The sequence below is a fragment of the Anopheles arabiensis genome, chromosome 2 (assembly GCF_016920715.1).
Source record: "Anopheles arabiensis isolate DONGOLA chromosome 2, AaraD3, whole genome shotgun sequence".
NCBI classification, from domain to species: domain Eukaryota; kingdom Metazoa; phylum Arthropoda; class Insecta; order Diptera; family Culicidae; genus Anopheles; species Anopheles arabiensis.
Window position 1 is genome coordinate 57548114 of NC_053517.1, and position 72089 is coordinate 57620202.

The window sequence follows — 72089 nt, forward strand, 5'->3', positions numbered from 1 at the left end:
CGTAGGGTGCTTTTGTACAAAATAGTGATACAAAACTGATACAATAAAAAAAAATTCAAAGCATAAAAAACTGTACAAATAAATATTTCAATTTAGAATGATGGAGAGACATGATAAAATGAAACTCAGAAGAATATTCTTAGTAAGAAAAAAAACTATGCTCTGATGAATTGGTGTATTTCTAGCATATTTCTTCAAACTACAATTCACAAGCCAAAATGTGGCTATTGAAATCCATCACTATAGCACCCAAGGGCGGATACACTATTTTCCGGCTCAGTTTTCAATGTGAGCAGCATTATTCATAACTTTTAAGATGTTTTTAAACAGCTGCTATTATTTGTGACAGCTGGGCTGTTGAAAACACATCGCACGATTGTTTAATAATGCCGTTCACATTAGAAACTGAGCCGGAAAAGAGTGTAAAGCAGTACGCAAACTAAGTAGCCGCGTGGTTCCCGAAACATTGGTGATAGGCTGTCGAGAAAATGAACTAACCCTCAGCTCACAAGTAAATTTGCTTCTCAATTTTCATATGGCTTAACATTACTCATAAGACTTCAGAATGGTCTGCATTTTTGTGACTGCTTAAGGCCCCCGGTTGTGTTAATCCGTCACTGCGGTCGCAAAGATTACTGACTTAACTGATTGCGAACACAAAGACTTCTTTAAGTATTCAACATTTCATGATGAAACTTGGCCTCAATTAAAATTCTTTAGCAATTAATCATTTGCCGTTTGTGTTTTCGTATTTGTTTATTTAACTATCATATCAAATCATACATTTTTTAGCAATACGGCCGTTCCTCCAGAGTAAAAAAATAGATTCTAAAGTTAATCCATTCGTCTATTAACTAAAAGTAACGTTTAAATACTTTTTTCAATCGATTTATTGTTTGGTATGAGTTATAATGCAACGAGTGAGTTCAGTCAGGTTATTTACTTACCAGGCAATACATCCGTTTTTTTGCCATGACTAGTTAATTTGGCCCAGTTACAGGGTTATGCAAGATAATTTCTGGGGTGTATAATAACCTAAGAATGCGTGCAACGGATTTCTTAAAATACGACGCAAATTCCATGTGATTTTAATTCCAAGTGATTAAAAGAAATTGATTTATAATTCAAACCGCTCCTGCGACAAATCCCGAACCCATGTTGAACCTAAAATTTTAAAGAACTTATTCTGGCGCTGATACTGATACCATACCGATCGTGAAGTTAATCCCATTCCCATACCGGATCTGGAATATATCTAGACCCTATAGAGTAAACGTTCATGTAGTGGTGATATGGCTCTAAAATGCGCTTGTAAAATGTTGTCTGGTCTTTCAAAATGGCTATAAATGTTTTAAAATTGGGCCATTCCATTATAGTGTCAGAAAACCTCATATTTTGTGAAATGTGTGAACATTTTCCAAATAATTTAGGATTTCATAACGAACTTATATATTTGTTAGCGCTTTACATGACAACATTTAACATCATATTTACGCATTTTTATGTCTTTTTTACCATGGTGCCATTATAGGTACGCAAAACAGGGGTGTACTTATGGTGGTCATAGCTATATAATTAGTAAAAACAGGACATTTAAGTTTTCTCCGGGATATTGTTAACATTTCGTATTGTTTTTACAAAAATAAGCTACAGAAATGTGTTTCCTGTAAGTAATTTATCAAAAAAGGCCAAAATACGCATATCTAACTGAGCGAAAAATTGACTTCAAATCAAGCACACACTTCCTGGCTTGGCTAGACGGCAGTCTTAATACAGTTTTTTAGTCAATATTTTTATCACTCAAATTTACACATTTTTTACAGTCTAATTGTGTAAGAAATCAATATTATGAATGTGATACTTGCTATTTATACGAAAACAGCTTCGAAACTAAGTCCCATATATATTATAATCAGTTTTTGAGCAATCTTTGTTTACCAACACTATAGTAACACAATACGACGACTATATGAACCATACCACCATTATAGGTACAACGAAGTCGTCATAAAAATATGTATTATTTTCGTAAATGTGTTGTGTTGGATGGTAAAAATGGTTGTAATGGCAAAAATAAAACTTATTCCAATTGCTATGTATTAAAATATTCCTAATTTTACCTCCCTGATAATTTAAATCTATTAAAGCACATCTGTACTCCTACAAATTGCACCGCTATTGCTACATTTACCCTACCGGTACTGAAATTGTATATATACACCGGTATATCGGCTCCATAAACCTACCGGCCTTGGAATTGATTCCAAACACACACGTTATGAGTTGCCTTAAGCAAGAATTGACTATCCGGCTAAGTGGTACTAACTATCGGAAGCCTGTGTAGGCCGGCATGACCCGTTACTTTTAAAAGAAGGTTATTTGTTTCAGTTACTTTTTCGTATGAATGTTTTCGCTACGTTTTCATACATCCGGATTCACAGTGGCGGACACCTAAAGTAAGCCACCTACCTACCTCTTCTGACTTTGAGGCTTGCTAGACAGTTCTTTGGACCACTCATTACAACATTTTTCTGACACGTCGTATAAGACCACAGAAAAACGTTAAATTATTAAATTTAGACTGTAATTTGTATCATTCGTCTCCATACCTTTCAAAACACTAAAAACTGAGTCGGCGTTGTGTTTGCTATAGTCGATGTGGTTGCCATTGTATGGATATAATCCAAGCAAAAACATCAAAGCTACCGCTGGAAAGCAACGCTGATCAGCCTTTACTAGAATTTTATAATAGAAGATGCAGAAGAGATCGAAGTTAGTCATGACTTATCTATGTTGAACGCACTGTGTAACGCTTTTCTTTCTCTTCTACCGTTTTACATTCTTGATCCGTTTTTCATCCCATCTTCGATTGGCGCTCCACACCCGGCGTAGGCGCAATGGTGTTATAAATCCTTTCGTTATCTCCCTTCTTTTCGTGCCAATTGTACTTCTTCTCGTAACGTTTTACTATATTTTAAAGTGTTTCTCTTATTTTCCTCTTTTTCTGTGAATAATCATTTCCATCCTGAGATTTTTTTTTGTTTGAATGGGTAGTAATCAGCATCGGTAGTGTTTTGTTTTTTTTGGCACATCAGCCGTTGCCGATAAAGGCCTGCCTGTACCCACTAGTAATGTGGGCTTCGTTTTCAGTGACTTTGTGTTACCATATCTGAATAGTCAGTCCTACGTATGGGGTCACGGGCTGTTCGGAGCTTGATATATATATATATATATATATATATATATATATATATATATATATATATATATATATATATATATATATGATAAAAGTAATAATCGAATAATTTCACAATACATCATCCAAACTGAAAGTAACAACATATTTAAGAACATTTTCGGCATAATATATGCAAAAATGATTAAACTCACGAACAAAACAAAATATCTATCATACGGTTGCTTGTGTATCTAATTTCACTATTTTTCACTAAAATTTTTCATATTTACGGAAGTTTTATTACATGAATGAGTAGTCATGATTATGAAGCAAAACTTTGACAAAAGAATAGGTTTAAAGCAATAACAATATTTTTGAGTGTATACGCATCCTGACACCAAAGCGGAAAAAACGGACATTCTGTAGTAGGGAAAATAGGACACCGGATGTGTTGTTTTATTTTACTTCTTATATCAATTAGTGATAAATAGATTTCATCAAATACCTCATATAAAGGTATTCGGAAGATATAAACCATCCATTAATGAGAGATAACATTTAAATAAGCGAGAAATGAAACACCTGTCAAAATAGCCATCAAGCTTTATGCTATTACACGCTCGATGCTGATTAGGCAGTGCAAGAAACCCAATATCTTACCTCGACTGGGACCACTTTAATCAACAAAATGAAGAGGCATTGATATGAGCTCGTTCAGGAATAGTTGAGAGATGCTATGGGATTGTAAATATCAATATGTTGAATTTTGACATGCTGGAAAAAATGGCTTGATCTAATAACCCCTCCTGCTTGAAGTTCCTCTAACATACTGGGGTCATGGACTTTCCTCGGAGTAATTTCCTAAAGGGAAGTTCTAGACTTTTGTTCTGTAAGCTGAAGCAACGTCGGCTTTTAGTGCCCGATATTTCAATAATACTTTAGTTTTTGCATTCTACAAGTTGTTCACGGTGACAGGACGTGGAAAGCAATAGTATATGTTAAAATACTATGAACCTCTTCATTTTCCAACGTTTTCTACCCTTCATCTCTCTCAGATTAAATGTCAGCCTAACTCGAAAATTTAAAACTTCACGAACAAAAACATATTTTTCATTCGTGAAAAACAAAAATCGATAGAAACTTAAAAGTTTCATCACATTTTCTGATCAAAAATGATAGTAAGAATGTTATACACATTTTCATGGTCGTTGTATTTATACATCCCTAGATTTCCTTCCTCTTTGTTATGCTCTTAAACTACTATGGACTTGACAAGAGGATCAGCTACCTGAGAACCTAATTTATGAACTATTTTGAGGATTCCCAGCATATTTTAGCTCTGCAGAGGACGTACATGAATACTGTTACCCATTGCTAGAGGATATACTGGATGATATAAAAATAGCCTCTATTTACCCGTCGAAAGCATGTCAGGAAAGTACAATAAGCTATATTCTTATCAATATCGTGCCAACACTCGATTATAAGATAATCTAAGAAGGATTTCAGAGACATAAGAGCTTCTTGTATGACGTACAATCTCACGAGGGAGTTGACGTCCTCGCACCTGCCAACCTATCGGCCTCGAAAAATTAACTATGTCTATAAAATATATCAACAAATAAAAGAAAACAATGTATAATTAAATGGTCTATCATATTTAATTGTATTATCCTATCGTTTGTGTAAGTTAACCGTACATTTTTAGAGTAGAGAAAAAAAAAATTTCTTCAGGTCAATTCAAAATCAACACTAGCTTTGAACCGACCATTTTACATTTTTCATCAAAGAATTGTTATAACGATGAAAGCTACAATTCTATTGTAATGTATTCCAGCAAAAGTGTTTGCTATAAAGGTAACACAATATGTTTAAATCAGCGTTCGGCAAACTTTTAAGGCAAAGATCCAACTTTAGTAAATGATCGAGTGCTGTGGGCCAGGAGAATGCGGTTTTTTTATTATTTCGCTTAAATTATTACATTTTAATCTTTTAAAAACATTTTAGGTATTATTGTTGTTTTTCTGTAATTATACCATCCAAGTATAGTTCAAAATTAAAGATACCTTCTTTAATAACCAATTGTAATTTTTAATCACTTTACAATCAGCAATAGATGGCCAAAAATTTGATCAGTCAAAAAACTACAAAAAGAGATCAATATAGCTTCTTGATGACCCCTTCTTCCCACGCCGTAAGAAAATATTGAAGATATTCCGGGGATGATACAAAAGTCTGAAAGGCTGAAAAATTATCGAAGCAAACATAGATTCAGTAATTATAAAAATGCTTAATGGACAAGTCATGCCATGTCAGATAAATTGATTACTGATTCATTATGAAAAAGCTCTTGGGCAATCGTTGTACTCGTAAACAGCAACAGTGTGGAATCGTCGTCCTCGTTAAAATAGCAAAAGTTTTTTTTATTATTTGTTTCTGTTTTCAAACACGATAAAAAAAATCGCAAAACAAATTTAAAGGGAAACCTACTGATTTGTGTGAAATTAAGAGGAACGATTAAAACATAATAAAAAAATATCTCATGAAAGTGTAGAGAGCTGTTTCACTATATTTAAAACATTGTTTTGCATGTTTTGCGTTGACGAAAGTCAAATGCTCTCCCATCGCAAAGTCGCATGCAAAACTTTAAATAAATTTATTGCAACCAGTCTTTAGTGCATCACATGAATATAAAATTTCGTGTGCGATTTCCTTCAAACCGAAAGTCTTATTGCCGTGTTGAAACAATGTTAACCGTTATGTAATTAAACGTTGCATTTACAAAATTGACCAATTCATGGGATTATCATAGGATTATCTTCACCCGTTCTAACAAATCGTTAATTGCACTTTGAATAGTAGTATCCCATGAGACAACAGGCAACCTCTATCAGTCACTTCACCTTGACACCTCTATCAGTCAAACTCTAACCATGATGACCAAAAAAGTAAACCAACCAACTTAGAAGCGTGCGTGATCAACGAATGACACCCCGTAGCGTCTTAAATGGACTGCATACAGAAGTTTTTCGTCGCATGATAACGTTTCTGCCTTTTGGTCACCAACATCTTGACACTATTAGGCAACCATCAAAGCATCGCAAGAGAGCCCAGGTTAATTTTTGAGGTTCCAAAAAAGCTAAAAATGAAGACAGAGGTACAAGTGGCTCCATTACTGGGTTATCTGGGCCGGGAGATCGATACAACCCACCAAACAGTGAAATAGTACTTGGGAAACATAAACACATATATCATAAACACATATAAGCAGAAATCACGTCCACTGATTTCGCAATGGCAAACAGTGACGCCAAAACTTAATGCGTTCGTATTAAATGAGTTTCGGCAAAATTTCGACATGACACCCTAGCTCTACTCTAACAATTCTGTCGCGAAAACTTAGGATGCCTATAGGCATGTCCTCCTTCGTCGTGGCAAAAATTCCAAATAACTGATGAAAGGCAACTCCCAAGGTCTTAAATTTATTTGTCCAAGGAAGCTTAAAAAACTACCTTTCAAATGATGTACATGTAAATAAATTATCTCCGTCTGTCATTTCGAATTACCTTGGCATCTCAATACAATGTGGTAGGTATTTGAGCACATTGTCCATTCTTATGTGTTTAAATTCAACTCTTCTACTATTATCCCTCAACACCCTGGCTAATCGTACTATAACAACTAGCTTTATGTCCTTGTCATCTTTCCTCTCATTTCAGTTAGAGTCAGTTAAACATTTTCATACTATTTATACTGACTTTAAATCTGCATTTGATTGTATTCTTCATTCCCTTCTCTTACATGCATTTTCACAGCTTGATGTCAAAAATCTGTTTGCACCTTTGTTACGTTCTTTTCTATGTGATCGTTCGTAGTGTTAAATTTAATGATCTGTTTAAGAATTCCTTTTCATGTAGTGCAGGCGTACCGCAAGGTAGTGTACTAAGTCTATTGCTGTTTATAATTTTTATTAACGATGTCCATACTGTCCTCCATCCTGTTTGTTTCCTCTGCTACGCAGACGACCTCAAAATCTTTCTCCGTGTATCTTCTAGTGATTGTGCTTCCCTACAAATCAGTCTTGACAGTTTTTTCCTGTTGGTGTGCTCGTAATTCCCTCATTTTATACCCTGATAAGTGTAACGTATTTCCTTTAGTCGTTCGCAGTGTCCAATCGTTCACTCGTACATTCTAAATTATGTGCATGTCAATCGTATTTGTGTCGTCAAAATCCTCGTTGTCTGGCTGAAGACTCTGTTCTGCTAACCGGTCAGATCGATTTTGAAGTACTGCTCAGTAGTCTAGTCCCCATACAGCTCAGTTCCACGTCGAACGTATCGAGCGGGTGCAGCGATCGTTCATCAAGTTTGCGATGTGCAAAGTCCTGGGTGGATTGTCCTCCCCCTGCCACCTTACGAGAACAGATGTCAGTTTCTTGGCCTGGAGCTACTATAAAACCACCGTTCCCATGCCCAATCGTCCTTTATTACCGCCTTACACCTTGGTAATATTGATTCTCCATCCATCCTTTCTTCTATCCCTTTCTACGTCCCTAACCGTGTTGTACGTAACTGTCCTCCCCTACTGATCCCGTCCAGCCGAACTGCTGTGGGCCGCAATGACCCCCGCCTTTGTGAAATTCGTCAATTCAATTGTGTATCCGCAATGTTTGATTTCAACCTTCCCTTATCATCTTTTCGATCCTGCCTCAGAACCCTCGATAATCCAGTGCTGCCTTAATTTTTGTTAGGTGAGGAACATTGGTAATAAGTATTAATTAAGTATTTTTGTAACCAGTAGGTAGACAAATATGAATATGAATATGTCATATAACTTCTGCTTCATTATGGCAGTTCAAACAACTGCCAAAACTTTTCGATGACATGTCTACCAGGGATCCTCCCGTTTTTTCATGCCAAAGTCAAAATAACTACCACAAGATCCTAACGGATCTGATGGATTCAAATGAAAAAAATAACATACAAATATCATCATTTAGAAAATGCTGTTAGGCAAACCCATGCAGGGAATTTCACTGTTTCACTTCATTATGTTTATTAAATCTTTTACTAATTCTAATCATAATCACTATAGTTAAAACAAGTGTAGAAAGATCATATAGATCAGTCTAGACCTCGCCTTACTGTAATCAACAGTTCACACTCATCTGCAGAAACTGCAGATAGAAATGCAGAAACTGCTATCAGAAATATTATTGACATATTTTATTTTTTGACATTTCCCTCAGCTTCTTTCCGCAATTTATGATTCACTCCCTTTTTTTTCTTTTTTACGATCCTGTTTGAGAATGAGACATTCAGAGATTTAGTCATCTGTGATTAAATTCCATGGTTATTCCAGTTGGATGATATCTTATTAACCATGGAACGAATAGAGTTGTAGAGTAAAACTCAAACAAAACCCAAAAAATTCATAAAACATGCAATACATGTAATTCAACATCAACCTGCAAGCATTATATGAATGTGTTAAATAAATTCGTTTGAGAGGTTTTATTATTATTACTACTATTATTATTAATATTATTATTATTATTATTATTTGTAATATCATTATTATTATTATTATTATTATTATTATCATTAATGATTTTATTACTATTATTATTATTATTATTATTATTATTATTATTATGTGTAACATTCAATTTTGAAACTAAATCGTACCTTGAGTATGTCAAAAGTATCAAACTGTTTTTTCTTGTTTCATTGTTTCAATTCTTGTTTCATTGTATTTATTATGTTCCTATCATTAATTTTAGAACAAGAATAGTTCACATACTAGCATAAACAAGCGTTAACGCTCTATAACTCTCTAGCCAATCAGTAAATATATAATAGTTCCTGGTTACTATGTGAATAATTAGTTTGTTTTAGAGCTGCTTGCTAAAACACCATTAATTATTTTATTTGTTCCTTGTATTGTTGGGTATATTTGGCTTCTGTTTTTGTCGGTCAGTACTGTACATTATCATTAGTAATTTCATAACTGTAACGATGAGTACATGCATAAGCAAAATTCTAGACTAATAGCTAAAAAATTGTTCATGTATAGTTTCTCCGCTGTTAAATAATTATTTATGTAAATAAATAATTATTATCAAATTACACAAAAACACATGTTCTTTTATTTCCAAGAACCAAAATGCTAAAATAAATATTTAGTTTGGTCGATTTTCGTAGTTTGTCCACAATAACTCAAATATTTCATCATTTTAAATAAATTTAATCTAAAATGTAGTCAAGTTTTCCAAGAGTTATTGATTAACATATATGAAATGCAATTGCCATGTTAGCATTATTGCGTTTATGAGATATGCAAAGAATAAAGCAAAACTTAAACTTTTATATACAAAAAAAAACTATTTTATTAACGATTGTACCATAACTAGCTACAAAACTCTTGACTTAAAAAATTCACTCGAATGAATTTATATACTTAAAACTAAAAGTAGTGGCCATCTATATTCTCGATTCGATACAATCATATGAGACCCAATTATCATATATATGTAAACAGAATAAATCCTTTAGTTGTTGAACAAATGCTAGCATTGAATATAAATCATTATATTTTTGTTTTAAATCAATTATGTTTAAGGGAAACAAATTATCTGAACTGAAATACATTCGGCTAAACTTCCAATCAAATGAAATATCTCTTAAGTAATCATATTTACGAATAATATAATAATAATCACATGCAATTCAGTCACGTTTCCCTCATTTCATCCTCTTGTCTCTTTTTGATTGCTGTATGTACATTTTTTTGTCTCATTAGTTTGGGTGCATCTTTCCTGTACAACGATCCTGCATATAACATAATCTAAATGTATCATGTACCCAAAACGCACAAAGAGATATTGATTGTTATAGATATTATTTTCGGTTCTTCTGTACAGCGAAAATAACAAGGTTTCATAATGTGTGAAATTTTTGTTTTATTTCGATAGAGTGAAAAGTTGAAATACTGTCAAACTATTCCTAATGTTTATTATTTTTTATTAAAGTTCTTCTGCATTTCTTCCATTGCACCTCTTACGTTTATATATATATATATATATATATATATATATATATATATATATATATATAAATATATATATATATATATATATATATATATATATATATATATATATATATATATATATATATATATATATATATATATATATATATATATATATATATATATATATGTGTGTGTGTGTGTGTGTGTGTGTGTGTGTGTGTGTGTGTGTGTGTGTGTGTGCTTGCGAGGAGGGGGGAGGGGCCAACATATAGATGAGATTTAAGTTAAGTTTTTTTACGCTGAACTTATTTCATGTACTATTTACTCCTCCTACTCCCTTACCTAATTTTCCATTTCTTTCATGCATCTAAAGTAACTTACAGAAAAAGTTTGATTTTAAATATTTATATTACTTTATACTACCTGTTTCAACTACTCTCTTCTTTTATTTAATACGCCGACACGAGCAACAGGGCTACATTATGATTGCTCGAAACAGCTTCCTAATTGGACTGTTGCTCCGCTTGTCCCTTCATATTGCCTCGTGCTGTTATTTATGATTCGTTGAAAGTTTCGTTTTCCCTTAACCCTTAGCTTAAATAACCCACTCTCGGTCTTAATTTTGGACATTTCTCACTGGCTGGATAGCTTACATACCTAAGATTTATTTACACCTGTCCCAACAACACTTCAGATTTTCCAGAATACTCCTCGCAAACGCAACTTACGCTGTCGCTCTATATTCGGTGGATTCCTTTACATAGTTCGCAGAGTTTCCTTGCTTTTTTATGCAATATCTGGATATTGTTGGCGATCGGCTTTTCAATATACCTGTGTTCTTCTATTCTCACTTCTTTCAAACTCGATTCATTTACGTATTAACTTTGCCATAGCGGCACATCATCTTCTACTACCGAATTATCATATGTGGCGAATTGGTTTAAAATTTTAAATCATTGTTGCTGTCGATAGTTTATGGGTGGTGCATGAGGAAAATTATTACACATCGACGCATTAATTGTGTCGCAAAGCTCCTGTTTCATCTGGTTATCTGGGGGGTTGGATTGATAAGATGGTTGATGAATTAAGTGAGAATGCAGAGAATGTAAATGTGTCTGTTGCTGTGCTTGGTCATGAATTGTTGTCGAATTTGATTGATGTTGGTGCTGCAACTGAAGTTGCTGAAAGGTTTGTTGAGAATCTTGCTGATTATGCTGTGTGTGTATTTTCGATTGGTGTGGTTGTTGCTCGAAAGGTCACTGATGCATTTTAGAGCCATGTAGTGTTGACATTCCCAGTCCTAGGCCTATATGATGAGGATTGTGATGAGGCTGCGCCTGGGAATGGCTATGACTGGAACTGTTGTTACTACTACCACTATTTGCTTGCGCAGATTGACGCTGACTGTTTTTTTTATTTTTCATTCGCCGATTTTGGAACCATATCTTTACCTGCTCGAAGAAAATAGAAATAAATAACCGTTAGTTATAGGTTAAAAAGAATTTTCTCAATGCGTACCTGGCGTTCAGTAAGGTTGAGATTGCGAGCAAGTTCCCATCGTTTCTGCTTTGAAACGTATGCATTGAAAAGGAATTCTTTTTCCAATTCCAACGTTTGGAATTTAGAGTATGGCTTCCGTTTCTTCCTCACAGTTACATTGCCTGTCCACTCAAGCGGATTGGAAGGTGTGCATGAACCAACACCACTGACACCAACAGATAAGCTGGAGCCTGTCCATATAAAAAAATGTATACAAAAAAGCATTAATAATAGAAACGATCACTTTGACTAGTTAACTAAATTAAGTATATACAATATTTTAAACGACAAAACTATTAACTATTAACTTTTTTTTATTGTTCATAAAATTATTGGCCAAACAAGCGATCTTATTATTGACTTTTAAATTAAACTGTAACCACCCGGTTGATTCTCAGTTCGGTTTCCTTTCCTTATAGTCCATCCCAAACTATACTTATAAACCAAACTAAAACAGGATCTTTTGTCTCCAATACAGGGTTTATCAAGTCACTATGCGATGTGAGTTGCACAATTCATCTCACTTGAGACGTTTATTCTGACGTGCTACTTCATTTGTCCCGAAATAATTTTCTATTCCACCGCATTCATTTTTATCCTTTATATGAAGTCTTTTCACAGGGGATGTTAGCTGGAGCCGTCCGAAATGTTTTTTTTTTTTCAAAATTAATTTTTTGGGCTAATTTGTGTTACAATTATGTTGTTTAATAAAGAATAGAAGTTTATCTTTGCTCCGCTGTAGCATTCTATACGAAAAATGGATTATTCATTGAGTTATTAGTAGTGGAACATGTTCAGTCAAACCTGCCAATAACTCAATGAATAATCCATGTTTCGAGTTGAATGTTGCTGCGGAGCAAAGATAAACTTATATTCTTTGTTAAACGACCTAATTGTATCACAAATCAGCACAAAAAGTCGTAAAATTTGATTTTGAAAAAAAAAAATGTAAACCTCACGGGCGGCTCCGGTTAACATCCAGTTACAGCTTCAGCTTAAATTATGTTGATATTTTGTTCCAATTTTTTTAGGCCCGTCTAAAAATGGAGTTGTGAATTTGAGGGTTCAATATTAATCAAATATAATATTGATTACGTTGTTTTGAAGTAGGCATCAGACAATACATGGATTACTCAATAAAGATTCGCCGAAAGCTGCTAGACTTCCTCTATCTCAGCGAAAAATTGATTGACAAATATTTGATAGCAGAATATGGCCTGCGAAAATGCAATAAATCTATTATTTTGCATGCATGCAGTACGTTGTATCACATCACTCGATACAGGCACAGGCAGGTGGTACAGGCATGTCTTGACCGACAACAGTGGTTGAGCCAAAAGAAGAAGAAGAAATGTTATGATTCAATTTTTTTGAATGATATACAAGTGTTATCACTAATTAGGAAATAGTTTTAGAAAATTTTAGGGTTTTAGTATTTTTTTAACGACTAAAAAGCATTTAAAATATTAACAATAGCTGTATGATTTGTTAAGGATGCTTTGTAATTGAAATAATCATGTCCAAAATAATAAATATCATTAGGTTTTTCCACTGTCTTAGTTATAGTTGTTCAAGATTCAACATTCATTTTTCATTGATTTTTTATGTTTACGCATTACTCGAATCATAACACAAATTGCAATTAAATGTAGAATTGTTAATATTTTGCATCACATGAAAAGTGAACGTGAAAAGTGAAGCAAGCGTGAGCAATCAAAGAAAGGCACCCCGCCATGAAGAAAATGGACATCGTGTGCAGGTCGAATAAGAAGTGGCAGCCAACCCTGAGCGGCAAAAAGATCAAAAGAAGATGAAGAGGAAGACCGAGAGAAAAGTGACTACATTGCTGCGTTTGCTTGGTCGGGAGGTCATGCAATCGGCCAATTAATGAAAAAGTATCTGGAAAACATAGACATACATTTCCGCAAGCGGAACTCACGTTCCGCCGGTCTGGTGGTACAGGCCGGTCAGGCCGGTCTGGTGGTACAGTCGTCAACTCGTACGACTTAACAACATGCCCGTCATGGGTTCAAGCCCCGGAATAGACCGTGTCCCCATACGTAGGACTGACTATCCTGCTATGGTAACAAGTAGTCAAAGAAAGCCAAGCTCACTTCACCAGTGGGTAAAGGCAGGCCTTGACCGGCAACGGTTGTTGTGCCAAAGAAGAATAAGAAGAAGAGGAACTCACGTTCACTGATTACGCAGGGAAATTCAATAACGTCACAACTCAAATCGATCATTTTAGGCGAATTTCATCGGAATTTCGATGTGACACCCTAGTCAGCGAATCGGTCCAACAACCCCACGCTGAATCCCATCCAGAATTTCTGAACCAATATGGTGTAAAAGTTCTTCTCAAACAATTTTGCGAAAACTGAGGAGGAATTGATAACCATCGAAGGTAGAACTTGATAACATGCCTATTCGCATGACTTCGTACGCCATGGTTAAAATTCTGGAAAAACTGACGGAAGGCAGCCCGCAAGGTCGTGGAATTATTTTTGCAAGTAATATCATTTCGAATAGTATTTATGAAAATCAATTATCTTTTTTAGTAATTTTCCTTTTGGGATAGTAAATATTTATACGAAATAGTAAATATTTATACAAACATTACAATGTTGTCAAATATAGTAAATCATAAATTTATAAAAGTTATTAAAATATTTGTCATTTAAGTTGATGACATAAAAAAATCAACTCGTGACCTCAAGAAAATATTAATTTTATAAGAAGCTCCGAAAAACATAATTCTATGATTTATATTCAATTGAGTACAAATGAACATTATTTTATTTCTTACTGTAAAGAAAACATGTATTTTCATTTAATAGAGCGATAATATAATAAATAAATCATTTATATTTGAATCATCTATTCTTGAGTATTTTATGGCGTATAAAGTGAATTGGTACACTTTCAAAAGTGCATTTCATTATTTTTCACACCGCGAGACGTTTTTCTCTGTTGTCAAAAAATATATTTGGATTCAAATATTTTTTCAGTTTTCCACATAATTTTGAACACGCCACAAGCTGGACTGTGTTTGGAATTTTTGTTTTGTAATATGTTGAAAATCATGTGGAAAAATTTTCACTCAAGTTACTCAAATAAAATTACTTTAAAGCCTGTTTGAGCAAAAGCTTCTCAAAAAGCCTGTCAAAATGTGACGTTCAAATTTGGTTATAAAAAACTGGCTATGAAACCACCTGTCTACATACACTTTGATCCTAGATTATACCACCTGATCTCATTAATGCACCTTCCGATGAATGAAAACCCGACCTTGTTTTGACTTTTTTGTTTTGAATCTAACTCGAAGGTACTCGAATTTAACTCTAGCTTTGAGGCTAAAAAAATCTAGGCTGAAAATCGCAGGCTAGTTTTGTGAGTGGTTTTGCATGGAGTGTTTACATGATTTTAGCCGCCTACTTTGAAACTCCATATACAGTCAGTCCAAAAAGTATTCGTCTAGTTGAATATTTTGCAGAAAAAGGCGAATTATGGCCAATTATCAATACACACGTACTGCTAAAAATAAGCATTAAAATAGTGCAATAACAACTAAATTATTTAAAATACTAAAAAAAGTCATTTGATTGATGCGCAAAAAGTATTCGTCTATTAGACTTTTGGCGTAATATGCGTATGAAAACAAAGGCTATGGAATCAAAAAATGTCCTGATCTTGCTTCTTATTACATTTATGACTATTGGTGACTACTTGCACAATTCAAGAACTCATTTGAACCTTTAAAAAGGCGTATTTTTGATCCACTCATCCTACAAGACTTGTTACAATTATCCTCTGATAGAAATATTGCATTTCCGGACTACGTGGCCAAGTTCCATTAAAAAATGGCAACTGATATCATATTGAGAGTCTACTAAATCATTTTCATCAGTTTGGTTTCAGCTGGTTTGACGTTTTGGGCAAATGACAATGCCCTGTTTGTTCGCCAGCTCGACTGTTCTGAAACATGTGATACATTTTAAGTAAAATTTCTCAGAACTGGCACCCAAAGTACTTAAAAACTCCATTAATATGTTTTCCCATCTCGTATCCTATCATTTTGAATCTTTTTTCTAGCTCTCCTTACCGCACTGAGCCCTAGTATCATGACTCCATGATGCAACCGTTACCCGAGATTTTGATGTTGGATCTTAGTAGACTTCTTTCGCTATGGTGTCTACCGGCCGTATGACCTTGGCGATTTAAACATGTTTTAATATGTTAGTAGAGCCTAATTTGAAACAAATTGATGCACCTGAATTATTTGATGCACCTTAACAGATTTGGCAACTTTCTGTGTATGGTACTATTCAAACAAAACATGTTTATAACATCTCACTCATTCAAGCTATTACTTGACCTGCTACGATGAAATGCAGCATGACCCATCAACCAAATGTGGCCCATCTTATCCTGATCTTATTGGCCAACACAAAATGCACTGATTATTTGGTAAAATTTGATTTTTTGGACATTAAACAGCTTCTTTCGTTAGATTAACCGTCAGGGATGGGTGCTTACAAGGCAGTTTGTCACACAATTAGTGTCAGAAAAAAGGCCAAACTCTGATCAAATGAAGGAACGAGGCATCCCATACATTTTGAAACCTTCAAAAATGGGTAGGATAGGTTATGCATAAATTAAAGATACGATTTTCGCCATCAGGATCCATTCATTTAACTCTCCCGCCATTCGTGCCTCTCTGACCGCTTGAAGTGCAATTGAAACAACAGAAATGCATTAATTTAGAAGGAAGTTATCAGTAGATTGATTATAATAAATTTAATTCACGTCTACGTAGTGTTAGTCCAGCGTAAATAATTCAAAAGCTAGATAGACGAATACTTTTTGCGCGTCCATCAAACGACTGTTTTTAATTTTTTATGTATTTTGGTTGCTATTGCAATATTAAAATGCTTATTTTTTAGCAAAACGTGTGTATTGAAGGTTTTATCAAACCTTTATCCCTCATCATTACTTTTATCGCCCCATACGTATTGCGGCCATAATTCACCTTTTTATGTAAAATATTCAGCTAAACGAATACATTTTGAACTGACTGTAAAAAGCTGACTAGTACCGTGAAAGACCCCAAAATTGGGAAGTGAATCGGTAAACACTGTGTGTATCATTGTGCATACCATGAAAATAATAAATACAACAATCAACACGTTTATGAATTCTGCTCAAAACATGTTTTTTTTTTGTTATTGAAATATATCTGTGATCACTGCAGATGTTTTATCGAGGTTATGGAGTTCTTTATTTCAATATCTTTTAAGTCATGAAGTGCATACCAAACCATTACCGCACAAAGTTTATAAACAAGATTAAGATTTCGACTAGAACATATATATAAATAAAAGCTATTATTATTTCACAACAAAACAAAATGCAGAACAATTCTTCAACCAGTTTTTTTTTTCTATTATATTCTTTCACCTGAATTGAATAATTAGCACGAGCACTATTCGAGCTTCATGACATTTATAAAAGAAACGCCCTAATAACCATCACCATTATCGCCATCATTATCGGGTAGTATATACAAATAAAAAACCCATTTAATTTTGATAGCAAACCGATAGCAAATAGATATGGCAAACCGTAACTGTCACATGGATACAACCCGGATGATTAATACTGTTCCAATGACAGCCTGAAATTTCAGCTCGTATTTTGGAAAAAGAAAATGCCTGAATATAGAGTAATTGGCATCACATAGACGCCAAAGCGATCGTAAACAGTGTACGTCTAACAGTTTTATTGGTTCTTAATTCCATCGTAACTCGGAATGTTACGTACAGACAACCTGTGCATAAGCATCCTAACATAGTTGGATAAATAGTGCATCGCATAAAACAAGCTATCAAAATTCTTCTTATTCTATTTGGCGTTACGTCCTACGCGGACATGCAGACCCTTACAGGCTTTCAAGACTTATTTCATTACCACGCAGCCGGATAGACAATTGGTACGGAGGGACGGTCCATTCTAGGCTTGAACCCATGACGGACATGTTGTTAAGTCTTACGAGTTGACGACTATAGCACGAGACCGGCCTTGTCCGGCCGAGAACTGACTATCCTGCGATGAGTACATAACAATCAATAAGTCACTGAAAACCAAGCCCACTAGTGGTACAGGCAGGTCTTGACCGACAACGGTTGTTGAGCCAAAGAAGAAGAAGAAGAAAAAGAAGACATATCATACAGAAGACATATTTATTTATATAGCAATTTCATCTACGTCACGTTATAGATTTTACCGTTTCTGTTCACAATTACATCGCGTAACTACTAATAAATTGTTCAATGCTGAACAATACCGATACTCGTAAAAATTATCTTATTTAACCCACTAGCAAATGTATCAAATTCCGAAAAAACTGATATGGTAACTGTACCTGTTTTCAGCAGGGTAACTAAAATGTGTAATTACGCAAAAACGCGTTGAAAACTGTCGCAACACATATTTTTGTAGAGATATGCTCTTTTGTTATTCAAATACAAAGTTTCACATCATTTCCTTGCATATTTTTTCAAAATATGAAACAGAATATGCAGAGTTTACAATTTTTCGGTAGATTTGTAGTCAGCCTATAGGTTGGCAGGTTTCATTATTAAGAGAACCAGAGCACTAACACAATCAAAGTGTGATATTTATGAAAGATGCTATGGTTGTAAAATTTATTCTCGCCCGTTTGAAATTTTAAAATCACGAAAAACAGGCATTTATTCACTCTAAAGGCTGCCGAAAATAGGTACAAGGTAAATTTTGATTTTTGACAGATCAATTCTGTGGGCTCTTTCCGAAACTGAAACAATAACACATGTTTGATTTTGAATGAATGAATAACCCGTATTTGCGTTGCCGAAAATAGGAGCACAGCCTGTCGGAAATAGGACCAAGCTGCCAAAAATAGGAACAAAAACAGTGTTTACATTTTCGCATTTTTTAAATCGGCAAATAAAAAATAGTGCAACATAATACGATGGTTTATCGTTCAAAATAACGTCACTTCCATGCAAAATAATAAAAATTGTAAGTGTACGGGCAGATTTTGTGAAACTGCTGCACTTACCTGCCCAATACTGGTACATTTACCCTACATAGAATAACCTGAATAGACAAACAACAAGTTTTACAGGTTTTCCCACGATTTATTGGATGGTTCACATAATCAAGTGGGCTCTTCTCACGATGAATTCATTATATCCCATAGATTTTTCATTTATTGCTCCCTCAACCAGACCCTCAATTTATTGGTATCGTCCGATTGAACATCAATACAATTGAACCATATTCAGGGAAACGCCTAAACAATCGTAGGAATATGGGAAGCTAAAAAAACTAATATTGTGTGTTCACATTTAATGCCTAGTTGCAAAATAATGTGTTCAAAAAAACACTAAAACTGTAATCATTAACACAATAGTAATAAATAGAACATTACAACCTAGTACTAATACAGTACCTAGTACAAAAGAGGATATACAGTCAATAGTTCCGAAACAACACGAAACAATGCGGAAGCATATGCAGCTCAAAAGATAAATAAATACGTTTTCAGACAGATTCAGACTGATCATCTCGTGATGTTATAGCAATGTAATGAAAAGGAAGTTTGTCTTAGCTATGATTTACAGTACACGTCAATGTACCTTTTCGCACAATATATACAAAAGGTACATGCATCTTCTCTTTGGTTTTTTTAAATGGTTTACAAGCCCAACTGTAAACAAAACCATCGCCCACACTCACCAAATCTATCTGTGTACATAAGACACTGTATGGAAGGTGATTGCGGAGTTTATTAAAACGTTATTATTTGAACTTCCTGTACCGCTTGGATACCATGCAGCTTTTGAACAGTATCGCATGTGAAGAAGCATGAATGTCTACAAAAACATTCTTACGCACTCATTAAAACTTCAGTCAGTCTTCGCCATCCTCTCTTTCTCTTTATTCTTGCTGTTGGAAATGGTTGACTCTCTTTCTCGTTAATTATTGAATAAAAATTATCTCTTTTTCTTTCCTTATGGTGCCTTTTTTTAAGCTGATTGTGTTACAAAATTACAAAAATATCCTTTATAAATTTGTACATGATATCGATTTTCAAACCCTATTTTCTTCTTTAAACGTATTCAGAGTGTAATTTCGTTTTCTATGAGGACACTTTAATGCAAGCGTACACGCATAGCGAGTGTTGGAACCTTACAACAGCAGCTTAGGATGGTTCCAACGACCTGTCAATATTATCGTTAGGAAGAGAGAAATGAGGAAAATAGAGGAGAAAAAGAGCGAGAATATGCAAAAAAATAGCATAAAAAGGGCTCGAAAGACAAACCGCGAGATGATTACCAAATAACCAGCGGAATAAAAAGACCAACGTTTTGGCAACATCTTACGAGTAAAACTAAAACTATCGAAGTGTTCGGCATTAAATTATTATTCCGATTCGTTTTCTAACAGCGAGTAGTAGTAATAGTGGAATTTATTGTGGATATAATATATTGTTGTAATAAAAGATTAAGATAGTTTCTTGATACTGGGTTTGTTAAAGTGTTTTCCTCAATAATTATAAATATGAAAATAGCATAGCTGTGTTAGAATGTGTCCTTACTTGATTATAACTATATATGTATGAGAAAAAGTGCAAAAAAAACTTGTAAACACGCCTAGCGAATGCACAAGTCTTTTGCCGAAGCATGATGATTTCCTTAACGCTAGATATCAAATCATGCCATCAGACGTTCTTGAAATTTGTTATACTGCATACATTCTATAAGCTGTGTGAAGAAATGTGTCACGAATACTAAAAAGTGGTACGTTGGTCATCAAAAAGAAAAGTATAACGAAATTTTTGATAGCGAAAGGTAATGTTGGATTAGCAGTGACATAATGCGAGGCAGTTAAAAAGGACGTAACTGATTGATAAAAAAGCATTTTTAAAACGAATCTTCATTCATGACCTTTTTCAAGCCTCCATTCTGAAAAAGAGAGTATTCAATGTATTTAAAGTAGTATTTTCACCCATCAATACTCTCAAGACAATAGAGAATAGAGCTCAATTGATTTAACAGAAAATCATAATTTCAATCAATACTACTTGTTGTTTTATTTTCCAATGGCATGCAAGTGAAATTGACCTTCATTTTTTCATTCTCTCTCTAGTCTTGGTTGCTATTTAGTAACAATCGTTGCCGCTAAATTTATTCTTTAACTGACATTTTTTTTTTCCAAGAAACCAATTTTGTACAGCATGTCAGAATTTTTTACATTTCGCAACAATTTTTGTCTCTAAGGCATCAATTTTAAACTGTAAGTCAAGTTTTTTTACCAGAGGTCTGTAATAGTTCGATTAAAATTAGTTAAAATATAAAACTTGTTTTGTCATTTTTTTATGTTTTAATGTAGTGACAAAATTTTGCATGTATTTTCAAGTGTAAACAATTATGCTTAGTTTTTCAAAAAAATTAAATCAAATTGCATGATTTTTGTAATGTTGTTATAATATTAAACTATAGTTATCATAAATCTGCTAAAATATCTTGTAAATTTATCGAGATTCCTACGAGATACAAATATGGTTAACTTACAGACACAAATACGTGCGTTTGAGTAAAAAAAATACGGTGCGCACTGTAAAAACTGGATAGGGCCAAATTTTTGCGGCGGCGACTGTAATGTGTTGAGAACGATATGCAATACGTACCAGGATTAGGATATGTTTCACTTGAATACGATCTCAACCCAGACGAGTTGTATGATTCGTAGCTAGACTGCAAAGAAGGTTGATCACCTGTGACTCCACGTGATCGTTCAGTCGATGCTGTAATATAGGCATCTGGCTCATATTTAGGATAATATGGGTGCTGCAAAAAAATTGAAGCAGAACAACAATATATACACATTAATCTCAAGTTATTAAAACAAGTTAAAAGTAATTCAGAGAAAATAACTAAAAAGGAATCACTTACAGGTTGAAAATTGGCTTCAGTTGGGTAGCTAGGGTAGTACATTGGTTTGATATCAGTCGCCAACGCATATGGTGGATACTGTGCATGGTAAGCGTAATCAGCCGCTGAGTCGTTGCCCCAGGGATATGAATGCCTCAACCGAGTATCTGTATCAAACGCGGGACGTTTTGCTGGTATATGGATAGGACCTATTATTAATTATCACATGGTTTTGTGACGTCCATTAATTAAAGAGTAAAAAGTACAAAAAAACAAAACAACAAAACAACATACTCAAAATTAGATCAACAAACAAAACCAAATACAGTGCATACAATTGAATTCATGTGTGTGCGCGTTTGTGTGTGTGTGTGTGTGTTTGTGTGTGTGTGTGTGTGTGTGTGTGTGTGTGTTTGTGTGTGTGTGTGTGTGTGTGTGTGTGTGTGTGTGTGTGTGTGTGTGTGTGTGTGTGTGTGTGTGTGTGTGTGTGTGTGTGTGTGTGTGTGTGTGTGTGTGTGTGTGTGTGTGTGTGTGTGTGTGTGTGTGTGTGTGTGTGTGTGTGTGTGTGTGTGTGTGTGTGTGTGTGTGTTAATAACTCTCACAAAATGCTTTCAATAGAAAATCTAATTATATACATTGAAATAAATTGAGTTTCCTCATAAACATTTATTGTACTAAACATCTCTAAGTACCTGATGGCTGTGAACTCACGCTTCCCGGTGATTCACTAGCAGCGGATGGAGGAACGATTTGAGCCGCTGGGGATACCACTGCTCCTCCGCTACTTTGCTGCTGGGATGCGTTCGAAGAAGAAGTATTCTGTGTTTGCGAAGGTGCTGCAGACTGAGCCTGCACCTGCTGTTGTTGGGCCACTGCCGCTGCTGCTGCGGCTGCAGCTGCTGCAACTTGCTGCTGTTGTTGCTGCTGTTGTTGCTGCTGTTGTTGTACGATAAGACTGGCAGCACTATTGTGGTTTGAAGAGTTGTGCATAGAGGCGGGAGGACTGCGACTATCAATACCAGTTTGCCCTGTCGTATCCTCACCATACATAGCCGCTCCGACCGCATGCATTGGATGGGAATGCTGCCCCCACCAGGCCCCGGCAGCAGCGTGCGACCCTGCCGTGACATCGTGGGGATCGTGGTATATTGCGCACGCCAGGTCAGAGGAGTGATGAGGATAGTGGTGATTCAGCAGTGTGATAGTAATTTTTGTATTTTTTCACAAAACAGTACAACCAATAAAAAATATAAAAACCAACAGCCAACACAAACACACTTTGAAGCACTTCAAATAATGCAACACTATAATATTCTTCGCAATCGCTCAAATTAATGCATCAATGTTATTTTTTCAGCTACACGATTTCCCAATCAATATTTGATGAAATTTCAGACAATTCGACAATAGCAAGTATCACAGCATATGTAATTTAATTTATGTATCACTTAGCCAAAAATTAAATTGGACACCATCAGTAAAAATCCTCACCAACAATATTGAGCAACACACAGATAACACCACACAATTTCATGTTTAACAAAAACAAAGGAAGCTTCTCAATCAAAACTTATAATTCAACACTCTGTTTCAAGCTTCTCTATCCACCACTAGTGCTGATTTTAGCATGTAGTAACTGCTAACAATTAATGACATTGTAAGATTTCAATGACAATGACAAATTCACTTGTTCGTTTAATCACAAAACATAATGTACAAAAAAATTTATTGAATTGATTATTTTAATCTGTCTCACCGATGTCTTGATTCAATCAACTCGAACATATCAGTCATTTTAATGCACCAAGGAAAATAATACTGCTAGCTTTCAGCAATCAATAGCAGCACTTGATCAATCACTTTTTTCCTCTTACAAAGTATCCAACCTGCTAAAAGATTGGGTTTTGCTACTTCATAACTCGCACGTCAAACACATTAAAGCAAAATGAAGCAGACTTGTTAGTTTTGGTACATTCACTGCACGAGTAGGTTACTATGCTAATGAATTAATCATTAAGTCAACGGATTATTCAAACTCAAAACATGTCCATCGTTCTGATCTTAAACTGCACAGCCATGCTCCCAAAAAATAAAACTAAAAAGAACCGATCTTGCTTCAACCTTTCTCGTCTGCGTTAACAGATGCACATAGTTTGATTCCACCCTCGCTACCACCCCACGCTTTCGTTCACGTTGCTTCGCCACGTTCCGTTTCCTACACTCCCACTTCGTTGAACGCTAATGTATGCGTAGTGTGTGTGGCGCTACGACTTCCCGAATTTCGTCTTTACTTGAAGAAGTTCAGCTTTACACTGAAAACAAAATCATAGAACTTGCGTGTTTGCACAACACACCGCAAACGCGCTTCTTTGCTGTGTGAGATAAATAAAGGCGCTCTTGCGCAATCCAAAGATTTCTTGTTAGCTCGACAAGGAAAGAACACCTGAACATCAACGTTAGAGTGAGTGGAAGCACCGTTTACATGAAAGAGAGCGACCTTATATCTCGCATTCTCTCCTGTAGGGCACCCCATATGCTATTGTTAAACACAAGAAAAAACCTTTTCCGATTGCTCTCGCGTATGTTTACTCTCGATTGCTTATGGCGTGTACGTATACGCAATGTACTGATACAGTTGTTGCTGGTATTGGTGAGCATTCAAAAAGAAGGGGCAGCACTTTTACGCAAGTCAGTGTATCGTATTTTAACACCAACACAACAAAAGCAGCGCACAACTCGCGACATCTTTTGTTGAAACACTGTACTATTCATGCGAGTCTCGGCTATTTTATGGTCGAAAATCGACTGCTGCTGATCTCACAGGTGAAATTATTTGATTTAATAAAAGCTGTGTACATATGCTGCTATATCACCACAACGAATGCTTCCGTTCTGCGCTATCACCTGTGGCGCTCAGACAAATATAATCACGCGTATGACATTCAATGCAATAAAACCAACTGTTAAAACAAAAGAGTGCAATATAAATTTATAGTCCCAGATATTTCAAGCCATTAAGATACACTTATAACAACATTCCACAAAACGTTTAAGTAATTATTCCATAGGTCCATAATTAATGCAATAATCATAAAATAATCATAATAAAACGGAATCGCTACTTTGAAAACATCTTTGCTCATCATCCACTCCATCTTAAGTATCACAACCTACACATATACAGGTATTGTGAATAGGTGTAGACACGCACGTCCCAAGCTGTTTTACAAACACCGACTAGCATTCGAGCCGCAACTTTTACAGGACCAATAAGAGGTATTATTGAATGTTTGAGGCCATCCTATTCTGACATATTGGTAAAATAATCCTTTCATTGAATCCTAAAATAATTAATCAATCACAAAAACATAAGACTATGTATTTAGTACAGGAAGTGGCATGTTAGCAAGTACCGATGGCTCAACATATTCCCGACATCCAAACGCTATAGCTTGTAGTTGTGCTACATTTTTCGCTAAATCTTAGCTTTGTTTGTGTGTGAGTGAGAGAGTGTTGATTTTTATGTTATAGGACCTACACGATCATTAAACATCAACTTTTATAACGATTGTTTATTTGGCAAAACACAGACACATAAAAAGGATGACGAATCAATTTAATTGCAGTCTAGTGTAAAAAAATAATAGGCCATGGCTATCATTCAATTCATATCATCAATTATTCTTACAACTACAAGATTTTTCTTTAACCTAAATCCAACGATTTACAAACAAAATAAGTCTAATCAGTTCAACAAATCAACGAACTCGTTTCAAACACTTGCAACCTCAAAACATCAAAAAACGGTAAAAAAATATCTAATGGTATAAAGCAGGTAAATTGAGCTTCCCATTAAATGACCATTTTGATTGACTAAAATTCACAGGAAATTTGCTGGAAATAGTGCAACCCAAGATCAAATGGTTTTAATTATTTTAAAAAAACTAATTCATTTTATCGTTATGTAATCGTTGTACGATGTACTAGTTCTGACCCTTTTGATTTTTGCCATTTTGTGTTCTATGTGTTGTTCTTTAAGTTTTATGTGAAAATCTTACCATGGGGCAACATACTAAAAGTCATACTTTGTTTCCGTTTTGATTGTTTCTTCTTCATTTTTAAAATATAATATAATAAGTATTACTATAATTTCAAAGTGCAAGCTAATATTGGTGCTTGTACTAAACATTTTCAACTTTTCATAAGCAACTAATAAAAGCTGGCTATTTATATGTGTACAATAAACTGTAATATATTGGCCTTAATCGACCTTTCGGAAATTACAAAAAATACTCATTTTCCCGAAATAACATCATATTCAAATTGATTTGTGAGTGTGTGGCTATTAATTTAAATACCTTATTCTACATTATTTTTAACATACATACCGTACGCAGCACTCGCCAAAATGCTATTTCGTCCAATAAGATTAGGAATATTCTGAAATGAAAAATAGTATGGTTTTGAAACTGTTAAAGTTGACAAATAGAAACAATAAACCGTTAAAACAGTTAAAGTTACCATATTATAAGAGGGATTGTATATCAGCAAATTTAATTTTATTTACTTTCCTCATCCGCTGCGTTCGTCGGTTTAAACCTACTCTGCATAGGGGTTGCTTGTGTATTTAAAACGCTCTCGTATAGCTATACAAAAAGGAACTATACAAAATGGCGTCTGATGGCAGTCGAGAAATAACGTAACAGTTGCCAGGTGTCTTATAGAATGAGGCTTGTTTCTTTGGTAAACCGGGTCTCAGTAATTCCAACAATCTATATCTGAACCGCATGCAACAGAAGTTCGTGACACAAATCTCTTACTCAAACAAAAAAATATCTACCCCATATAGACAGATTGCCTCTCGGAACACTTGGTTATTGTCGTATGCTCAAAATGATGCAGCAGACCAATTTTCCTCTTCTTCACAACGTTTCTTACTTCACCGATGTATTAGTTGTCTTTTTCCAGTTAGCTTTATCTCTTGTAACATGATCGTCCTGCGTTGGAATATGGCTGCCAAGACGCATAAATACTTACCAAAGCTGGTTGTTATGCGATGGCTTATTTCTTACCATGCCACATTCGCGTTCCCGGTTCGACGATGTTTTTCAAAATGACATGGTTGGTGTAATTTATTTGAATATTTTAAGATTCTATGCATGTCTGTAGTTGCCCTCTCCATATCGTTGAACGCTTGAAAACTAATACGATACCTGACTTTTGTGATATATAAACGCTGGTAACAAGCTTTTTACAAAACTTAATTGCTTACAGTGTGCTGATTGCACAGATTTCTCACTGAAATTACTACACTCTAAGTGACAGTGATTACTATCAGCACTAGATACCTTAATCGAATAAATTTATAAATAAATTTATCAATAAATACAATTTTCAAACGCTGACAGGAAACAAAAGTTTTGTTGAACAATGTGTCGTTCGTTATGAATATTGGTGTAAGTTGAAAATATTTACTAATCTTGTTCAAAAAATTCTAAAAACATAGATTTAAAAATTTCGCTTCAATACGTTCATCGTACCTGGCTGTTCATTATAGCTAAAATATTTATTATATTTTGTTGAAAATTATTCTTATGATTGTTAAACATTATTTACATTTCTATTAAAGATGTTGGTTACATGATTTAATATAATACTTGTATCATTTCAAATGAACTCTCTGATAGAAAAATACAGCATATTGAACAACCGACCAATCTTCTCAGACAAAAATTACTTTAATAATAGTTTAGAAAGCAAAGAAGAAATCCATAAAATGTTAATTGAATCATTAACATGTCTTCTCTGCTTGGTTTGTTGATGGCACAGCCTTCTATACATATATATATATATATATCTATTCTTTCATGCTAGCTAGCTTACTATCTTTGCTCTTCTTTATTTTTCATCATATTTCTTTCAATCACCTCCATACTTCAATTAGATGCTTCGCCGTTTAAAGAAGTTCTCTAGACACACCCGTTCTCCTATTATCACATAAATGTATCAAAAAGGACAACAAAAACAAAAAAGATCGAAGAACGGTCTGTCCATTTTCCCCTATCTGTTCGGAGAATATTGTTCCGTGGTTTAAACATTTGACGATAAAGTGCCTCCGACGGACTATGTGTATATAACAAGATTTTTTTCAGATTTCAACTTCTTTTATTTTGAATTTGTCCCTTTTCTTGTCTCATGTAGGCAAGAATTTTGGTCTCACTGTCATTGTTTCATTTCACTTCTTTTATAGCTTGAACTATAGGAACATTCAAACATCTAACAGAGAAACACCTGCTTACTATTTACATCGACTTGAGGAGCATGCGCATAATTGTTGTATATTCTGTAGCGAAAAGCGTAGCTTGAGTATTGCGTACCGTTGTATTGTATCAAATTTATTAAAATTATTTTGTATACTTCTCTACAAATAAATTCACATTTTACTCACCTTTCTTAAGAGATCACTCACGCGAAGCGAAGGGTAATGGGTTTCATTGCTTTCTGAAACAAACGAAACAATATGGAATTATACTTAATAATATTTTTCCTGAGACTAACTTAATACTAACAACAATATATTTTCATTCGTCCTGAGTCCCAAAAAAATGTTTTTAAGACGTTAATAGCTTCATCAAACATAAATCAGTATAAAAGCCGCTTTAACTACACTGTGTTAACTAAACCAATCCGATAACGTTAATTCTGGGCGGTTCAGCGTTTTGAAATGAAGTCGCTTAACCTCGCTGACCTGATTTGCTTGATAAAATGTTTGATGAGCTAAATAGCGTCTCAATGGCGGCTTGAAAATACCAATCGATTATCTTGAAGCCCTATTGCAAACGGTTTTCCTTGAAACGGTATGTGAATTGTTTCACGAGTTGCTTCTATTTTTCCGTTTGTTTTTACAAATTATCAGCCAATTTCCCCAAACTCGATCGCAGAGGAATGATAGTTGCCGTTGCCTAGATACAACGGTTGCTTTAATTTATTTCATGAGTATCCTGCTCAGTTATGCGTATAATATGGCAAAATGTTTAAAAAATGTCATAGGAAACCACCATTTGATAAGCTAAAATGTATGCACTGTATCTTATAAAGAATAGACAGATATTATTAATTTGTTTAGATGCTCTTAGCTATGGTCCTCTAGTTATCACTTTTTTACAACAGATTTAAACTTAAGCTTTTGTTACATTGCTAATCATTAACATTTATTTTTTTCCCATAGTTTATGTAAGAACTATATTTTGAAATAACATTAAAAACAATTTGGGTTAACATACAGTTAACGACAATGTTTGTTAACTTTGAAGTATCTTTTTGTTTAAAGTATCATTGTATTTGCTGTTTTATCACTACAAAGAGTAGCGTTCATAATTATCATGGCCAAACACAACATCAACACAAGGTCTAGTTGAATTGTGCAACCAAAGACCAGCAAGGCAGACCAACAGAAAAGCAATATGTTTAAATTCAAGTTTAGGAGTTTAAAACTTGCTAACTTTGCTTTAATAAGTTTATGTGTAGAATGGTTTCCTCATAACATAAACCGTTCATTATATGTAATAAACCAATCGTTGATTTATTTTATGTAATTAGAATACATCAATAAATGCTTTTTTGTATATGTTGTGAGTAATGAGTAAAACGAGGGTTCGATTACGTGATAAGTAACATCGCTAGAGAAATATAGGGGGATGGCGCGATGACTTTTAGCGGGGACGGGGATGACTTTAACCGAAAAATAGAAGAAAAAAATCTGTGTGCCCTATTATATAAAATGTCCAAAAATTATGTGTTATTTGTTTTAAATTATGTTGTCATTAAAGATTACAAAAACATCATTTTTTTACCTAAACATGATTTGAATTGAAAGTCTTTTGAAACAGTTTAAGTTCTTTACAAATGTATAATTATTATCATTTTGTACCTAATTTATTACAAAATATTTTTTTTACAAATTTCGATCAATATTTTTTCACAGTTTTCAATGAGATGAACATTCTTTACATCAACACCTAAACAGCGTGTACCGTTTCTGTAAAATACCATTCTAAAAACAAGATTTTTAATAACGTGTATTGGATATTTTAAGTTCGATAGTTCGAGGACAGATCTACAAAACAATCGTTAGTATAAGACAACCTAGGTAGTTTCGTTCTATAGTTTTGTATATATTTCGTTTCAACATAGTATTGCCTTTAAAAGGGATTTTTTTATTTTCAAAATTATTGGTCAGTTATATGGAACGATACTACCTGTATTCTCTCATACTAACGGTTATTTTATTGATCCATCATTTAAGTATAGAACTTACAATATTCAAAAGACGTTGTTAACATTTTCATTGGCATAACATGCCTTTGTAAATTTGTTAAAATATATATTTTTATAGTCATAGTTGGTCATATTGTTTGTTGCATTTAGATGGGGCTGTCTTATTGAGGTTATTTTATATTTCACAATTTTGCAAACTCTTAGAAACTTTTAGAAAAAAATATTTCTAGATTCAAATATACGTTTTCATATCATATATAGTTATTACAAATGTTGAAACCTTTTGCAAAATCCACCAAGCTGATTTAAGTCATAGGATTGTGAATTGCAGATGTTCTCTAGATTAGAGCGACATAACCCTGCTTAAACAGAATGATTGATCATAAATATTTAAATACAGTGAATTTTCAAGAAATTATTTCGATTAGAGTTAACAAATATATTGGATACGGTTCACTGCAATCATAAATTTGTCATTTTACCTTTTTCATAAATTCTTCATTTTTAAGAATACTTCTTTGCGATATACATTTTCCTACTTCCTAAGATTTCATAGATTCTATTATTTGTATTTTCTTTCACTTTTATCGTTATTTACGAACAATTCGACCTGACTTGATTTATATTATGAAAGAAGGCGTATACATGTACGAAGGGTCGATATAAGGAATATAAACAGAAGACCAGAAAAAGGCTACGTAAATTTTCTCTAAATATTTGCATTATTGTTAAGAAGAATTTAAGTGTTAAGAATTTAATTGCTGTTCACTGAAATAACCTACCAACTCAACAACTATCGAACTAAGAAGGTTTGTAAAAATTAACAATAGCAACCAAATTTGTACTTTTCTGTAGTAACCAAGGCTTACTGTACTCGTCTAATGATATTTGTAAAAATGTAAATTGTGGTTCTTTAATTTAATATTTATGGATATTTATTATGTGATTTCGTCTTTGAAGACTCTCATTACTTTTCAATTAAAATTACTTTGACATTATAATACATTTTATTTTTTGCGATATAACTCCCTAATGTCGAATACATTTGTAACGGGATGTGTCAAAAAAATTTCTCGAAAATTATAAAAAATCTAAAGATATACAAATACAGCATCATGAAAATGAAAAGATGAACAATTTGAAGCGTAAGACGGGCATTTAAAGACACCAACAGGAATTGAAGAGAATGACTATACTTCAATATTACCTATAACATTCTTTTTTCAGCGACATACGTAAATATCTTGATCATTTACTCTACAGTTGATTTAGGGATTGTAAGCGATGGGCCTACGACTCAATTACGCGACATCAGAAAGACTGATGAACCTGTTAATAGGTCTGCCAGGTCATTTTTATACCAAGCCAAAGTTGAACTTTTAGATCTTTGAACGATTTTTTATAGAATCTCTTATCTATATCTAGAAGGTGTTTACAGTTCCTCTTCTTAGTATTGAGTCCAATTAGTGGAAAGATATTAAGTTTCGTGGCGTGCCTCATCAGCGTCATGCGTGTGATAAAATAATATATTACTGATGTTTTTACCAGTATTCTATCCCTCGCAGATTGCAATACTTTATTCAGTTGCTCTAAGACTCAAAGCTGCCTTTATTATTGATTTTAATTATTGATATTGATGACAACTTTTCATCTTCAACTGATAGCATAGAAGTAACATAGATCAAAAGCGTCTGTGCCCATTGCTCTCATTCAACTTATTCATCTGGCAGTCCTGCCGAAAATATTTACAATAAGGAGTTGTATTTGTAGATTATTGCATTGCGTAAATACTTTTTATTGCAGTTATATAATGTATCTACCTTTAAATGATAGAATAAAAAAATGTACTAAAAGAAAAGCTTATATATTGTTTCAAAGTATCGCGAAACGTAATCACAATGAAAATCCCAAGTAATGAAAAAAAATCTTACAATAACACAGTGGCGGTTTTAACGCTTCGCGTACTAAGCGGCAGTGCGACGCCGTCGGTCTAAGGAGTCCAAAGATTACAAAAAAAACAATATTTTAGTGACAATTAAAACAGGATTAAAATAAACAATACATTTGACGTGTGCCTCAGTATACAAGAAACCCTCAAATTACAATTTTTGAGATTCGCAGATACGACGGTATAGTTTATAGCTCTCATTTATAACAAATAATTTATTTTTTCATTTTTTACGTTTTACCGTTACAAACATATTTACAAAGATTAAAGTAAAATTAACATTATCAAACATTATTTTCAATAAAATAAATGAGAACATAGATTTCGATTCTTAAACTTCGGTAATAAACTTCATATGGATATTAATATATGGATAACAGATATTCGACGTACAACTTTTTCGACTTACGCCTTGTTTTGAGACATTTTGTTTGTCCAAAAATGCAGTTGTATCTAAGTAGTATAATCAACGTAGATTCTGTGATTAAGGATGGCAATAAATTGATGTGAACTATCAAATTTTATAGTTCACAGGTTGATTCAAATACACTTTAACCTACAGATGAATTTACGTTATTTTCTACAATTATTGATTATTCCACCAGAATAAAAACAAACAAAAAAAATAGATTATTATCAAATGCACGTGATTATGTTCCCTGCCACAATTAAAACTCAGGGTGCGCTTTGGTAGCCATAGAACGAGACAAACAAATACGGATCTGTTCGATAGGTGCTCTGTCATCTTTTCCATGTTCCAAGTTTCTGAAAGACCTGTCATGATGCACTTCAAAACACCTTTATTTTTAACTGCCACATATGTGTTGTACCCCGTTATTAAATAACAACCAAGACAAATACGACTTATGATATTGTAGTCAAATGGTGTATTTTTACCAATTCTAAACTAATGGTATTGTTTACTCGTTTTTTTAAGATACGGTATTTTCATCCATCTAAGAAAGCAGGACAATTTAATACGTAAATTTTCACGACTTGTGTGCAAAAGCTTTGACCATTACTTAAGCGATGTTATTTTGGTACATAAAATAACAACAGCACGTGAAACATAATTGTGCATCCCTCATTTAACAAAATTTCAAATTTTTGAGGATATGCGCTAATATTAAGCCGTAGATAAATAGTAGATTCTAAAACAACATAGAACAATTCAAGAACAATTGTTTTTCGTGGCAGATTCACATGAATTTTTATTGAACTTCTTAACATGCCAATTTTTCCACTTTCACCTACCTGTATATTTTACTTCTTATATTTGGCCTATATACAGGCTTTCGAGACTTAATTCATTACCACGCAGCCGGAGCAAGGAGTCAATCCTTGCTACGGGGGGACGGTCCATTCTAGGCTAAAACCCATGACGGGCATGTTATTGAGTCGTTCGAGTGGGCGACTGTACCACGGGACCGCCCCATATTTTACATTGTAATTAATTATGATGCATTCCATTCATAAGGAATAATCATTAAACTGTTTTAGGGCCAAAATAAACAATGTAAAGCTGCTATTGAATATTGTTCAACTATAAGTAAACATTTGAAGGTGACAGACAGCACATTACAGGTAAATACCGAACATCACAGACAGAAAGGAATTGGCAGGTTTGTCTTGTTTGATCGAGAGTGTCTAAAAATGCACTTCCATATAGCTTGTTTGTTTAACGTTATTTCGAGTCAGATATCTTGTTCGATTGATGCCACAAGCACCGCCTTAAACGACGATAACGTCCTCTTGTGTACGAAGATATTTTTTTTTGTATTTATCCAATATATCAACCATATTCACTCTGACTCATAGATGTCGCTAGCTGTCTATGTATGAATTGTTTTTGTATGTAAAGAAACCCGGGGCAAAATGGCCATGTGTGACAAAATGAGCACCTTCAATTTAAGCATTATTTCACTACAAAGATACTTTACAAAGCACAAAATGTATTCATTAGAGTGTTCTATGAGCACCATGTAAATTTCATAACCCTTACCGCGACGCCACATGAGGTGAAATATTTGTAAAAAATTTGAAATATTGTGAAAATTTGAAATATTAGACAGGCGAAATATCTGACGGATAAAACATCATAGCAAGCAGCTGACATGCAACGTTAACAAATAACGTGTACAAAATCGTAACTAAATCCATTAAATAACTTCAATATCGAGTACTTCGTCAATTTTGAGTCAACAATTTATAATTTCTTGCAATTGGGGAATGTTCTGATTAAGAATATATTCTTTTTAAGTGAATTTCGAAAGCGGATGTTGTGTCTCCACCAACCCTTTAGCTGTATCTGTCAGATATTTCGCCTGTCAAATAGTTCATTTCGCTGTATATTTCACCTCATGTGGCCTCGTGGTTACATTACAAATAACCAAGAAAATACTAAATAAGATTAAGTAGCATCTCTCTGTTGGTTGGTTGTTGGCCTGCTCACAATAGAGCACATTGATGTGATATGGCCCGGTCAACAAAATTTAGTAGCTTATTGGTGTAATTTTTACCACTTTGAAAATAAACTTGAACCAGTGTCACAGGGATGCGTGGATGTTTTACATGGTATATTTATGAAGATATGATATTTCTATACAATTTGTCTGAAAAAAGGAAGGCGATTGAATGCGTATTTTTAATAATATAACAAAAAATACAAAAATGCTTTACGTGTGGCAAAATGGGCAGTAACACTTGGGGAAAAATGAGCAGATGCTTTGAACATATGGCGCTTGGTGAGGCTATGGTGTTGTATTTATCCCCACAATAATGCCCCAGGCAAAGTTTCAAAAGTTTTGTTTTTTAGATTGAATCATTTAAAAACTGTTTTAATTTTGATAACATATTTTGGTAAGAATTTTAAGGGCTTTCCTGAACAGTAAAACAAAAAGACGAGAATACATTCCACGAAAGTGCACAAAAGCATAGACCATTACCTAAGCGCAGTTATTGTGGCCCATATTACCCCAGTGTTTTGACGTTTCACATTTTTTTTACATATCCCCATTTTGCCCTAGAGCTATGCCCATTTTACCCCGTTTTTTAATAAATTAATAAATAAAACATCACCTTGTATTTCACTCTTTTTTAATGTTTTTGAGTTTTTTTTTTTCATTCTATGTGGCCATTTTAATCCATAGATAAATGGTGGAGGCATACAATAATGTAAGAATAATTGTGTTTAGTGGCATATTCAAAGAAATATTCAATAAACTGCTTAACATGCACATTTTGGCCCGCTTTCCTGAATATTCCCTAATTTATGCTATTACAGGGTTTCAAGTCAGTTTCGATTGTAAAGGTTTGAGTCTTACACAATTTTACAGCTGTTGAAAAACATATTGGAGGCGATGAATAATTATGTTTACATTCGAAAGTGACTTGTAAAACCCTGTAATGTGAACCGGAGGCAATCGCGTATCTCGAATATACGCAAGTCCAATTTCAAGGTGTTCAGTTACATTATAGCAAATATTCGATTATTTTTGCATGAAATGGTAGGTTTTAGCCACTAAATTAGGCCATTAATCTGATTTCAACTGAAGATTGTAGTTTCATACACTTTCAAATTGTTTTTAAAATAATAATAATTATCAATAATAAATATTTTTTTAATTTTGATATTTGGTGAATCAAATAAGTACAATTTTGTTCAAAAAATCGTCAAATTTGAAAAATTGTGTTATACAAAATTGCATACAGCGTCTATCGATTATTTTGCTTTTGACAATTTGCTTACATAACTGTCACATTTACAAAGCCGTGTGTCTCCGAATCCGCGTATAACAAGCTTATTAGACGATGAAAAGTATGTTTGGTATTTTTCTGTCAAACTTCGGGTTTGATACAGAAAATCCTGCTGTAAATGTAAAAAAACATGATTTTTTTTTTTGACAATTTAACCCATTTTTTACCTAATTTATTGTTGCCTTGCGCTTTGTCACAAGTTTTTAAGAATTGAAAATCCTCTCCGAAGCAAATGTAATGTAATGCTTGCATAATTTCTAAATTAAAATATTATATAAATGCACAGCGGCTATTTACTGTTTCTAATTACTAAATACTTCTTCTTCTTCTCCTTTTTCTTTGAAACAACAACCGTTGCCGATCAAGGCCTGCCTGCACCACTAATGGGATTCGCTCTCAATGACTCATTGATTGCAGATGGCAGGATAGGCAATCCTACGTATGGGGGCACGGTCCTTTCGGGGCTTGAACCTATGATAGTTACGTTGTTAAGTTGTACGAGTTGACGACTGTATTATCAGACCGGACCAAATTACTATCAGATTAGATGATAAGCTTTTGAAGATTCACTCTTAAATTGTTTGTTTACGTTTCGTTTGATTTGGATTTGACAGATCGCGCGATTGTAACAAACAAATAAAAACAATTTTGGAGTGAATTTTTTTATGCTTATTATTTAGTGAAAACAAAAACAATTTACGAGTCAAATGACACATCACTGTAGAGTTTAAATCTTCCCCTTTCCGTTTTTGTGCATGAAATGTGTAACAATGTATACAACAATCTAAAATCTACAGGCAAATTTGCACCTCAATAGGGCTGTCACAATAGACGGGTTGGGAATATTAACATTACCTCAGTCCAAATACGTCCAAATAGGTGTTAAAATAAGTTTGACAAAATATGAGTTACATTTTGTTGTTAGCAACAAAATATGCAGTAAACATTGCTATTTGACCTGAAAACTCCTGTATTTAACATTGATTCTATCAGGCGTACAGGCGGTCCCCGAGATACACGGTTAAGGGCCGTGTCTGTGCTTCATCGCATGTGCTGTTATCGCACTCCAACGTTATCTGTCAAATCCCATATAAAATTTTGACAGGCCTTCCAATAAAATCGCATCCGATCAAGGTGTTATAAATGACAAGGTGAAGTTGTTCAGAGCAAAATGACATTTCTCGACTTGACATTTCTCTTCCGGGGGCTCCGGTATAAAAATCGGAGAGGGCTGGTGCGGGGTAATGAAATTTGTATGCAGAAAGTGACAGATGTCCCCCACAATGTCGCCCAGCAAAAGCGATAAAAATCAACCTTCTAAATACATTATCCTTGCATCCGATGGAGCACAGGCACGGGCCTAATGGGGACCGTAAACGGCCGCAAAATACCGCGTATCTCGAATTTCCGCGTAAGTCGAATCTCGTGATTTTCAGCTAAAATATCACTAATTTTCGAATTATTTGATATGATTCTGACTGAATATAACAGTTTTAAACCATTTGAAATAGTTTTTAACATTCGATCAAAACGGAAATTATTTGGCAATTTACAATTGATGTGTCAAATCAGGTTGTGTGTGAGGTTAAATTTGCATGTTTCCGAAGCCTTGAGCTGTTGGCAGAAAATCTCTCGAATGCACCTTCTTGTTCGAGCAATACGGTACCGATTTTTACTTCATCGACTCGAATCTGCCGATGTTACTCGAAGCGGAACGTCGCTAGCAAAACGATACGAAAATGAACATAATGAACGAGCGAGTGAATCTTCTCGAATGCCGAACGCAATATAATAGGCCTGTATATGAATAGAACTCCGGTATGCCTCACTCGAATGTGCAATACGCAATACCAATTGGAGCACTCTGTATATGCATGCTATATGGAGGGACGGTACAGTGACCGCATTTAATCAAAACCTAAATGAAATAGTACCCTGTAGATCGAAAATGCGAAATCCACCTTGGTCCAATCGTTTGCTAATCGAAATGTAAAGACGTAAAAAAACAGCACAGCAGCGATATCTACAACACAATAATAATGAAAACTAAAATGTTTACCATGCTCCATCAAGACGTTACCGATCCTACAACAGAATATTACACCAATATTATTAATTGCAAACTCAACAAAATCTACGACGCTGTCCTACATCGTTTTGGTCCTATGTTGACTCCAAACGAAATAAAAAAAAAACCAGCAAACACTGAAATTACATAGAAAGGAATAACAGCTACCACTGAGCCTGATACCAATTGTTATCTACACGCTTTTGTAATGCGTTCCAACCTCGTGTTTGTGACCAGGCCGTGTTAATTGAAGCGATTTGCAATACAATGTTATTGACGTACCTGTGATACATTAACTCAGCAATTGTGGAATCTGCGTTAGTTAAACTAAAAATGAGTTTCAATCCTGGGTCAGATGGAATTCAATCAGCATTCCTAAAGAAGTGTGCCAAATCGCGTTCGCCACACTTAGCCAGGCTCTTCCAGAAATCATACTCCTCTGGGATAGTCCCGCATATCTGGAAAACCTCATGGATGACTCCACTGCTAAAAAAGGTGATCCAAAGCTAGGCATGAGTTATCGAGGGATATTGTATTCAAACGCCAAAGTTTTGGAAATAATAATTGCGTTATTTGCCTATTGTTACTCACCACCTAATTATTGCACACGGCGTATTAATTGTTGTTTATCCAAATATTTATAAAACATTCATGAAACCTAGCTTCTCTATGGATATCGAATATTTTTCTCACATATTCCATTTTTTTTTTAAAGAGCTATTTTTATTTTTTAAATGCATCTGAAAATATTTTCACTGATTTCGATCAAATGGAATGGATTTCTAAATTCGTGTCTAAATTCGTATTTATTTGACCGAGTACATAAGATATGGCCGGTCTGGTGGTACAGTCGTCAACTCGAACGACTTAACAACATGCCCGTCATGGGTTCAAGCCCCGAATAGACCGTGCCCCCATACGTAGGATTGACTATCCTGCTGTGGTAACAATTAAGTCACTGAAAGCCAAGCCCACTTCACTAGTGAGTACAGGCAGGCCTTGACCGGCAGCGGTTGTTGTGCCAAAAAGAAGAAGAAGACACAAGATATGGTTCGACGGCTACCATGGAGCGATCCCAACACGTTACCGTCCTATCGTTCACGATGCCCGCTTCAGGGATTAGAAACGCTAACTAGAATACGAAAAAATGCTCAAGCGCTGTTTGTAGTTCCGCGGCAATATTGATGAACCAGTTATATTGGAACAATTCAATGTCAATATTCCGATACCGGCAACACAACATAGGCGTTTCTTCACTCCAAAGTTTAGACACACACAATATGGAGCAAATTGTCATGTGTCAGTGAGCAAAATTAAGTTTAAGTTTATTTTTAACAGATTAACCCCAAAATTGGCTGAGCCATTATTGGTAAATATATAAATAAATAAATAAATAATAAATAAAGAATACATCACAGTTTAATTGATAAACATCAGAGTACAGACATTTCTTACATTCGAAGTGTACAATCTGTTCGAGCACATGGAAACTTATATAAGCCATATTTCGAAATATTATACCATTGTAATCATTAAAATTTAAAAATAATATCGTATTTTAATTTTCAAACATGTATGCTACGAAACTTTAAAATACCCAGTAGTTCAGATAAATTATTTTTTTTTTCTTTTAGTTGGTGGCAATAAAAAAGTGTGTATGCTACTTTATTGTAAACTTCTTAAAATTAAATAGTACAAAACCATTTAGAAAAGAATTTTATTAACAAATATAACTTTAAATCAATCATTTGATGTACTCAAGTTTTTGTGCATCTCTTTCTGTTCCATTTTCTAGCCACGCCCTATTTTCATTTCGCTGCCATTTTTGGGGCGGTCGTATGTATGCTTTTATCTTACCAACGAATTCAACGAAAACATAAGGGCCGCCATATTGCGCCCGATCCATAAGAATGCAAATGGCTACCACAGGACACATACCACTAACATTAGTACTTCATATCATACTTTCACCGCATTATAACTATTTTGCAAATTTATACTATACTGGGAAATCATGCCGTCCATACGAAGTTTGGAATTATATTGATCAACCGAGTATATTGATCAACCCATCTTTAAGCTTTCATCACGTTTAACACACAATCTTCATAATTACTCTTCAATTCACATAAAGTCACAAAGTGGCTACTTTAACTGAGCTTTAACTTTATCTCATATTTTCACCTATTATCTAACTTTGCGGCGCCCTTGACAGTTCTCTAGACTACTTATAGGAAAGTCAAGGGTGCCGCAATGTCTGATAATAGGTTAAAATAAGAGGTGTCGAACTTTAAGTAGCCGCCATTGTATGTCGTTTTTCGTGCAATCTCTTCATGGATGAATCGCAATTTTGTAGCTTGTATACTTAGCTTAGAAAACAAACACCAAGCCAATTTCAAATTGCATATTCAGTTTAGCGAAATTTACCTTAGGCAGACATTCATCTGGAAGATCCTAAAATGTATGCAATATTACGACACTGCCGAAATATTCATCTTAAACTAACAATTCGTTCGAAGAAACTGCACCTTAAAGAGATTTTACTGTAGAACAACAGTAATAAATTTGTTAAAGACTTAATATATTTTTTTATAAAACATTCTGGTATATTATTGTTAATCCGAAGTTAATGTTATACCCTTTTACAAGGCAAGTATAATGTGAATGAAGAGGTTACTTAAACACTTTCTTCCATAGCACGTCTAGAAACTATTAAAAGAAGCATTTTACTATTAAACTTGAAAAGTAAATAAATATAGAAGTTTGTTAAAAAGTTAGCACACACGTTATTTTTAGATTGATTATCGAGCAAACTGTATCTTAATAACAATTTTAATCAAAGTGGACTCCGCAGCGATTATTGGTTGAAGTTATTATTAACCTACAATTAAATCTCCTTAACGCGAATCTTCAAGGGACCGTTAGCTTCGAGCGATATTACGGACAACTAATGAAAGTGCTGCTATGAAGTATCCAAGAAACCGCGGCAGAAACGTGGCATATTTTGACCAATATTTTTCTAATCTGTCATCCAATCCATCTTAGAACCAAATCACATATGCCACTTTGAGTATATTATCCTTAGGGAGACATTCATTTTTAACAGATACAAAATGTGCAGTGGTGAATTAACACGAGTGGAGGCCCTAAGCGGTCACAAGAAGGTAGGCCTTTCTTAAGTGTAAGCAAGCAGACAATTACATTAATGACATAAAATACATTAAATTTACATTAAATGCAATTTGTTTTTTCCTCTTCTATGCATGACAACAACTAAGTACTGCCGTCGTAAACTTACATCCCAATCAAATAAAAACGATACAAATCGAACAAAACTAGTTGCATCTTATTAACATTTGATTTCCAGATGCATTAACAAGCAAAGAACTTAAACACCCTATACAAATATTGAAAGCGCCTCTCACAATCAAATCAAATAAATAATTAGTATTGGCTTGATTGGCCCCTGAAAACATCATAAAAGTTAGAAAAACAACAAAAAACAATAAATCACACTTAAAAAAGATTATCCAACTCAGTCTGGTGGTGCAAAGAGTAACGAATTGTGAAACGCACTGTTTATGAGAACAACAAATATTTGCTCTTCATACGAACCGTTGTGTTGTTTATTCATGGTGTGGAAATTATTTTTTGTCATCGAAACATTTTTACTCGAAATGTGGTTCAATTTTTAATTTTAAGTTTTCTGTCACATTCATATAAAAAGTTATTGAATACATTCTAGTTATAAATGGAATAAGTTATTACAGAACATATGCTTCCAAAACAAACTATTAATTTTAGTTGTATTCCTAAAATGCATTTTGTGTTGTAAGTTAACTATCTGAAAACCTTCATTTGCTTCATGACATTCCGAATACAGATCCATTTACTATAATTAGACCATTAAAGTTTGAACCATAGAAAACAAAACTATTTGTCGATACGTGAATTTTGGAAACCTAACAAATGTAGAACGCAAAACTTATAGTCATAGTCATATAGTCCATTGAGTTATGGAAAATCTAACCCGGATCTCAAATGTATTTCCACTGACAGGCTAAAATATTCAGCATTTTTAAACCATCAAGTGGACCAAAAGCAGGAAACATCATAAAACATGGTAAATATTTCAATATTTGTTAAAAAAAAAAAGTTTGTTGCGTTTCCGTTCCTGTCTTCACCTCTAGCTGGCATTTACGGGCCACATTACAACGAGGTCAAATAAAGTTCAACAGTCTAATGGTTTATTGTTCCCAAGGTTGAAAAGGGTTCAAAATCGTATTGCCGCCGAAATTTTCAAAGGATTGTTTAATTAGGTTCTACGCTTTTTTTTACCACTATACTTTTTTTTACTCTACTTTAGTAATCCTTTCAGCTCATGTAGTTGTAAAGTGGTGTAACCGATGGTCATAGCAAGGTCATCGCTTTACCAAAGATGTTAAAATTTTCAGATTTTTGTTGTATTTATAATACTGCATGTACGTATATATGAATAACAAAAGTTACAGTCAAATAAACTGAGATGGTTTAGCAAACCTTTTATTTTAGCTTTAGTTATTCATGTACAGTTCTTCTTTACGCACGTTCCTTGTCCTCTAAATTCAGGCTCAAGCATAAACTTCAATTATTTCTAGAACAAATTTATTTCCCTTTTGTACACCTATGTACTAAATTTATACGAGTTAAATTATTTTAGATATTTTAAACAGGCCAAAAGTACATTCTCTCCGCAATATTTGTTCTTTTAATTGCTCTCAAAAATATGTTATGCTTTATGTTTATATTTCAAATAATGTTGTTACATTATGTTTTCAACAATCATTCTATTTCGTTGTTGCAGTACTGAACATCGTAAAATAGACAAGCAACCATTAAGAGAAGTTTGTAGAGTTCGGATGCCAATAAAGCAATTCAAAATATCGCGTAATATGTATGTGTTATTTACATAAAATAATTCATGAACTGAAGCTACATTGAAAAATAAATATACCTAAACACTGTAAAAAAATATTTAATTTAATTGCAATAATTGCAACAAAAACCTAAAATTTTCAGCAAGAGTTTTAACTGGAGTGAACTTGTGCATAACTTTTATTTTTCAAACTATGCTTTTCAAATAAATTTATTTGATTTACTCGCTTTTATTCAGTTTTCACCCTGTTCAGTAACTGTATGAGCTATAATGGCACTTACCCTTTTTTTATAATCATTTTTGACAATGGTGTGTACTTGTTTTCTGACACAACCTCTTTCGCGTATCACCAAATATAATCACAATTCTATTTTTTAGTTCTTCTTAAACTATGCATTACATCTTAACATTTAGCCCAAATAAGTTGAAAAAGGCTCAAATCTTCTTTTGTTAAACTTTTACACTTTTCACAATCATTCACTGCCATATTTAGGTTTAACGCTTTACCAATCATACAATATGTGTATATACCTTATGTATATACACATATGGTATGTGTATACCACATAAATAACATATAACACGCTATACCACACGTGAATGTAGCGTGAGCCATGAGTTTTATTAGTTTATTATGTTTGTTAATGTTTATGATGGGATATTTGCTACCATTGTTTTTGACACATATCACAAAGCGTTTCCATCAAGACGTAATTGTTTTATGCTGACATTGTATTATGTTGATGCACACGTAATATTGCATTCACAAATTCAGGTGAGGTTTTTCACATTGATGTTAGCTTTCATATCTTTCAAATTCATCTTGAAAGATGTTGTAGAATAATTCTAAGAGACCAATTTAAGTTTTTTTTATAAATTTATAATAGCATGTCTCCGCAAAATATTAGATCATGGTTATGATTTTCATTTGTTTGTTAGTTTGATCTAAATGATGCTTGATTCGTTCACAATTATGCATATACTATACTGCACTCATTTAAAAAACAACTTTTTAATCGTTTTATTTATTCTCTAACGCCACTTTCACGATTAACCTGGCTTTATAAATAGCACTTATTCCGTTTGGTTGTTTTGATATATTTCTATGATTCCGTCACACTAGCTGTGTATTGGCTCATACTTGTTCACCATTATTAAATGATTATGGGATTGGCGATGTAAATAAAAATTTTATGGAACATCATCATCACCGTCGGGAAAACCCGTAAAAAACAGTACGACTACCAGCACACCCCGTATCAGACCAGACTGCCTCAATGACTGCACTCGTTCAACTGAAGCCAACAGCGAGCAGGTTTAACCGCATGACCGAAGTAACATGTCCAAGCAAAAGGACTCACTGTCAAACTCTTCAACCTGGAGTCTCTGTCTAGCTGTTCCGACAGCTCAACGAATTAAACACCCGTCAGCTCCCCAACGACACGTGTACCATACGCCCGACCGTCTCCACGAAGGACCATCATCATCATCACAGTAGGTATTATGTTTTTTTTTCTTACCATTCCGCATCCCATCGTTGTACTGATCGGTAGGACGTCGTTCTTTGTGGCATCCTATGTGTGGCTGGTGCTCTCTTTCTCTCGTTGGTGTACTGGGAATGAGTTTTTTCTGACAAACACTTATTTATTCTTACTCGGCGCAAACATTTCTTTGCTCCAAGCTTTACATGACCATTATAACTCCAAACGTCGAACGAACACACACAAACGTAAAACCATATAAACGTTATAGAACATGTGACAACCTAACATGAAGAGCATCGTGGGAAGAACCATCTCCAAGTAATTCGCGTACACATGATCACGCTATTGACTTCAGTTAAGCATTTTAAAAATATAGCACGCCTACGATGCTTTTTTCCTTTTTTGTTGTTGTCATTTTTTTGTTTCTTTCAACGTCTTCTAGTTGAAAAAAGGATTTTTATTAAAATGATGTTATTATTCCTTATGTACGCTTTCACTAAGCATTTACGCACTCACAAACATACTTTCAAACCACTACAGCCACGGCATTGCATTTCAGCCTTTTTGAACATGCGCATTATGTTCACCCACATGCCTATCACTCTAAAAGCACACCCCAGAAAGTAAAACATGCAAAGTGAGCCTTTCCGATGAAGAAAGATTTCACTAAATTATTAACTAATGTGAAATACTTATTGAACGTAATAAAGCATCCCATTTATCATAAATTGCACCAAGAACTGTTAGTAATTCTTAGTTTTAATTTCACCCAAATGTTACTCTATCAGTAGTAACATTTATCTTTACATTCTATTCATATTTAACCATTAACTCTTTGATTCTGGTGTTTTGTTTGTTGCTGTTACTATAAGAAATTAATGAAAACGTGAACTTACTTTGAGTCGTCGATTCAATTCAGATTTTAATTTTCTTAGTGCTTAATTTTTACTTTAACTCTATTTTGCTTAACTAAATATATACACACAGCACTTTATGATTGAATATTTTTGAAATTTACCAAAAGTTCCATTATTTATTTTATTTTTTATCCTAGCATTTACATTCGTATCCAAACATACGTGCCTTATACAAGTTTATAAGACTTAATTAAATCACGTTATAGAATAGTATTAAATACTTGCAAAAAGGAGACGGTCCTGATCGGAAACGAATTACGCCCGGGTTTTACTTAAGCTTTCAGGTCTAATTTTACTCTATGGCATGTTATATTTTAGGTTACTTTCTTTTCCAGCGCTACAACCACTTTGATATTACTTATTAGGAGCTATTCATAAATTACACTACCCAGAGAAAATGTTTCAATCCACTCGCACTTTGCATTTTATTTGGTCTAACAACTGTAGTCAATTTAGACACACTTTATTTGGTAATGTGTGTTTTTGTGTTCTTAAACTCATTGAATCACATATAGCCCCTGTGAAACATAAATAGAAACCCTATTAGAGCTGTAGTTTATTTGCCAAACTTTGAAAACCAGCTATCTCATTTGTTTACTCAAAAACAAAATACCACTCCTACCTTTAGGAGGATTGTTTCATTAAAAATTTACGTCTATGAGTAGCTTGTTGTCAAGTTGTACGCCTTCACAGCCCGTGAAAAAACATTTCTCATTGTGTGTAGGCGTTTTGAAAGATCTCTTCTATATTTATAATAATTGCATAACCGATTAGTATATTCATGCATCTAAAATAATCATCTGTTCGCCTATAATGAATCATTACAGATTTTTTGCACTCTCTGATATGCTTTTAAACAATACAATTAGGAAAACATCTATATAGTTTCTGAGGTACGCAGTTAACTTTCGTGGATTTGGTGAAACGCGTAATTACAAATTTCATCCAAACTGTTTATATGTCAAATCGATACAATTTGCTCCTTGAGCTTTCCAATGCTAAAAACAATAACATTTGTCTAAAGCAGCGGTCGGCAAACTTTTGAGGCAATGGGCCAACTTTAGTAAATGATCGAATGCCGCGGGCCAGGAGAATGTGGGTTTTTTTATTATTGCGCTTAAATTATTACATTTTATTCTTTTAGAAACATTTTAGGTATTATTGTTGTTTTTCTGTAACTATATATCCTAGTATGGTGCAAAATTAAAGATACCTTCTTTAAAAACCAAATTTTAATCACTTTACAATCAGCAATATATGGCCAAAAATTTGATCAGTCAAAAAACTACAAAAAGAGATCAATATAGCTTCTTGAAGACCCCTTCTTCCCACGCCTTAAAAAAATATTGAAGATATTCCGGGGATGATACAAAAGTCTGAAAGGCTGAAAAATTATCGAAGCAAACATAGATTCAGTAAAACATTTTAAAAATGCTTTATGGACAAGTCATGCCATGTCAGATAAATTGATAACTGATTCCTTATGAAAAAGCTCTTTGGCAATCGTTGTAATCGTAAACAGCAACAGTGTGGAATCGTCGTTCTCGTTAAAACAACAAGGTTTGTTTTATTATTTGTTTCTGTTTTCAAACACGATAAAAAAATTCGCAAAACAAATTTAAAGGGAAACCCACTGATTTGTGTGAAATTAAGAAGAACGATTAAAACATAACAAAACAAATATCTCGTGAAAATGTATGGAGCTATTTCACTATATTTAAAACATTGTTTTGCATGTTTTGCGTTGGCGAAAGTCAAATGCTCTCCCATCGCAAAGTCGCATGCAAAACTTTAAATAAATTTATTGCAACCAGTCTTTAATGCATCACATCAATATACAATTTCGTGTGCGATTTCCTTCAATCCGAAAGTCTTATTGTCGTGTTGAAACAATGTTAACCGTTATGTAATTAAACGTTGCATTTACAAAATTGACCAATTCATGGGATTATGATAGGATTATCTTCACCCGTTCTAACAAATCGTTAATTGCACTTTGAATAGTAGTATCCCATGAGACAACAGGCAACCTCTATCAGTCACTTCACCTTGACACCTCTATCAGTCAAACTCTAACCATGATGACCAAAAAAAGTAAACCAACCAACTTAGAAGCGTGCGTGATCAACGAATGACACCCCGTAGCGTCCTAAATGGACTGCATACAGAAGTTTTTCGTCGCATGATAACGTTTCTGCGTTTTGGTCACCAACATCTTGACACTATTAGGCAACCATCAAAGCATCGCAAGAGAGCCCAGGTTAATTTTTGAGGTTCTAAAAAAAGCTAAAAATGAAGACAGAGGTACAAGTGGCTCCATTACTGGGTTATCTGGGCCGGGAGATCGATGCAACCCGCTAAACAGTGAAATAGTACTTGGGAAATATAAACACATATATCAAGAAGCAGAAATCGCGTCCACTGATTTCGCAATGGCAAACAGTGACGCCAAAACTTAATGCGTTCGTATTAGGTGAGTTTCGGCAAAATTTCGACATGAAACCCTAGCTCTTCTCTAACAATTCTGTTGCGAAAACTTAGGATGCCTATAGGCATGTATTCGTCCATCGTGGAGAAAATTCCGAATAATTGATGAACAGCAACTCCCAAAGTCTTAGATTTATTTGTCCAAGGAAGCTTAAATAACTACCTTTCAAATGATGTACATGTAAAGAAATTATCTCTCCTAGTTTTTGTTCTACAGCCAGCCGAAAAAAGGCTATTGTTTCCATGTAAACGTTACGGGGATATTGATCACGAGTTCGAACATACCAAACGATCCGTCATTCCATAGTACTTTAACTAAAGTTGAAAGAGTACGATGGTATAAAATGTTATTCTAAAAGATATTCAGTAATTTGTATACGAATATTTTCTTTCCATCTTTCAACATCAGTCAAAACCTTTCGCGGAATGTTGCCGTCGCCGCATTTGGCCCGCGAGCCGGACTATGCCAATCGCTGGTCTAAAGTGATTCCCCAAGGGATGGATAGCATAGAGAAAAATTCATGATAAGGAAAATTATCAAAGTGTTGAAATGGAGTCTGACTGACATTGAAAAAATCTGACATCCATTAACCGATGTTTTTGTTAACTGCCATTCTAAAATGTATGAAATATGGAAGATACAAAAATATATGGAATATGAGAGGACTTTCCAATCTAAGGAACTAAGGATAACGCTATATGAACAAAAATAAATAAACATAAATTCTATATATTTTATTTTCATTAAAGAGCACCATCTTGAATTTTACCTTGTTCTTCTTATTCTTCTTTGACACAACAACCGCTGTCGGTCAAGGCCTGCCTGTACCTACTAATGAAGTGAGCTTGGCTTTCAGTGACTTATTGTTACCATAGCAGGATAGCCAGTCCTACGTATGGGGGCACGGTCTATTCGGGTCTTGAACCCATGACGGACATGTTGTTACGTCGTACAAGTTGACGACTGTACCACCAGACCGGCCTTACCTTAACTTAGGCCGGAATTTTACCTTAATTACTTATAATATGATTTCGAACCTCTCTCTTCTCCTGTCTAACAAATCATTATGTTGGCCATCATTCGGCCGTTCCCTACGAGAACCTAATGCCTATGCTGACAAACAGTTAAACCCATCGCAAGTACCCTATATATAAAGAAATATATATATATATATATATATATATATATATATATATATATATATATATATATATTATTTATTATTTATATTATATATATATATATATATTATTTATTATTTATATTATTTATTATATTATTTATATATATATATATATATATATATATATATATATATATATATATATATATATATATATATATATATATATATATATATATATATATATATATATATATATATATATATATATATATATATATTCCCTCAGGATCAGGATCAGGATTATATATCCCCTCAGGATCCGATCATCGAGTGTAAACCGCCAGGCACCTTACACTCACACCTTGTATGGGAGTTAGAAAATCATTATTAAATTAAGTTTAGTGTAACATCTAAACGATTTTTAACTCTTTAAACCTATTCTCATATCACCATAAGGTGTGTGCAAAGTTTCGTTGAAAATGATCCAGCCGTTTCGGAGGTTGCTCGCAACAAACACCGTGACATGAGATTTATATATATATCGTAAGTATCATCTGGGAGATACTGTTGCTCTACACTCAATTCACGCGTGAGTTTTGTCAGTTTCAGAAAATATTATAGAAAATACAAAAACTATATACAATGGCTCAATCAACATGACGAAAAAACTACACTTTATACTATATCTTTCCAAATATTAGATTTATAAACATATGTTTTAGTTATTTATATGCATATATGCATATGTATCAGCACATTAGCGGTAATGGAACCAATTATTTAATGCTTTATACCATTTATGCATAAAAGAGTCTCCCGCCACTGGATTAAACTCTGGATTTTGTCTAAGAAAAGTAAAAATTACATTTTTATTTGTATATCTCATAATAGCGTAATATTTATATTAACTCTGACAAAGTCATCGTGGGTCGCATTATAAGCTCTTGAAGGCCGCATGCGGCCCGCGGGCCGTAGTTTGGAGACCCCTGCTCTACCATGCACACCAGGTCCTTTTTAAAATGAAATTGATTTCTTAATTACTCACTAGTCCGCCGGTAAGATTTATCAAAAATATACACATCAACAACATGTAATTTTAAATATTTACAAATAACAACAAAACCTCCTGAATAAAACAACAAAACTTCTCTAAACATATTCGTAAGCAATACCAGCATGTGAAGAAAATTGTTTTTGAGGTCTAAATAAACAATAATTTGAAGTATTAAATAGCCTGCATAATTGGTTAAACAGGGCGTGACCAGTGATAGCGTTACTTACTTGACAACGTGTCAAAATTGGTTTTGGTATCAACCCATTTTCCTTACATAACAATGGTCTACTTCAGATTTTGAAAATGATTCAAAAAATTAAAGAAAACGTATATGCACCCATTTTTGTTGCGAATCATAATTATCTGAAACAGTTGAAACCACATCACATTTACAGCTAAGATCCGTAGTAAATTTTTCAATTAAAAAAATTGAATGTTAATTCGAATGTAAAAGTTAATCTAGTTAAAAAAATATTATTGTAGTCATTGAAGCTATAGTCAAACTACTTTTATGAGAACAAATCAGTTGTGTTGATAAAGTATCGCAGGCCGTACATGGAATCATGATAGGCTCACCAATTTAACTCTCTAGTCAGTTACTTCTAAGTTAACCCCTATAATACTGTTCTCGTACTGACCATTGATATTCCGTTTACATGGTAAAACAAAGTAAGACTGATAAATTGGTAAAAGATGCGCGGTCGTGCCGGACTGTACAGGCTCTCGAGACTCAGTACCACGCAACCAGATAGTCAGTCCTTTCTAAGAGAGGACGATCCATCCTGGCCTTGAACCTATAACGAGCATGTTGTTAAGTCTTGCGAGTGAGCTTTAAACTGTATGATTGAATATACACACCTATTTGTACTGAAAAAAATATACTGAAAGAAGCTACAGCTGAATTTAGAAACTGTTCTTTTATAATATATAAAAAAATCAACTTCATCAATGACCACAATCATACGTAGTATTATTCAAAGCAGCAGCCCTAACAAAATCACATCTATCGATCGATTCCCATCAGGATCGTCGTCAAATTGACGATCATATATATCTCATGTTAGCAATAATTCTAAACGACCGCTTATTTTCCACTAAAAGTAAGCAACCGCTGAACAATAAACGACTAAACGGTCACACGAATGTAGACCTTTCTTAAGAGTTGAGCGAAAATTTGTATGAAGAATTCTAAACCAGAGAAGAATTGCGAAGCAAATTTACTTGTGAATAGGGGGTTCCTTTTCTAGGTGATTACTGGTGGAGGGACTGTATCGTCTGTCGAGGCTTTATTAATTTACTACAATTAATATTCATTTGGCGTTCATTTGCATCATCATCAATTCACACTCCTTGATGACAAAAAGTAGCATTCTATTACTACAATCTACGATAGTCTTCTCCAATTGTCCTGTCCAATCGACGTATTTTGAATAATAAAAAAATTCTAATAATTTGGCTACTTGCAAAACATTTCATCCAAGTGCAAGGCATTCATTCTGCGTACCTCGCATGTGCGGTCTTAAAGTCAACCTATAATTGTTGGCGTACTTGTAACAATGAAAACAACCCGATTAAATGCTCCACAACCATTCTACGACAAAACATATCTTCGTATCGTATATTATATTTTCAAAAACAAAATACGATTAATACAGAACCAAAAATATAAATAAAATTAAAGCCAAACTAAACCCACTTAAAACAGATAAATGTTTTTTTTTTTTCAATATTTTGGGAAGGGCTCTAATCACCATGATCGTAAAATAGTGACATAGAGATAGCTATATCGATTCTTTGCTCTTTGATTTATTTGATCTACCGATGTCGTTGATTACGGATGCGTTGATCCTTGAGTCATAAGTAGAAAACCTTTTGGTATGTATATATGTATGTTTTTTTTACATGGAGGGGGAATCTTCTTAGACATCGCATGATGTTGACGTGGATTCTTACCCAGCAAACCACCTCCTTGGGCCCCAGGTGAAGCCTTTGTCCACAAAAACCCATGATATATGTGAGGAAAAAATAAACCCACATTGCTAGCAGTCCCGTGATGGCGATGGCTTTCAAGATAGGATGAACATTGTACAATCGATGATTAGACGGCGGATCTCTTTCATCCAAAAAAACAATATCTGATTCTTCGTTCCGTTTCACGCTATACGCTGGATGCAAATTCTTCCTTCAAACTTGAATCTCCTACGAGCACTGAAAATACGAACTCAAAGCTAAGCCATTTATTTTCCTATCTACCTGCGTTAAACGAATTCTCACCGATCTTGTGGACTTTATTCCATTCTTCTTTTTTCTTTCCTGCATTTTGGAATACTTTCCACATTCTTTCTGTAGCAGTAACATCAACCACTAATGGGATGGGGATGAACACACAAATTTAACACACACACACACACACACACACACACACACACACACACACACACACACACACACACACACACACACACACACACACATCCCTTTACTTCCCCTTCTTCGTTTTGACTATTCTTACGTAAGTTGATGGAAGACATTTTGTTCCATATCGCGTTAATAAATGTCCAGACAAAACACTTACTAACGAGCTTATGTTTCAAAGAAAAAGATTCTGATCATTAAAATGCTTATTCTATTCTTACAGGGTCTCCCAACTCACTTTCGAATTTAAACATTGTTCTTCACCGCGTGCAAAATGTTATTCTACTTCATTCTGATATTTCATTTCCATCATGATAATTTTTCATTTCTTCTGCATGATATTCAATACTTCAACGGTTTGCTGCCAACGTTTTTCACTAGGGTTTAAGTGGAATCTCTTCATTCGTTAACAAGTGAAGTGTTGAAAATCATGCTAAAAAAATTAAAAATTATTATGATGGAAATGAAATATCTCACTTATATGGAATAACTTCTTACACGCGGTGAAAAACAATGTTTAAATGCCAAGGGACATTTCCGCACTCACAAGTGTAATTTTTATTTTAACTAGCGCATCTGGTGGCGTCCAGCGCAAGCTAGAGGTCGGTATAATGTATGAGTCAAAATTATTCTTACTTGATGTATTATTATGTTTCGACCATGCATCTATATACCATTTGAAATGTTGATCAACGTCCATAAATTGCTACGTTAAATGTTGTTGTAGGACAAATCGCGTAAGTAATTGTGAAAAAATAATGGCCATTCTTGGCGCATTTGTCCTTTTATTGTGGTTTTGTCCCAACAAAAACATCGCCTCATCTGACCGTTCAAATAGACATAGAGCAACAACGTCTCATGCGACAAAAAGTAGCTCAATTTTACAAACAGAGCTACTTGTCTCGTGTGATATTTCTGCTTCATGCGAAACAATCCAATGATTCAGTTTATTTACGAGCCAGATTAATGCCAAACGCTAAACATAATTTTGAACAAAGTTCAATTTAATTTTTTTGTGTGTTTTAAAGTTGATTGACTGGGTTAAATGAGCTACTTTGATCATCGCGGAGTGGAACTTTGTATCGAAAACCAGAAAAAATTAGCTACTTTTTGTAGCACGAGACGTTTTTGCACTATGTCTTTTTGAACGGTGACATTCGTTGGAACCTTAACCGTATTAATACACGATGCGCAATCTCAGATTGCGCATATATTCGTTTTATCAAAACATAAGTCATTTCGCGTAGCCAACCCTGAGCTATAAACGTCATTTCCATACATTTTCAGATTGCACCAAGATTGCGCATAAATTTTCAAGATTATATGTCGGAGATATATAATTTTTTTTTGACATATAAATACAGGCGTCCCCCGAGTTACGACCCCTTTTAGTTACGACGATTCGCAGATACGACGATTTTGATTTTGACAATGAAAAGTTGTCAGTGACAAGAAATTGTTTTATTTTAGGAATTTCTGTGCTGATAACTGTTACACACACATTTTCAAAGATTCTACAACTACCCGATCTCCAATATTTGCATCGTGCAAACAACTTTTGCTGTAAAATTAATACATTATCAAACATTGTTGCAAATAAAAATTACAATAGCATAGATTTTGTCTTTTCAACTTCGGTTATTAACTTAATGTTAACTCGGAGGAGAATTTCGGATAAAGTCTTGCGCGTTTCTTTCTGTTTTCTAAGCTACCAATAATTACCAATCTTGTAACGACGATTTGCCAGAGAAGAAGAGGACGAAAAAGCCTTTTCGCCATCTATTTATTAAATCTAAACCGCTAGTGATGTCAGCGTAAACAAGTTCAAAAAATGAACGGATTTGTTCCGATCCGCTCCGAACTGCTCGACTCCAGCAGTTGCTCCAACATCCTCCCCCACCTTGACGGATGTCAATAAACAATTCTACGCATTGCCTTCATTATCGGTGCTAAGAGGTAAGATGCAAACCTTCGTAATTGGACGCGTAAATGTTCCCTTAGCTGTTTTTAGTGTTACTACGCTTACGATGTTGTCGTCTCCGGGACAGATTTCTGTAATACGCGCTAGAGGCCAACGCGTTGTTGGTAAAGATTCGTCCATCAAAATTACCATACGGCCTACGAGTATGTTGTTGTTGTTTTTGTTACCAGACCACGTGTAACTTTTTTGCAACTCTTGAAGGTATTCTGTTGCCCAATGCTTCCAAAACCTTTGCACTAATAATTGCCATTTTTGTAGATAGTCTAATGTGCATGATTTCAACTGTGTGTTGTCCGGTTCCGGAACGGCATACATCGATGTTCCGATTAAGAAGTGTGCTGGCGTGAGGGCGGCTAACTCATTCGGATCGTCGGATAATGGTAATAACGGCCGAGAATTCATCGCAGCTTCTATCTGATGAAGTATGGTACAGTATCCTTCATACGACAACCGGGTGTTGCCTAGATGTCGGTAGAGGTGTTTCTTCGCGGTCTTAACTGCGGATTCCCACAATCCGCCGAAGTGTGGAGCTTTTGGAGGGGTAAAGTGCCAGTTTATCCCCTTATCGGCGCAATCGGCAGCAATAGTGTTGCGGTGTTGCTCATCCTCGAATAGCTCAAAAAGTTCCCTTAGCTCACGTTCGGCTCCTTCAAAGTTTTTTCCATTGTCGGAATGGATGTGCGCTGGTAATCCACGCCGTGACGTGAAGCGTCTTAGGACTGCCAAAAATCCTGCGGTTGTCAAATCTCCTACCAGTTCCAGGTGAACCGCTTTCGTGGAGAAGCACACGAATACACAAAGATAGCTCTTGGCGGCTGCGGCCTTGCGATGCGCAGGCTTCAAATAGAACGGGCCGGCGTAGTCCACCCCAGTGATGGAAAACGGCCGGCTAGGTGTGATGCGGGATGACGGAAGTTGCCCAATTGGCTGCTGCACCAATGCCGGGTCATGACGAATACATCGGAAACAGTTCCGCACGATGCCTTTCACCAATCGACGTCCGTCCAAGGGCCAATACTGCTCCCTGATTTGTAATAGTAGTAGCCTTCCGCTGGCATGTTTTCGTTCCTCGTGGAAGTGCTCTGCTAATAGCCGGGTAAAAGTGTGGTGTTTGGGTATTACTGCAGGATGCTTAGCTTGATATGGTAGCTGGGACAGGTTTAAACGACCTCCCACTCGAATTATGCCTTCCTTGTCCATGAAAGGGGTCAATTTTCGTAAGGCCGATTGCTTTGGCAAGGCTTCTCCTTTTATCAGTTGCTTAACTTCCACAGAGAAGGCATCTTGCTGTGCTAGTTTACAAAGAGCTATTTTTGCTGCTTCCACATACTCGGCTGAGATTGCTGTTGGTGCTTTAGCATGCGACACTAGCTGCTGCGTTCGTGCTTTCTGCTTCGTGTTGCACACAAAACGTATGCAGTAGGCTATAATGCGTACCATTCTAGTGTAAGAGGATGAGATATCGAACCATGGATGAGATTGTGCACATACGACAGTAGCACTCACCTGAAGTGTTTCTAAGTCCATATCGTCTACCGGTTCCGGGTTTGAGCTGGGCCAGGATGATGAAGGATGCGTTAGCCAGTCTGGGCCGGATTTCCAAAGCGTGCTTTGCTTGAAGTGTGTTGCGGACATGCCTCGGGAGACCAGATCAGCAGGGTTGCAGGTACCCGGAACGTGCCGCCATTGCCGTGGATGCGAAAAATGTTGCACTTCCGCAACTCGATTCGCTACAAACGTCTTCCAAGTGTTGGGCGGTGAAGCAATCCATTTCAGGGTTACAGTTGAATCGGACCAGAAGATGGATTGGGCAGAAGCCATCTGCATTGCATTCTTGACGCGATGGTGAAGGTGCGCTCCCAGGACAGCTGCACTAAGTTCCAGTCTCGGCAGTGTGACGCGCTTCAAAGGTGCAACGCGAGACTTCGACGCTAGCAGGCTGATTTGCACTTCTCCCTTCGCGGTCTCAAAGCGTACGTATGTGCATGCTCCGTAGGCAGCTTCGGAGGCATCGGTGAAAGTGTTAAATTCTACCTTTGAATGTGGTAAAAGTACATAGCGATCAGTTTTATATTCAGCTAAAGCTTGCCAATCACCTTGAATTGCTTTCCATTTTTTGTAGATTTCTTGCGGTACAGGTTCGTCCCAGCAGGATTTCAGCAACCATAGCTCCTGCATCAACATTTTTGCTCGAACAAGTATCGGTGCGATCAACCCGAGTGGGTCGTACATTTTTGCAATGTTGGATAATATCGATCGCATCGTTGAAGAGGTGTCATCGATGCCGACATTCGAATCGAAGCATAGATCATCGGTTTCGGGCTTCCACGAGATGCCAAGCGCCTTGACCGTTTCATTGGGTACGAAATGTAGTGATGATTGCGTGCCAATATGGTCAGCACTCAGACCGAAAAGCACACCAAGCAAGTTAGACGTCCACTTGCGCAATTCAAATCCTCCCTTGGCAAGCAACTCGGACAACTCTCGCCGCAGAGCAATAGCCTCTTGCATGGTGTTGGCACCACCGATAAAATCATCTACATAAAAATTGTGCTGTAGGAGGGGTATCCTGGAAGCAACAGGATAATTGGCACCTTCATCTTCTGCTAGCTGAAGTAGTGTCCTAGTAGCAAGGAACGAGGACGGAGAAAGTCCGTACGTAACTGTGTTCAGTTCGTATATGTGTACAGGTGTGTGTGGCGTGAAGCGAAACAGTACTCGAACTAATCGGCGATCATCTGGGTGTAGCGCAACTTGCCGGTACATTTTTGCTATGTCACCGACCAAGGCGATCTTGTATGTACGGAATCGCAGAATTATGTCCAGTAGGTCATCTTGCACAATAGGGCCAACACAAAGTATATCGTTTAAGGAATAGCCTGAGCTTGTCTTTGCCGAGCCGTCGAATACTACCCTCACTTTTGTGGTGGAACTGGATGCCTTAAAAACCGGATGATGCGGCAGGAAGTAAGAATTTTCGTCGTCAGAATCATTTCTTATCTGAGACATGTGGCCAAGCTCCAAATACTCCTTTATGAAATTGTGGTAGTCGCATTTGAGCTGTGGATTCCGTTCCAACCTCCTTTCCAGCAACTCAAAACGGCGAAGTGCAGTTGCTTTAGACAGGCCAAGCTTTTCGTTGAAATCAGGCTGTCTGGGTAGACGCACAATGTACCGACCCGAATCGTCTCTTTGGGTGGTTTCTTTATAAAAGGATTCGCATCGCCGCTCATCGGGAGGGTACGCTTCTTTCATACTTAGCTCCTCTAGCTTCCAAAAGCGTTCCATAGAATCCTCCAGAGAGGCCATGCAGAGGATTGTGGATGCAGTGGTGCAATCGCTCGACGGTGCAGGATCTTGAGGAGCGGTGGGCCCAATCATAACCCAACCAAATACGCTATTCAACATTGTCGGAAGGTTTGGAGCAAGTTTGTGTTGATTTATGTTCACAAAGAATGAAGCGTAATGACGAGCGCCAAGAATGATGTCGATTGAGGATGATTTGTAAAATTGTGGATCCGCTAAAACGATCTCAGTCGGTATATTCCAGCTGCGAGTACAAATATCATGCGCCGGCAAATCAGCTATCACCTTGTCAACAATCAAAAATTCAACACCCAACTTGAAATCTTCTGTTCTCGAGGCGATCGTAGCTCGCACCGATTTTTTCACCGTTCTGGTGGAGAGACCTGCCCCCTTAAGGGTTATATTTACAGTGTCATTTCGCAATGCTAACCTCTGAGCGAGCCTGCTGCTCATTAAATTAGGCTGCGAAGCACTGTCCAAAAGTGCACGAACAGGATGTACAATGCCATGTGCATCAACAACATTCAATAGTGCAGTCGAGCTCGAGCTCTATGATTGTCCCGCAGGCAATTTAGACATAACCGCGCATCAAGCGCTGTTCGGTAACGTTGCGCAGGATTCATGGCAAGGAATCGCTGGCATTTTATGATAGTGTGCGGCATGTTGCATAAGTGGCATCTGTTGTTATCGCGATCAGTTGTGGCAAAGCTGGAGGTGCGGGTAAAATTATTTCGTCTGGCATAGGATTGTGTTTCATCAGTTAACGTCTCAGATTTGTTTACTAACAGCGTTTCTAGAACTCTCATACGGCGATGTAAAAATGTAATGAGTGCTTCATAGCTGGGATTTTCATTGTTTGACGCATGCTCTTCCCAATCGCGTAGTGTTGTTGTTGGCAATTTTGTACACAACAAATGTTCCAAAATTCTGCTCCATTCATCTGGGGTTGCGGGTTGCTGCCGGCCCTATGCTGCGACCCTTCGCTACGAGGAATTTGCCTATATTTTGCTTTCAAAGCAGCTTGCAGTCTTATGAGTCGCGGTTCAAAATCTTCGCGCAGTGTTGCGTTATAAGTGATTTCTTCAGCAGTGGTTGCATTATCTTCCAGCTGCTGTTGAATGCTTTCCAAATCCTTACACATTTGCTCAAATTTGCTCATTCTAGTTTCAACCTCAATCGAGTCCCGCTCAGATTGGTAATCTTGGTTAAATTGTTCATATCGTCCCAAGATAGTTAGCAAAATCGTTCTTCTCGACGCCAAGATCGTCGGTTGCACGGACATTTTACAAGATTAGTTATTGGTATTAGCGTAATTTAAGCCAGCCAAACGATGCGAGTGCGTGTACAGAAGGGCGTAAGCGCGCGCAGATAATATTTACTTTATCGAAAAACTCTCGACTAATCAGGATTTCGACACTATCCTGGTCACGGCACCAATGTTAACTCGGAGGAGAATTTCGGATAAAGTATGGCGCGTTTCTTTATGATTTCTAAGCTACCAATAATTACCAATCTTGTAACGACGATTTGCCAGAGAAGAAGAGGAAAAAAAGCCTTTTCGCCATCTATTTATTAAATCTAAACCGCTAGTGATGTCAGCGTAAACAAGTTCAAAAAATGAACGGATTTGTTCCGATCCGCTCCGAACTGCTGGACTCCAGCAGTTGCTCCAACACTTAACATTGACAGATATTCGACATACGACTTTTTCGACTTACGCCTTGCTTTGGGACATTTTTTCGGTCCCAAATACAGTCGTATCTCGGGGGACACCTGTATATCAAACCGACCCGTTTGAAAGATAAATATATGCGCAATCTGAGATTGCGCATCGTCTATTGCTACGGTAAGACCTTATTAGACGGAGGAAAATACTGTCATTTCTCGATCGGCGTTTATCTGCCAAACTTAGCGTTTATCTGCCTAAGGCAAGATAATTGTGCTGTCACCTTTCACATTTAATATTTAATTTATTGATTTTCTTGGCTTTATCCGAAAGAATCCTTCGTTGTTTCCCATTTTCGTTGTTTTTGTTCAACATCATCGGAAATTCAATTCGCTCTATCGACGTTGACAGAAAAAAAAATCTACTTGGGAGCAAATCGGAAAAGACCATGCCGAATTTAGATTTTTCGACTGACGTCCATCTATCAAACTTTGTTTGAAGGATAGATTCCAAAATCAAATGACAGAAATTTCCTCCATATAATAAGGCCTTTAAGGCCGGGATACATTATCCATACTCGCTAATTTGTAATTTAACCCTGTCACTGGCAACCAAAAACACATTCTAAAGAAAAACGAATCCTGTCAACTTTGAAAAGCTATAACTAAAAAAAGGTAGCGATTTGAATCAATCGATGCACAGTTTTAGAAATTGCATTAGTTTATTAAATTTTCATCAGAATATTGCATCAATATTGGATTACGCATTCAAAAGTTATAAGCTTCCAAAGCCGCTGGCTACACGGGTAGCCCGGTTGCCTGGAATAGGGGTTGTTGCGAAGCATCCAATTTTTTCTACCCAAAGATCAATGAACGTATTTTAGCCGAAATTAGAAACGTGTATAATTTATTTCTAGTTCACAAAGTGGCGCTAAAAAATCACGTGCGTATACTTGGGTGCGCGAAGGAATCTGCTCGTCATCCTGTTGCGCCGGTCATTCCCCCTAAGGGCTTCGGTTCGTGCCGTCGCTGGTCGATTTTCGATAAACCGATTGATTTCGAAGCGACCGGCAGCGCCCTCTATCGCGTGATCCGTGATCCAAAAAATCTACGAAAAATTACAGAGAACGATGGCTGTGGATTACACAAATATATCGAGTTTCAAGTCAATCGGATTCCTAGAATCAGAGAAATGAGCAATCAAAATCGATTTGGCTACCCGGGTAGCCGGTTGCCTGGAATAGGGTTAAGCAAGTGTAAGCATCAATAACAGATAACTTTACAGAGTGTTCCAAGTCACTTTCGAATGTAAACATTGTTATTCATAACGTGCAACATGTTAATCCACATCAAACTGATATTGGAGCCCTTTCCGTTTTAAGTTCGTAGGCTGAAATTTCAGCCTGTCAGCTGTTTGCATTGTATAGCAGTTTTCGAGCAGCTATCTAAGTGAGTATAATATGGGGTGGGGCTTATCTCAAGGTGTATGAATTTAGAAGACTGAATTTTATTGCTTCTGCTTCTGAATGAAGATTTTAAGAGTGTTTTGTGTTTTCGTCAAGCCTCCAGAAAGCTTGTTTGAACAAAAGTTTTCACCCATCCTGTCAAAAAGTGATATTCAAATTTGGTTATAAAAATCATCCTATGAAACCACCTAGACTACATACACTTTGTTTCTAAATTCCACCACGTGATCTCTTTAATGCACCTTGGGACAAATGTAAACAACACCGTTTTTTCGAGCAGATATTCGAAACTAATTCTAGCTTTGAGCCTAGAATAATCTAGACAGCAAAATTGCAGGCTAGTTTTTTGTGTCGTTTTGTATGGAGTGCCTCCAACTGTTAAACTGCATACAAAAAATGATTTCAATGACAGACATGATTTCAGCCTCCAACTGTTAAACTGCATACAAAAAACTGACTAGAATCATGAAAGGCCCCATTATTATTTTTGTTGTGGGCAGCCGTGCCGACCCCTGGACTTGCCGTGGCAGTTGCGCTGCCACCGGTCAACGTCCAGGAGGACGACAGTGTACACGCACACTGTCGCACACACTAAGCAGCGCAAGGCTTACACAGAAAACTTTTTTTACTGAACTTCAGTAAAATTTTACTGAAATTTTTTTTTACTGAAGTTTCAGTAATCCTTTCATTAAAAAGAATGTTTACTGAATCATTAAGTAATGTCCGGTGCTCACCAAAATGACAGCTCGTTTTCTGAAATCCCAGCAAAGCCATTCTTATACTACTGATTTTAGTTTAGTCCAAAGTAATTTTGGAATAAAGATGCGAAACTTACGGGGGTAGGCGGTTGTACACATGACGGTTAAAATAGATACAAACAAGATCGATTTTATACACTTACCAAGGTATCTACTGTAGTTCCACATTCGTAGGTCACCTATATGAAACTCATTGCATCATATGCAAACCATTTTTTCCTATTGGGTTGCGCAGCTAAATTTAAATAAAATTGTTATGTGCCGCGGTTTACTACCCGACAGACAAAGAGAACGAAATTTTCAGGCGAGGGGTAGGTAGAAACACGCGGTGGGGGCCCGGCCCAAGATCGGATCCAAAGTCCGTTGTTTTGGGCTCGAAATTAAAAATGGCGGATGGAGCGCTACCACGGAGAGAATGCGCTCTCTTGCTTGCCTTTAAAATACACGAGGCGCTCTCGCAGTAAAGAACGCTCGCTCGCGCTGTTTCATCGTATTTTCCTCATACCCCTTCCTTCCCGTTTCTTTCGGCTTGCGCTGCGCTGAACTGGTACCCCCTCCCACTTGATTCCAGCGAATTGCGCTGCGCTGGACTGACACCCCCTCCGGCTCGTTTCTTTCGTAGCGCGCTGTGCGCTTCCCTTCATTCGGACTTGGTGCACCCGAATAAAAACAAAAACTTGAACACATCAAACTTGGTTTACATTTTATCACTTTTATTGCAAATAAAAGCACATTTAAATACATTGCTTCACACAATCTTGCCTCAAACCACACACATTCAATATATAAAAAAATCGACGTATTTCAAATAGCCGTCTAACTGCGTGGATCCCGTTGTTGATGTACAATACAGCAAAAAAAAAACATTGAAATAAAGCAGCGCAAATCACACATTTAAGATAAATGGTGAAAGATAAACGCAGCTTCATTTCAATGTGCACAACACTTCAACACTTAGCGAAACTTCGATCGCCCGGGACTTAGGCTAACACGCGCGCAGCCTTTCACTGCGAACGCTTGAGCTGAACTGACGATTTCGTGTGGTGGCAAGAAGGGGAGCGCACAGAAGAACACTCGCTGCACTAGTGCGAGCGAGACACCGATACCCGCATGCCGCTGCGAGAAAACCAAACTGAGCGCGCAGGCTGAAAGTGAACGCACACATTCACACATGTGTAATTGTGTGAGTGCAAAAACTGTGTAGAAACCAAAACACGCTCGCGCCTCCGCGTAATTCCGCGTATTTCCAACCGTCTCCCCATGCTTCTACATGCCCCTCGCCTGAAAGTTGCACACTTTTTCATTCTCATTGCTAGTAGGGTACTTTATTACACATACAAAATAAATAATAACACAATTGTAAATATGCACGTATAAGCCTAGCTTAAGTTTAGATTATAAACGTCATTGCGCGATACTTGTAATTACCTTGTGAATAAACTGACAGATAACCGTCATTCGAAGATTGACGCATAAGCGGGAAAGACGTGTTTAGGCTCGTGGCAACGCTCATCGGATGCGATTTTATCGGACGAGATTTATATGGGATTTGACAGATAACGTCGGACGTGCGTTTTCGTCGTACGACGGAATCAAAAAATTTTGATTCCGTCGGATCGTCGCATCCGATTTTATCTGTCAAACTGAATTTAACAGTATAAACCCAAAATTCATGTTTTTTCTCGAAGTGACATCTGTTTGTTTGGAAATTTGTTTGTATCGAAAACCAAATAACAAGCGATACTTTTTCAGCCATGTCGAACGTGCGAGTGGACGAAGAAAATTTGATTTTGTTGGTGCAAGAGCACCGTTATTTATGGGACCTCCGGGATCCGGAGGACGAAAACAACACCCTTAAAAAAAATGCGTGGGACTCCATAGCCCAGCAGCTCCACACAACCGGTAAGTATTATTTTTTTAGTTCATAGCTAATCGCAAAAGGGACACAACGCCAGTACATACAGTAGAACGTCGATTATCTGGGCAGCTCGGGACCGGACGGTTACCGGTTAATCGATTTGCACGGATAATGGTCCAAGAAATGTCAAACTCGTATAAAAATTATAAAATTCACTAGTTTTATGGTTAATTCACTTTGAATTGATCGATTAATCGTTAGTAGAATATTATTTTATTCAATAACTATAGGTTTGGAAACTTTTCATGAACAAACATGAATTTCGAAAATACCACTAAACACTACAGAGCTGCACAAAAAACTGGTTGCCCACTTCACTATCGTTACAAATGTTCGCCGTACGTTTGAACAGCTGTCACATTTATGCGCACGGTTAAGCCGCCCGCCGGTTAATCCGCCCCCGGATAATCGATGTTCTACTGTATTCATTTTCTTGTTGAAGAAATTGAACACAGGAGGCTCTGTCTTTTCTAATTGGTCTGGTTATGATAGAGCACGTCGTCGTATAAAGACCCGGGCAATAATTTTTGACCAGGATGCTCGGTCCCTGGCTGCTACTTCATCGATGTAGGCACCCGATTTCACTGTGCTCCTCCGCCTCTCGTGCCAAACAACGGGTCGCTGTCGTACCTTTTCTTGGTGGTGCACGAGTCCGGGATCCCCATAAGGCTGGAAATAGACGAACCGAGATCGTCGCGGTACCGCGAAATTCGCGCCTTGTTTATAGCAGTTGTAGAACAGTTGAACTGTCAAATCTTCCGCGCCTCCAATTGCGCCTGCTGTTTCGCAGAGATACCCAACTTCGGTATTGCTGAGATTTTCGCGGTAGCGCAAACCGATTATTTTTACTTTTTCTGGCGGATTTGTGTGAAAACTCGTGCCGAGAAATGAGTTTCGTATTTTATTTTGCATAAACTATGTGAAATAAATAATTTGATTCGCAAATTGATAGAAAAATATTTCTTCTAGGCACATTCAATCGTCACCAGACCTCGGATGGTTCCATACACGAACCGCGATTATCTCGCCTATCTGCCAGATTTTATAACATAATTGACAGCTCAAGTCATACGTGATTTTCGCGGTACCGCGATGATCTCGGTTCGTCTATTTCCAGCCTAACCGTCCAAATAGACATAGAGCGACAACGTCGCGCGCGACGAAAAATAGCTCAAAATTTGACTCGGTGTAGATCAAAGTAGCTCATTTAACTCAGTCAACCAACTTGTTTTTTATTTGAAAACACACAAAAATAGGTTGAAATGCGTTCAAATCAATTTTTTTGCGTTTGGCATTAATCTGGCTTGTAAACAAAGTAGATAATTCGATTATTTCGGATGAAGCAAAACTGTCGCGCGAGACGAGTAGCTCTGTTTGCAAAATTGAGCTACTTTTTGTCTCGCGCGACGTCGTCGCGCGCGACGTTGGCGCTGTAAGTCTATTTGGACGGTAACATGTTCAAGGCTTGGTTGCCCTCAGGATGCTCGGAACGTGGTGCAGCTCTGTCGTAACCTCATGGTTCATCAATCTCCTCCACGATGCATACACGAACACACTACCAAAGATGCGGAATACCAGAGATCCGGAAGCCCAGAGCGTTTGCATGCGTCGTTCGTATGGTCTAAGTGTAGCGTCCATAGAAGATCATAGGATTATATTTCAAGCGCATACCGCTAAACAGACAACTAAGTCAAATGGAATATTGCATACATTCTTGGCAGGAACCTACAACGCTCATTTCTTTACTGGTTACATTATATGTACTCGTTCCTACAATGCATCAGTAAATAATTATAACAATCATTTAGTACGTGCAAAACTTAAAAAAATAGATAAGAGTGTTGCCAAACGCCGTAGCCACGAATGTATTCAATAATCATAGCCAATGCGCGCATCATCCAACAAAAAGCGAACATTATAGTGCTTTTAAATCATATGCAGTCATGAAGCTATCCTGATAACACACAATCTTCGTGTTTTAGTTTCAATATAGTGCACTATCCTATCCTATACTTAATCGATCTTGTTATTGGTTTCCCAAAGAAGCACATACGATTACTTTATATATTAATACTATCGTATAAGGTAAAAGTTAGAAATCGGTCTAATATTGTTTAGAGAAGAATATAAAAAAACGTAGTGTATTGCATTAAATAAACTAAAAAAGTCAGCTGTTTTATCTATACTTATCTTTAAGGCTTTGTATATTTTAACATTTTTTCAATCTTTTATATTAGTAATCAATACGGCTGAAAGGACCGTTCCTTTGGAATATTTTTTTTTTTAAACACATAAATACAAGCCTAAGTAACAAATAGAAACTGCAATGAGTCTGAAAACACACATCCGAAAAAAGAGCATATTCGAAAGAAAGTTGAAAGTTGAAATTTTCATATAAAGACGCGAAGACGGAAAGAAGCCGAACAAAAACGAAGTTACCTCTTGGCATAAGACTCTTTTATTGTAGTGAGGTGTAGCAAGGATGGTGAAGAAAAGTTTGAAACATATTATCAGAATGATTTCCTTTATTTTTTTTTATTTTCTCAGTTTACGATTTCATTGACTGAGACGGGAATCGAACAACGCATCTTATCCAAAGAACAATAGTGTCAGAGCACAGTCCTACTTTTTTCGTTTGTACAGATGATAGTATCGAATATTTGGAAGAGAGCGATGATCTTCTAGATCATTTGGACCCGGTAAATAAACAGAGAGCAACAGAAAACAACAGAAAGCGGAAACAGGATGATCGAGTGCTGCAGGACATAGTTAATGTGGAGAAGGAGCGCAACGAACTTTTGAAACAAAGACAACAAAAAAGCTCCAACTATCACGTAATGATGAGTGTTGTTACACTCCTTGATTCATTACCCGATCTAAATGACCAGTTGGATGCAAGTGAGGAGATATTAGAATTCGCTTACCAAGTAATTAAATCAAAGCGAAGAAAAAAAACAAACGAAGAAAATCAAAAAAAATTAGCTTGAGTAAGAACACAACTGAACACAGTACCATGCTGAGCGTATTAGTCTGTGTTGTCTATTCAAAGAGACGATTGTTATAAACATGTGGACAGTTGTTATATTAGTGTTACTCTACTAGTTACAATAATTTAATTATTGTGACTGAAATTGAATTTGTGATATGAATAAAAAGAACTTGTTATAAATTTTCAAAATATATCCTTTATCATTTTATTTCCTTAATATTTTTCGAATAATAAATTGGCAATGAGCACCCTGACTAAAAACGGATTAATGGTATTGGCTGGTATCATTGAATCCGTTCGTAGCGGGAACGTACGGCGTTCTCATGAAATTCTTGAAACACATTTCTTTAGCCCGGTACTACAACGCCTCGGTAAATCACTGTAGCAACCATCTAGTACGTTAGGAAAATGAATGTCAGGACGTACACCGCCGCTACGAACGGATTCAATAATACCAGCCATTGTCTTTTTTATAACGATAATCCTTGGCAATGTATGTTTTTACTTCATCGAATATGTACTTCATCGAACATTATCGATAAATTCGATCAAAAAAATAATTTTTGAAGACATTTCGAATATCTGTAGCCTCTTGAGATGGATGATTGTTTGCTCTGTTCCTGTTGGCGTTGGATTGTGGGTTAATGTTATTCATTAATTCCGTGCTTTCTCTAAAATCTATGCACATGTTATGCAACAGGCATGCTGTTTTGACGATTATTGAGACGTGTTCCGGAGTTATCTGGAGTTCTTGCTTGAGGAAACGCCATTTTACCACCAACAAACCAAAGGCGCATTCAACGCAGCGTCTTGCCATACTCAGCAGATGGTTGAAGTAATTTTTTGCCGGATCTTCACTATCCGGAAAAGGCCGCAGTAAGAAAGGTTTTAGTGGATAACCCTGATCGCCTATAAACACGTGAGGCATTCTTTGGGTAGTACCAGGCAGTGGTTTAGGAAGAGGGATGTTGAGCCGATTTGAACGAATGAGCTCAAACAATGATGACAAATTAAAGACGCCGCTATCGCTACGACTCCCATATTCACCAACGTCAATGGCGATAAATTTCCAATTCACATCTGCTACTGCTTGCAAATGCAGAGAAAAATATTTTTTATAGTTATAATATTGTGTACCTGAAAATGCCGGCCCTACTAGCAATGAGAATGAAAAAGTGTGCGACTTACAGGCGAGGGGCATGTAGAAGCATGGGGAGACGGTTGGAAATACGCGGAATTACGCGGAGGCGCGAGCGTGTTTTGGTTTCTACACAGTTTTTGCACTCACACAATTACACATGTGTGAATGTGTGCGTTCACTTTCAGCCTGCGCGCTCAGTTTGGTTTTCTCGCAGCGGCATGCGGGTATCGGTGTCTCGCTCGCACTAGTGCAGCGAGTGTTCTTCTGTGCGCTCCCCTTCTTGCCTCCACACGAAATCGTCAGTTCAGCTCAAGCGTTCGCAGTGAAAGGCTGCGCGCGTGTTAGCCTAAGTCCCGGGCGATCGAAGTTTCGCTAAGTGTTGAAGTGTTGTGCACATTGAAATGAAGCTGCGTTTTTCTTTCACCATTTATCTTAAATGTGTGATTTGCGCTGCTTTATTTCAATGTTTTTTTTGCTGTATTGAACATCAACAACGGGATCCACGCAGTTAGACGGCTATTTGAAATACGTCGATTTTTTTATATATTGAATGTGTGTGGTTTGAGGCAAGATTGTGTGAAGCAATGTATTTAAATGTGCTTTTATTTGCAATAAAAGTGATAAAATGTAAACCAAGTTTGATGTGTTCAAGTTTTTGTTTTGATTCGGGTGCACCAAGTCCGAATGAAGGGAAGCGCACAGCGCGCTACGAAAGAAACGAGCCGGAGGGGGTGTCAGTCCAGCGCAGCGCAATTCGCTGGAATCAAGTGGGAGGGGGTACCAGTTCAGCGCAGCGCAAGCCGAAAGAAACGGGAAGGAAGGGGTATGATGAAACAGCGCGAGCGAGCGTTCTTTACAGCGAGAGCGCCTCGTGTATTTTAAAGGCAAGCAAGAGAGCGCATTCTCTCCGTGGTAGCGCTCCATCCGCCATTTTTAATTCTCAGCCCAAAACAACGGACTTCGGATCCGAGCTTGGGCCGGACCCCCACCGCGTGTTTCCACCTACCCCTCGCCTGAAAATTTCGTTCTCTTTGATTGTCGGGGGGGCTTTCATTCGGATATGCTTGCCATCTGTGGCGCCGATACAATTAGGAAAATTCCATTTATGGCGAAACTCTTTTTCCACATTCCTAAATGCAGACGTTGTAGGGAACGGGATAAACTCTTCATTAAACGTGTTCCAAATTGCCTCACATGTTTCGTAGACAATGAGGCCAATTGTATTGTGGGCAATACAATATGTGAATGATAAAGACTTAAAAGGTATTCCAGTCGATAAATACCTGAAAGAGAAACAATACTTTAGTAAACGCTCATATGACAATTTTGTTTTCTTTATTTAAAAAAAAATAGATTTCAGGTGTTGCTATCAAAGTAAATGGCTTAGCTTGCAAGTTTTCGATCGCTCGAATGTTACCGAGATAAACTAGCTAACGAGTTCGGAAAACAACCATGTCATATATGATGGAAATTTTTCGAGCAGAATTCATATGGATGTGCTTGCATCGGTAAACAGTCTGCGGATCAGATTCGCAACTTAGCTTAATTTACATAAGCTGATAAAGTACAGTTTTTTACTAGTTGGCTACTCCATTTTTTTAAATAATAAGTAGATCACAACAACATGATTTTGAATTAGTAATCTCCGTTGAAAAGAGAATCAGGAAAGTGTAAATGAATTAATCAATGGGAATGGAGGAATATAATATTTAATAGGTACATACTATGTAATAGGTAGGTATAGGTAAATTCAATAAAAGCTCTCTTAACTCAGAACCGACCGCACCTATAGATCCAAAGCCGGTAGTCAGCTGCCGGACCCGTTCGGAGTCGTTCAAAGCTGTCCGGAACCGGCTCCCGAATAGTTCTTGACGGCTCCGAACGACTCCGACCCGAACCATCGTTTTGATGTAGCCGGAGTCGGAGCTGGAGTAGCAATGTTAGGAAGCTTCTATTAAACATACCTGTTATAACTCGTGGAAGGAAGACACATGTGTTTCGTTCGTAGTTCAGACACAGAGTGCCGTTTATTCTCACTGACAGCTGTTTGCTACCCAACTAGCAGTTTCTGTCGATGGACAGCTGTCAGACGTATATGACAACTCTCTCCTCCTAACAATATAAAGTGATTACTTGCTAAAGTGTGAAAGACAATTCATATTTATATTCTAAATTAAAGTAATAATCCCTAATCACGGTATCGAATTGGTGGTTGTCGAGTTCTTGTTGATCTCCTAACTTGAGTTTGAGATTCTTCTCCACAAGCTAAATCTTCATTGATATTATCAGATCTAACCATCTCCGTTTCTGAATCATGAGGGAGTTGAAACTCTTCCATCCTATCTGGCAGATAAACTGATTCATCTATCCAAGGTTCTATGTTTTGGTTACTACTATGGTGGATTGATATTTCTTCAGGACCAGATCTCATTTGGTTTATGTGCCTTTTCCACATCCTTCCATCGTCTAATCGTATTTCGTAATGCAGTTTTCCTAGCTTCTTTGTAATCGTTCCAAATTTCCACTTTTCGGTCTGGGAAAGGAAATCTCTTGCTGCTACTCTTTCGTTTACTGCAAATGATCTTGTCGTTTTGTGTACTACTTCGGGATTGGATTTCTTTTCGATTTTTGGTACCATAACATCAAGCCGAGACCGTATCTGTCTGTTTAACATTAACCGCGAGGGACTTTCCCCTGTGCTTGGATGAGTTGTTTTCCTGTACGCTAGCAGTATGTTTTGTAACTTTTTGGAATTTCAGATTTATGGCATTGCATAGTTTTAATTTTATCTTTAATTGTTTGTACATATCTTTCTGCCTGACCATTTGTTGCGGGATGGTAAGGAGCTCCTGTTTTATGGGTTATTCCGTTAGATTTTAAGAATGTTTGGAATTTTTCTGACATGAATTGTGTACCTCTATCGGTCACTAAAATTGATGGCAAGCCAAAAGTGGCAAAAATTTCTCGCATTTTGTCTATAGTAGTGTCTGTATTCATATCCGGTGTTATTTTTACTTCAGGCCATTTGCTGTACGCATCTACTAGAATAAGAAAATATATACCCATAAATGGCCCAGCGTAATCCGCATGTACTCTTTCAAAAACTGATTGTGGACGCTTCCATACATGAGTTGGTACTTTAGGAGGATCTTTTCTTACTTTTGCACAAGAAACACAGTTTTTTGATAATCTTTCTATGTCGTTATCCATATTTTTCCACCAACAATAAGATCTAGCAAGAGATTTCATGCGTGATATGCCGAAATGGCCTTCATGAAGTTCGTCTAAGACTCGATTTCGTAATTGAGGTGGAACGTAGACCCTAGCGCCTCTCATAAGACATCCCTTTTGAAGAGAAAATTGTGTCTGGTCGATTCCAAAACGATCGTTAATGGATACTGTTCTCCCTGAATTTAATCCGTCTATTAGTAATTGAACATTTATGTCTTTGCTAGTCTCTTTACTAAGTTCTTCTACTGATACGGGAAGATTTTCTATTTGATTTAGTTCAATTTCATCGGGTTCTTCTGTATCCTCCAGCTGAATGTCTCGGATTGGCAATCGTGACATTCCGTCAGCATTTCCGTGTTCTTTTGATGGTCGATATCTAATCTCAAAATTGAATGATTCTAGAAATACAGCGTAATGTTGCATGCGAGTTGCTGATAGCGTTGGCAAACCTTTCTGTGGTGATAGAATTTGAGAAACTGGCTTGTTATCGGTTATTAAGATAAATTTTCTTCCATAAAGATATCGGTAAAACTTTTTAACTCCGAAAATAATCGCATATGCTTCTTTATCCACCTGAGTATATCTTTGTTGGGTTGGTGATAGTGTTTGAGATGCGTATTGAATTGGATATTCTTTGCCATCTGGATAGATGTGACTTAAAACGGCGCCAACTCCGTAGGGCGAAGCATCTACTGCTAGAGCTATTGGTAAGCTAGGATCGTAGTGTACCAAGATCCGTTCAGATTGCATTTCCTTTTGATCCATTCAAATGCGTCCTGGCAACCTTCATGCCATTCGAAAGGAATTTCGTTTTTAAGTAAATTATTTATGGGATAGATCTTTTCACTTAAATTTGGGATAAATCTCGCGTAATAATTCACAAGGCCTACAAAAGCTCTTACCTCATCTTTGTTCCTTGGTTTTGGCATTAGTTGAATGGCAGTAATTTTCTCCTTCATTTTGTGAATACCGTACTTGTCGATCCTGTATCCACAGTATTCTATGCAATCTGCAAGGAAATTACATTTGCTATCATTCACTCTCATATTATGGTCTTGAAATCGTTTTAAAACTGTGCGCAGTCTTTCCACATGGGTCTTGTCATCAGGAGCTGTTATTTTAACATCATCTAAAAATACAGAAACGCCTGGAATTCCTTGGAGAATCTGTGTGATTTCTCTTTGGAATATGGCTGGGGCAGAAGCAACCCCGTACATTAATCGTGTTGGTCTGAATAGTCCCATGTGAGTGTTCAGTGTTAAAAATTCCTGATGTTCAGGTTTAACTGTCATCTGTAAATATGCCTGCGCTAAATCTATTTTCGAGAATTTTTCTCCCCCAGCCATGTTAGCAAAAAGCTCCTCTATTGTGGGCAAAGGAAACTCGTCTATTACCAAGTTTTTGTTCACCGTTAATTTATAATCTCCACACAATCGTACACGGTTTCCTGATTT

The 72089-nt window shown here is 36.1% G+C and overlaps 2 protein-coding genes across 2 annotated transcripts in view; both read right to left on the reverse strand.

Moving 5' to 3' along the window:
• Positions 1–10605: 10605 nt before the first annotated feature.
• On the reverse strand, positions 10606–56672 carry LOC120908585. Its single transcript, XM_040319763.1, has 9 exons — positions 55668–56672; positions 55599–55602; positions 28181–28233; positions 26121–26172; positions 22425–22850; positions 21754–21923; positions 21489–21648; positions 11735–11946; positions 10606–11667 (listed from the first exon to the last, which is right to left on the reverse strand). Exons 1-9 carry the CDS (start codon positions 56670–56672, stop codon positions 11473–11475), a joined length of 2277 nt encoding a protein of 758 aa, XP_040175697.1. The 3' UTR covers positions 10606–11472.
• Positions 56673–66464: 9792 nt separating this feature from the next.
• LOC120908592 (protein ALP1-like) overlaps positions 66465–72089 on the reverse strand; it is an 8618-nt gene continuing 2993 nt past the window's right edge. Inside the window, exons 3-5 of the mRNA XM_040319775.1 lie at positions 68418–68687; positions 67411–67415; positions 66465–67349 (exon numbers count right to left, since the gene is read on the reverse strand). Of these exons, the coding sequence (XP_040175709.1) occupies positions 66796–67349; positions 67411–67415; positions 68418–68687 (829 nt within the window). The 3' untranslated portion in view covers positions 66465–66795. The remainder of the gene's footprint in view (positions 67350–67410; positions 67416–68417; positions 68688–72089) is intronic.

Coding starts and splice junctions, on each gene's coding strand:
- LOC120908585 (XM_040319763.1), bottom strand. CDS start 56,672: ATGCAAGAGGCTATTGCTCTGCGGCGAGAGTTGTCCGAGTTGCTTGCC. Junction 26,173..28,180: donor TGAGTGATCTCTTAAGAAAG/GTGAGTAAAATG, acceptor TTTTCATTTCAG/AATATTCCTAATCTTATTGG. Junction 22,851..26,120: donor TTTGGCGAGTGCTGCGTACG/GTATGTATGTTA, acceptor ATGTCACGGCAG/GGTCGCACGCTGCTGCCGGG.